This window comes from Meles meles, chromosome 3 (assembly GCF_922984935.1).
Source record: "Meles meles chromosome 3, mMelMel3.1 paternal haplotype, whole genome shotgun sequence".
Classification (NCBI taxonomy): domain Eukaryota; kingdom Metazoa; phylum Chordata; class Mammalia; order Carnivora; family Mustelidae; genus Meles; species Meles meles.
In genome coordinates, this window is record NC_060068.1 from 111,024,335 (window position 1) to 111,094,084 (window position 69,750).

A 69,750-nucleotide genomic window follows, 5' to 3' on the forward strand; every position below is an offset into this window, starting at 1 on the left:
TAAGACATGATTTTCCTCTTGGGAGCTTTTGGTGGAGCTAAGGAGGCAAAACGTAAATACTGCCAGGAGGGGATGAGGAGCTATAATAAAAACGTTCCTGGGGGCGCCTGGGTGGCTCAGTGGGTTAAGCTGCTGCCTTCGGCTCAGGTCATGATCTCAGGGTCCTGGGATCGAGTCCCGCATTGGGCTCTCCGCTCAGCAGGGAGCCTGCTTCCCTCTCTCTCTGCCTGCCTCTCTGTCTACTTGTGATCTCTCTCTGTCAAATAAATAAATAAAATCTTAAAAAAAAAAAAAAAAAAAAGTTCCTGGACAGAACAAGATGAATGAGCAAATTGGAATCTAGGGCTGAAGGGTCTAATAAAGTTTCCATGAGAAGAAACTAATTTGGTGGTTTTGGTTGGAGATGAAGGGATGCCAAGGTGAGGGGGAAAGCAGTGCTCAGTCTGGAACTACCAGCTTAGGGTTGGGTGTCAGGTCTGCTGGAGAATATAGGCTGGCAAGAGACATTGTGCTGCCTTAGTGATGGAATTTTGATGACTGTCCAGGAAGAATGTTGATCAGACCCATGTCAGGCAGTACAGTTCTTGGGTGGTTGAACTAAAATATATGTATTTTTAAAATATTTATTTACTTGACAGAGAGACAGTGAGGGAAGGAACACAAGCAGTTCGGGAAGCTGGAGAGGGAGAAGCAGGCTTCCCGCCAAGTGGGGAGCCAGTTGTGGGGCTCGATCCCAGAATCCTGGGATCATGACCTGAGCTGAGGGCAGACGCTTAACGACTGAGCTACCCAGGCACCCCCTTAAATATTTTTTTAGTACTGTACTAAAGGATTGTGATGGGGGTTTTGCAGTTGGAGTCCTAATTGATGCCTTTGTTTACTCTTGTTGAAAATTACTCTAACAGGCAGAATGAGTAAGAGAACTGGATGTGCATAGCAAGACAAATGATGTGAGAAGTTTAGAACATATCCAGTGGCCCAACATCGAGCCGTTTGGACACCTAAGCAGGATAGACTGTCCTTACTGTTGAGCAGTCAGTGGATATGAATCTTATCGGTGGCATAAAGGTGTTGGTCAGGGAGCTCTCGTTTGATGAATTTCCAGTGTGGGACTTGAGTGATAGTCTAACTCACGGGTGATGTACGTGCTGCCTTGCGGCTTCTTACACCATTGGCTACGTCTGGTGTGTGCCAATCCCGAGAGGCATTTTGTGGTGGGAATATTGAATATAGTTGCTTACAACAGTATCTCTTGTTACATTCTATGGTTCTCATGACCTTCTGACACTGCTTAACTTGAAATTTCACAAGTATTTACTGAGCACCTGATCTGTATGCCTGCCTGCCTCCTCTTTCGCTCTTGAGAATCTGCCTAGCCGGTAAAAGTGCTCTCAGTGTCAATACTTACCTCCTGTATCGGGCAAAGTCTTATTTGTCCTGCTGCCTTTGCTCTTGTACAGCTTCTCTTACCTGCTTTAAATGCTCTGCAGATACTTCTGTCCCAGGAAGCTTAGAGGATGGGTGGGAGCAGAGAGCGCTACACTGTCAGAAACTACATTTAAGAGGAGTTTCCAGAGTGGCCTTTGCTTGCTTGCTTGGTTTCCTTACTTTGTTCCTTTGACCGAATTCCTCCTCCAATTTCTCCCCTTCCTCTACCCATTCCTCCCCTCCTCTAACCACCTCCCTCTGCCGCCAAAGCCAAAATTGACTGCACATGCTTTAAAAGAACAAGCCTTTAGATAGTTATGAACACCTGAATGGGAAAGGAAGAGCTGGTCCAAAACCCCAGGTGAACTTGAAAGAAGTATCAGCTTGAACTAGTAACAGTTTTCTGTATAATTTATAGCTGATGAAATACCCCTTACCCTGTGTGACTGAACTCCTGAGAACTGCTAACTGATAAGACAGTTCCTACTTCTAGGACAGAATTTGCTTTTTCCAGTTACTTTCTGCCTAATCCCACATTATCCTTACCTTTGAAATCTCTCCTGACCTGACCTGGCTTTTATTCTAGCCTCCAACTATGGGAATATCCCCACCTGTCCTACTCAGTCCCCTCTGGCCCGTTGTGGACAAGGAGACCAACAAAGGTCCATTAGTTGCTCGGTGCCATTAGAGAGTCCAAGAGCCTGAAATAGAGTTTCTGGGACAGAGGTGATTGGAATAGTTGGCATTGATGGAGCCTAGGAGGAACCAGGGTCTGTTTTGGGTGGTCTGCTTGCTTTCAGGGACCGGTGGTAAACTCAAAGCTCTGGGTAGAGCTGAGAAAGTCATGATAGATTCTGCTTTCTAACTTCAAAGAAAAGCCAGTCAGTTGTTGTTGTTGTTGTTGTTTTAGATAAGGAATTGTTCTTGGTCTCAAATCTTCTACTTTGATATATAGGCCTGACAGGTCTTTGTGATTACCCTTGCCCTTTCTAGGCTGTTTTTCTAGAAATGCATGGAGGAACCGATTTCATTTCTTCTTTGGAACAATGTGAAGAATCAAGTCTGTTTCCGTGCACTTGTGGCCTTTCTAGCCAGGCTTACAGTACACTCAGTAGATAGAGCTGGGCAGGAAGGAGTGCTTTTGGGACATTCAGAAGATAGTTAAAGCCAGAAGAGTCTAGCCACAGGGCTTCCCACATAAAAAGGGAAAACGTATTCCAGTTGAGAGACCTGGGCAGGCCTCACACCAGCTTGCCACGCTGAGTCCGCAGCGGATTCTCTGAGCACAGGAGCACTAGCTTTGGCAACTGCCGAGCCGGTTTGCCTGTTTTTGGGAAGGTGTAAGGGAAGTTGCGGTATCTTGTCTTGCCAGAGCTCAAAGATGGGGCTCGTTCCTGGCTTGCAGTGAGGTGGGACTGGTGTGCTATTTGAAATTGTATTTAGGGCTGCACTCTCAAGTCACCCGTGGCCTCAGGAATGTGCTGGTGTGATCTGGGAGGATTTGAGTTTCCTCTTTGAAGTCACTTTTTTTAAGAGGCTGGTTTGATTTTAACCAAGTTGCATGAGCCTTCCTTTTTCCCCTCACATTCACAAAGGGTGCATTGTTCCTGTACCCAGTGTGCTCTAAATAAGACACCAAATCAGATGCAGCCAACCCAGTCTTGCATAAGCCTTAAAATGTAGTTTTTGAAACAACTAGGCCAGTAGCCAGAGTGGAATTCTTTAAATGGGACAGATGTCTAGAGAATGGTCTCCTCTCGCACCCTTCCAGAAGAAAAGCAAGTCTGGGATTACAACTTCCAGTGGCCTACTTTAGACAGACAGTACTCTGGAAGATGACTTTATTTATAAATATTTTTAAACATAAAATCTCAAAAATAAAACGCCATGAAAACTACAGTGCATGATGGTGACCCACTGGCTGACTGTTGGGATATTCTTCTTGCCCAGCCTTTTTATCTAATGTTGGAGTGACCTATTGAAGTGGCTTTTACACCTTTTATGTTCATGACGGGTTTGAGGAGTTAACTGTATTCTTAAACATGATGGAAACTGCTGTTAAAAAGGAGGCTGCAGATTTATCAAACTGGAGAGGTTTTGTATAAAAATAGGAAGATACTTTTACAAGTACCTAATTAGCTTTTGGGAGGAAAGGGTGCTATTAAAATGTTCTTTCAAGTTTTCCGATACCAGCTTGGAGAGACTCCGCCTCAAAATAGGATATGTGCGGAAGGAAGATGGGAGGGGAAGATGGAGCCTAGTGGTTGTGTGGGTCTGTGGTGGCAGTTCACAGCCCATTCCCATATGCAAGGTGGCCTTTGTTTGCATCACTTGTGAAGTCCGAAGATTGGGGAGTCTACATGTAGAAGCAGCTTATTAGCTCTTGTGGTTGGGGCAGGGCCTAAGCCTCCAGTAGAGGAGGTAAGGAGAGTAATCTTTGGTTTCCGTAGATTGAAAGTCTTGAGAATGTGTGTCCCATGATAGAGAATAAGCCCCAAGTTTTATGGCTGTGGGTTAAAAAAGTGTCATGCTGTATTACTGAAACAGCTTATTCCTTAGGGTCAAGTTTTGAAAGCGAAACCCAGTAAAAAGTATCTTTATTCTCATGTTAAAAAAGTTTTTGTTGGACGATGCATTAACAATACAAAAATATTTTTAACACTACAATAGTCCTTTTCTTTTCCTCAAGACTTCTTGCAACACTATACTAGAATATATGTTCTTTGGATTCTGAGAAGCCAGTGGCTAAACTAGGAACTAAAGGCTTTTGTTGAGTGGTGTACGGGTATAGGAACAGCCCTTTTTCTTTGGAATCGGGCTATGTACAGTGAGGGAAGAGGCAAAAAAAAAAAGTTAAATTAAAAGTTTTTTTTTTTTTTTAAAGGCTCAGGGTTGAAGCTTGGCTCAGAAATGGGTTAAAGTAGGCGAAAAGTGGGTTAAAGTGGTGAAAACCCACTGGCTACCACTAGAGGTTCTCTGGGCTCGTTGCTTTGATGGTGATGGTCCTTCCTGCAGGCCCATTAGGAAACTGAAGCTGACCTGTTTTGTGCTGGAAGGTAGGCACTGACTGTCACGAGGTCTGCCCTCTCTCTCAACTGCCCAAGAGCTGCCTAGACTGACACGGATAAGTAGGAAATGGAGCTGTGGCTGAGGGCTCTAGGAGGAGGGAGCGATGCACACCAGGTTTTGGGCCGTAATTTCTTTCAGCTGTTGAGTTCATCCAACCCAAGGCTTGGGACCTTGGTAATCAGAGCTTATGGCGAGGCTGAGTTTCTCTTGGAAACATTTCCAAGTAATTTGAACTAGAGCCAGGTACATCTCACTGCCCATACTTGCCTGATAAGGTAGTGTCAGGTTATTCCTGCTGCCTGTGGTGATAGGCCTAGATTTAACTGTTCCATTCCCTCCTCGTCTTGCAAGCTCTTGAGAACATGGCAAGAGGCTTCTTTCTGGTCCAGCTTAGGAATGATTACTCCTTTTCTGTCAAAAGGGCTTCTCCAGGCCCTTTTGCATAAGTATTGTCCTCTTGAGCACGTGGTTGTGACCATGCTCAGGTGTTGTTTCATAAACCAGCTCATTAGTCCATGAAGTGTCTGGTATGGGGAGGGTGTGGCAGTGGTGGGGCTGGGGAGGTGGAGGGTAGGGAAAGCAGCTGGGCTCAGTCCCACGCATCTAGGACATCTATAGCAGAAAAGCAGAGGAGGCGGCAGGGGGCATCTGGCCAGCAAGACAGTGGTAAAAGGGATAGATGCAGGCTGCTATAGGCACAAGGGATGCCCTTAATCAGACGACACAACACAGATCTGACTCCTGCCACTCGGAGCAGTTGGAATCGACGGCCCCAGGTTCAGGCAGAAGTTGTGCAGCCTTGGAAGTCTCCTGGGCCTGGTCCCTGAGAGGGAGGTAACAGGGCCCCTGGCCAGTTTCCGTGTGCTTTGGGGCTCTGTCGCTTCCTCTCAGAGGATGGGCCCCTGGAGGCAGCCAGGTGTCCTGTGCATGCCAGGCTGCTTGTCTCTGAGATTCCTCTCGTTGCACCTGTGTACTCTGCAGGGCGCTGGGGAGGGCCTGGAGGGGTCCAGGGGGCTGGGAGGCTGAGAGCCGCCGAGAGCCCTGGTGATGTAGGTGCCGGCTCCGCAGGACTAGCAAGCAGTTCTGTGGGGAGGTGGGGCAGCAGGAGGTATGAGGGCGAGTCCTGGGGGGCTGGGGACCCGGGGCAGCCTACAGCACTGTCATCGGAAGGAACGGGGCTGGGGCAGCGGCCTTCTCCGGGTAAGTACCGAATGCATTTCTTTTTCCTCCTAGGAATAGTGAAGAGAGTTATCTGTAAACAGAGGGTGAATTCATAGTCATACACCACAACCAGAAAATGCTGTCCTCGCCCAGGCCTAGCTGACCTCTTGTCCCCTCTCCCCAGGACTTGGGTGATGTGCCTGTGCCTTCAAACCTAGCATTGCAGTTCTGCTGGGCCTGGCCCAAACCTGGAACAGGTGTAGTACCCAGCACAGCCACAGGGTGGCACAGGAACCTCTTGTGGGCTGGCCCTGGGGGCTGCCTTCTGTCTTACCCGGAAAATGATCTCCTAGTTTGGGCCTTGGAGCCTCTGCTTCACATGTTTGTGGGACTCAGATCTGCATTAAGGCAAAGGGCTGCAATGCTTGTGGATTCTTGGGTGGTGCTCAGAATACCACAAATACGCTCCCAGTGTGTGTACATACATACACGTCTGTACTACCCGAATTCCTCTTTGCCCTTGGAGAGGGAGCATGGTGGGCACTCTGAGGGACTGGCAGTACTCCTTAGAGTCTGTGAATGTAACGCCTGGAGTAAGTTCAGCCCTACCACACCTGGCCTCAGCTTCAACCAGGCAAACTTCAGTCACTTGGTGTAGGTATGTATACCTTCTTTCACGTACACGTTTCTCTACTGTGTGGGGAAACACATGGGTTTAGTGCCACAGAGCCCAAGTACGACCCTTTTGCTAGGATAGCCCAGGGATACCCCCTCCTTCCTCTCTCCCTACCTCTACAGTCCCCTTGTCTCCAGTACAAGGTGAAGTACATGACTACTTGGCATCCAGGTTGTTCTCTACTGCAGTCACCTTGGTGTGGTGTGTGTGTGTGTGTGTGTGTTTTCCCCCAGTTTTTTTAGATTTAAGGGTTCAGGAATCCTAACTTGAAGAAGTGAGGGAACTGGTAGAGTTCTAGGTGAATTCTAGGCCTGGTAGCCAGGGGCTCAGGCCACTGATTGGGGTACATGAGATTGGCCTGCTGAGGATCTGCTAACCCTAGTCAGCATTAGGCCATCATTAACAGAGGACCCTGGGCAACAGGCACCAGAACTACCTTCTTGAGTCTGCCTGCCTTTTCTAGAACATTCTTTCTCCACCTCATTCTTAGGAGACATGGGTTCCCCAATCTGTGGGTATGCTATGGGACTGGGGGACCCAAGGAGGGCTACAGGCCCAGCAGAACATGTACAGAGTCAGGGAAGCAGCTTGAAGCAAAGGGAGGATGGTGGTGGGGACAAACCCACCTGCACGGACCACACCAATCCGTCTGCTGGTTGAGGCCAAAGCGAGCACGGCATTTCTTAGGCGAGCCAGGGTCTGCTCACAGCCATGCCAGAGGGGCAGAGCAGGGCAGAGGGCGAGCAGGCAGGCAGCAGGGCAGAGCAGGGCCCAGAAAGAAGACGTAACATCAGTGTCAGCCAGTCACAGATACCCCATAGGCCCCATAGGCAGAGGGCCTCTCCATGGCACAGCCAGCCCCCATGGGAGCCCCAGGACCCAGAGCCAGGTTATCAGGAAAGGTGGGCACCTAGCTAGGCAGGAGAGGCAGTGGGAAGAACAGTGGAGGGAGGGAGGGGAACCCTATCAGGTTAGCTCCTCTTTCTGGTTGCAGCATGGGAGCTATGGAAGAGGAGCCCGAGGGAGGCCCTGAGAGCTGCCCACCCCACACATCTCCCTATCCACGTTATCCAGTTTTTCTTCCTTTTTGCCAGTGCCCACTCTGCCTAACCCCTGCCCCCCACAAGGCGTTTAAGCTGTAGCTTAAACCAGGTGGACGGTAAAGCCCATACCTCAGAAAAAGGGCTGAGGATTCTACCCTGCCTCGGTCCTAGCCTTGAGCTTCCCTGTGTGGGAGCAGCATAGCTTGAGACAGTCGTGGATGTGGAGTCTGAATTCGACTATCAGACTTAGGGCATGAATTCACCCATGGGAAGGAGACTTGAAGCAATGTGTGGCTTCCTTGAGTCCTCCATACAGAGCACTCTGCACTGTCAAAATAAATGGATCGGGTGCTGGTGACCGAGTAACAGCCAGGCACCAACCAGCAGGCAGTGGGACTTCTGGGCCTAGGCAGGGCTGCACCTCCACCCCCACAGCCTGCGTGCAATTCTGCGCGCAGGTCACAGCAGAACCACAGGCTCAGTTTCTGTGGCAGAGGCTAGCTGGGAGCAGGGCTTGCAAAGGTGGGAGGGTGCAGTAGGGCAATACACCAGTGTTACACTGTTACAGGGACTTCGTATAGCTGTTCCTCACATGCTGGATCGGACTTGTGAGGAGTGGGCCTTGTTTTCCAGAGGGCCTAAAGGTCTGTGGCTGAATGTTCTGCCCCTCCCTCTGGGCCAGAGCAGGGTGCTCATGAAATGCACACTTGGAGAGCAGTCTCCACTGCTGAGAGGAGGCCTCACCTGTGTTGGATTCCTGGTGCTTTTCTCGAGACCGCCTTTTCTTCTTCCCCTGCAGAGAACAGAGGGATGGATTCTGCTCAGATCTGGGAAGTGGTCCCTTGATAACTCCAATGAGTGAGTGGTTGGGAAACCTGCAGCCTAACCTGGCTGTTGCTGAAATTCTTGGGTACAGAGTTCCCTCCTCCCGAGGTGGCCTGGCATTTCTTGGTGGCAGTTTTTGCCAGGGTACCAAGGTGCAGAGGATGGCACAGAGGCTCCTCCTCCCTTTCCCATGCTGGTCTCCCTTCTGAATGGAGAAGACAACTTACAAGGAGGGTCCCTTCCTCTCCATCTGCCTATATGGCCAAACACCAGGCAACAGTCCTGTGGGGAGAGTGCATCCCAGGGGAAAAGAGGACATGGGCCTACCTTCAGGGGCAGCTTCCCTTGCTTAGCTCTCTTCAGACTAGCCACATGAGGCCTTGGGCCCTTCACTCCACCACCTGCCCTCCTTAACTCTGCCTTTAGGACAGTGGTCTGGGGCATGGCATCTTGAAGGTTCCCCTCCCCTTCCCTCACTGGCCACTCACATAATTGTCCCGCGCTGACCAGCCTGGGTACAGCTGCATGTGCAGCTGCCTCTCCTTTCGGGCCAGCTCATAATACTTGGCTTGCTCTTCCCGAGACAGTGCATGCCACTGCAGTGGGGAAGAAGGGGTAGATGGAGCGTATCAAGGAATCAGTCAGGGGCCACCCGTACCAGCCCACCTGCCCGTGGCCTCACCCTTCGGCCCAAGATCTGGTTGATGGCAGCACTCTCCTTGAGTGTGCACTCTGCAATGACCTTGGCTCTCATCTCCTTCATGTACAGCATGAAGGCATTGAGGGGCTTCTTGATGGTTGGCTTCTTGGCCTCCTTCTCCACCTTGGATTCTGCCTGCGTCTTCCTAAGGAGTACAAGTCCAAATGTCCAAATCACTCAGGAGCCCCCCAGTGTCCACCTAATGCTGCTGCCTTTTTCTAGTTTGTGTGTAAGTGCATGGAAACTAGGGTTTCGTAAATGGTATCTTTTTTAGTTGCTCCAAAATGGATGATCAGAACTATGTAACTCTTCCTTACAGGAATGCTAGCTAAGAGAAACATGTTCTCAGCCCCTCCCCTGTTGGCTCAAACCAAATCTTTGTTCCCCACCTTAGCCATTCCCTCCTGCTTCTAAGGAGTGTAGGACTCTTGCTATTGAGGTTGTGAGTTCACGCCCCACACTGGATGAAGAGATTGCTTAAATAAATAAACTTAAAAAAACAAAACATTGGTCATTCAGTGGCGAGAACAACAAGATGGCTTGATCAGAGGCCGCCCCTAACAGCCCCTGGAGCTTCTAGGCAGCAGATATAGAATCTGTGGGAAGAATGTGTTTCTGGCTGATGAATGGATGGGCTCCTGCGTCTGCTAGCTTGTTCCCCTCCTTCCTCCACACTGGGCACCTTCTCACTCACAGGCTGCGGTCATAGGGCTGCAGTTCCTGCTTCCCTGAGGGAGGTACGATGGCCGGGTGGGGGATGGCTGCAGGGTGACCAGGTACACCAGAGCCCAGCATCAGGGATGGGTGGGTGAACCTAAAGGCAGAAGGAGAGTTAACACCGAGGCAGGAATGTATGGGCCAGACCTTGGACGTCTGGAGGCCCCTGTACAGTACACAAAGATGGGGGCACACCCCACCCCCACTGGCTTGCACACAGGTACACAGATACATACAAACACCTGTTCCCAACAGATCACACAGACACACTGCATAAATCTGCATGCATGTCATTTAGGGGGCTATGAAGTCAGTCCTGAATAGCTTGGAATCTGTCCCCTTAACCTTACACTGTCACCAGTTCAGCCTCCTGAGTCTGTGACTGCCCTGGGAGTCCCCTTCCTCTCCTGCTTGAACCCTCCAGGCCTCTCTCCCCACAACACTCTGAGGGACTTTTAAACAACTGAGTGCTCTTGGCCACTCCTGCTGAAATTCCCCCATAGCCCACAGAATAAAACCCAGGATCCTCCACGGGACCTGCCCTACCCTGCATGAACACCCCCACTGACACAATCTGCTCCATCTATTCCCATTTTTTTTTTTTTTAAAGATTTCATTTATTTGACAGAGACATCACAAGTAGGCAGAGAGGCAGACAGAGACAGAGGGAAGCAGGCTCCCTGCTGAGCAGAGAGCCCAATGCGGGACTCGATCCCAGGACCCTGGGATCATGACCTGAGCCGAAGGCAGAGGCTTAACTCACTGAGCCACCCAGGTGCCCATTTTCCCCACTTCTTCATCACTTTACAGCTCTCGTCATCCCGAACCAGTGCTGTTCCCCTTGGCTTCTTTACTCAGGACATGTGACTCTGAAGAAGCTCTCCCTGTCCATGCCCCTGCCCTGGCTAGGGTCTGATTAGGATTATCCCATCACCCAGAAAGCCCATTTGACTATTAGTGCTCTGTCCATACCTCCCACCCTGGGCTGTGAACTCTAGTAGGGCTGGACATGTCTGCTGAGTTAACTTGTTCCGTCCCTGGCTTGGGTCGGTCACTGAAGGAGTGAGTGCAATGAAGGGACTCGTATATATACACACACCTGTCACTTTGATTTTCTGCTCTTCCGTGGAAACCACAGTGCCCTTGCTCCTTTCTCTGAGCAGGGAGCCCCTAAGGGTCCAAGGTTGGAGACACATGGAAAAGGTGGTGCCTCAGCTTGGGCAGAGCTCATGGGATGCCCAGGAGTGTGCTGGACCTGCCCTCCAGCAAGGAGGTACAGGAGAGGTGAGTGCACACACACCTGCACTTGGGCGGACTCAGGCATGCACAGAGGCAGGAGCACAAGCACATGTGTGCAGGCACTGTCCCCAGCTGCTCAAGGGCACTTGGCTGTACAGTATGGCCTAGGCTTACGCCTCTTGCTCTCCCACTGGCTTCATTCTCAGGCACAGAGCAGCAGGGGCTGCAGAATGACAGACGGACGGATGGACAGACAACTAGCACAGGGCAAGCACTGGCCTGGGCATGGCCTCGTGTGGGCACTGAAGCCTGGGCAACAGGAAGCAGGAGCCTGGCTGCAGGGTATGGGACTCACCTGGGGTAGGGGGCGCCAGGGGCTGCAGTGGGGGCGGGGAAGTGCTGTCTATATCCGCAGGAAGGGGACAAGGGGTAGAGAGGAGGGCTGGGCCTGTGGTTGGGAGAGACAGCTGTTAGCAGTCCGGCTACTGGCCAGATGTGGGGACAGACTTCCCCACAGTGCTTGGGCCTGACCCATGGTAGGCAGGGAATGGGTCTCTGCTAGGACTCTTCCAGTGTATGTACTGGGCATCTGCCACCAGAGGGCAACCCGTGCTGCTCCTGTTTTCCTCTACACACTTGTACTGGCGCCTAAGGGGCAGAAATGACAGCATTCTCCCAGGATCCAGCTCGGGAGCCGCGCCCCCCTCCGGGCCCCCCAACTCATCTCCAGCCTTATTTCCTGATCAATACAGGGCTGACATCTGCCTTAGGGCTTCTGCATCCATTGTTAAAATGACTGGATTATTTGCCCCTCTTTGGATTCCTGGTCTCCCTTCAGGCCTTGCTTGGCTAATGTGGCCTTCTCTCCTGAAAGCCCTTGAAATGCTGAGCTGGATGAGGCACCCCTCTGGGATCTTACAGCCCCCAGTGAAAGCACTGCTAACACTGCCCTGTAACTGTTGGGGGTCTGGCCTGGGTAGCACACTAGGGTGATCAGGTGCTGAGAGGGCAGGGGCCTGAGGTCGGCCAACCCTGCCTGGCCAACTTCAATCCTGGGGTATTCATAGGTGGAGTCCTGATTGGTATTCAGAGGGGAGCACTTTCTGAGGAGAATCTGGAAACGGAGTGAGAGCTGAACATGTGTAGAGAGCACATGGAAGAGGGCAGGCAGGCAGGTGTCAGGTTGGGCCTCCGGCCTTCCCTTCCTTCCTGGGAAACCATGCTTTCCTGCTGTTGGGTGACTGCCCCAGCCCAGAGAGGCTGCAGACCTGTCCACATCACACTGTGGTTCACGAGCAAAGGGCCAACCAGCCTGCTGAAGACTCAGCTCCAGCTGAAGACGGGCCCTTAGGCCCACAGTTGGGCCTGCTGACTTAAGGTTCAGGCTGGCTTTTGCTGGCCCAGCCTTTACAGACTCCAAGGCTCTCTAAGCAGCTGGCCAGAGGCTTGGGCTCAAGTAGGCACCAGAGGGGGCACAGAGAACTGCTCTTCAGGGAGCTCAGCCAAGGGACCAGTTGGCAGGAGGTCCTGAGGTAAGTAGAATATATCCCTTTGCCTACCACGTGGCTGAAAGGTAAAAGCCTGTCTCATGGCCATTCATATTGTCATTGTCCCCTCCCTGCCCAGGCAGGTCTCCCTTTTCTTCCTTACCTACTCTTACAACCCTGGGCAGCTCGGTGTCCCCCACCCCACGCCACTTAAGGCAGAGTTCAAGTGTGGCATGACCAAGACCAGAAGTTAAGGGGAGTGCACTGGGCCATCTGGGAAATGGACAGAACTTCTGGCCAGCCCCTGGTACCCACACAGAGCTGGCAGCAGAGTGCTGGCAGAACAGGATGGAGGGAGGAGGTAAATGACAGGGCAAGTATGGGTCTCACCAGCGCAAAGTGCCCTCTTCCCACCGGGCCCACACTCACCAGCTCACAGTGTGGGGGAGTTGTCCCATGCTGCCTGAGGTCAAAGAGTAGAAGCCAGAGAGGTCGGGGGTCTGCAGAGGCCTGTGAACTCCTACAGTGGAAAGGGGCTGAGTGAGTGATCTAGCCTGACCTGGAAGCTACTTCTGCTAGTTACTGCATCCTAGAGCTGCCGGTGGGGCCTCTAAGATCTACCTCCATTTGCTACAGGACCAGACATACTGGTTTGTTCAGGACTATGCCAGTGTGATGACAGTGCTCCGTTTACAGGGCAGAGAGGCTGGTGACTACCCTTAAGGACACTGGCTGGCCAGGGGAAGAGGTGGAGTCATTCATAAGTGGGAAGGCCAGGCCTCACCGTGCCCTGGTCCACTGCTGGTCTTCACCTGGGGCCTCTCCACTGGGGACTCTGGTCTGGCTTTGTGTGCAGGAGGCAGGCCCCTGGCCTGGGCAGCCTGGGATCCACCCGCCCCCTCTGCCTCCCCAGGGTTGAGTCAGCACGTTTCCCACAGCCGACAATGGCTGATTTCAGAATGACTTTCCCTGAGGCTGAGGTGAATCAGCCATCACAACCACCACTTTCCATTTTCTCACTGGGGGGAGGGAAAGATACAAGTTTTACTGTCCTGAGCTTTACACAAATGCCTGCTCCCACATCCTGGCATTGGGAGGCCACTCGGGATTAGGCTCCTACCTGAAGCCTTCCAAGTCTGACCTGGCACCACCTGCCCTCAGGCTCCCCATCCATCTTTCTCATGTTTTCTTTGGGCTTTGAGTTTGTCCAGTCCCAAGCCGTCCAGTTGTAAACAGGGCCTAGCCCCTGGACTCAGAAGCTGAGGACTTGGCCCCAGGCTCAGGGGCTGTCAGGTCCCTCCCCTTCCCAGATCCGTACCTTGTTTCTGGCTGATGTCGGCTGGTGCAGGTGTAGGGTGTGGGCTGCTGAAATGTTCATAGAGAGGAGAGAGTTGTGGGACGCTGTGGGCTGGCTGACTGGCCTTGTTGTGCTGAAAAATGAGTGGGGGGGGGGGCGGTGTGAATGTGGGGAGACCCAAAGGAGGAAGGCCCAGGGCTGGGGGCATACATATAGACAGAGCCTCTTTTAGCTGTGCGGGTAGCCCAAATGTCAAAGGAAAGTGGGGGTGGTTAAAACCACAGGCCTCGAGGAGGGGGCACCACTCAAGTCGTGCTATGTCCAGTGGCTCTGCCTACGGCCCCCAGGCTTTGCTCAAGCAGCCCTCCCACCTAGAGAGTCTCTTGGTTTCTGCACTCAGTTCCAGGAGGCACATCTCCCCTGTCCAGGAAATTCTTTCTCCCTCTGGGTCTGAGGCAGTCTTCCCCCATCCCCCAACCACTTCTTCCTCCCCTGGTTTCTCTGAGGCCCTGTGGCTTGTCTGGGGGCTGCTCATGGCCTCCAGTCTGACATCAGGTAATGGTCTCAAGACCTGGCTTACCCCAGGACAGCTAAGAGTTTTCTTTCTTCCTCTTCCAGCCCTCAGACTCGGGGTTCTGAGTCTGACCCACTATTTCACCTCAGGCTTAACAGGATTTGTGGGCACAAGAAAGGCTTCCATCAACCCTTTAACTCAGAGCAGGTGGGCTAGGTAGAGCCAAGGCTTCCTCCAGGGCCAGCCCACCCAGCCCCCACATTTCCTGTTTCTTCAGCAACACAAGACTCTTACTTTTCACACTAGTCACATGGATCTGTCATGAGATGACTCACACTGGGAAGGGGGCTCCCCATGCGAACCCAGCCACAGGGAGGTGCTGCTTGGGGCCAAGGCACAGCTCTTCATCTCCCCAGCGCACACCTGCACAAGCCAGGATCCTGGAAACATCATCTACCACTGAGGCTCAGCTTCCACTTGGAAAGTTCACCCATGGGGATTCTGCTGGCTAGGAGCACAGATAAGTGACTTTTGACTCATGGCACAGAAGAAACACAGGGATATCTTGGAGCAGGAGAGTAGTGAGAGGTTGTGGCCTGGGCTCCTTCCCACTCTGTGGGTGCAATTTCCCACTGGGTGAATTCAGCCAGACTCGCCAACACTTCTGGGCTTCAGTTTCCTCTCTTATGTAATGGATGTTCATGGTCCCTTCATCACCAGGTCTGGGGAAGCTTAGGGGAGCTCATGGGGAGGAGGCCTGGCACAGGTCTCCCCGCACCCAGATTAGCTGTTTCGCATCCAGGGTGAGGCGAGAGGGGAGGCCAGGTATGAACTGCACCCTAGCCAAGATGTGAGGCTTCCAAGTAGACACAGGCTCACACACCCACCGGCAGCAGCCCTGGCTGCCCTCTCCCCCACACTCCTGCCTTCAGGAGAGCTTGTGGCTGGGCTCCCAGCTCGGGGCTCGGGGTAGGTGCTGACACTGCCACCTCTGTGGTCCCCTGCTCGTTCATCTGCCCACTGGGAAAAGCCTCACATCCCAGGGCTCATCAGCCTGCCTTCTGTCCTCGGGCACATGGGTTGATGTCCCAACAGCGGTGGCACCACAGACCCGAGGGAGCACCTCTAACTAGAGCCCTCTCTTGGCTTCCTGGGGCAGCTCCAGGAGGGTTCTCCACTGTGAACCTGAGGAGGAGCTGGCTGGCCTGTTCAGATCCTGCTTCTCATGTGTGTGGCCTGCAAGGACTGACCACAGTATCTGAGCATCGGTTTCCTTGGCAAATGGAGAGGATCACAGGGTTGTTGTGAGGGTAAAGCCACACAGTACCCAAGAGCTCAGTTCCTCAGGTGCTGTGTCACGAGGAACATGCAGGAAGCCCCTCACATGCACAGAGGAAATGCTCCTCACTGTCCTTCCCTGGCCCTGCGGTGCTGACCTCTCATGGGCCAGTTTTGGTCTGAATTTGCCAGAGGGGATTTGCCTATGGATGGAAGACCCATCTGACAGCCCACCAGCAACCTCAGCCCTGGAGGCCGAGGACTGGGTTGTGGTGTCTCCAGGCCTTGGGTGCAGTGACTTTCCCGTTGCTGTTCTAAGGCAAGGCTTTCTGAGCAAGCTGGGAGGCTCATGCCACACACAGGCTTTCTTTATCTGCAGCACTGACCCCGGACACAACTAGGACAGCGCGCGCATGTAGGAATGAAGCAGAGAATGCAGGCTCCTCAGGCTTGCTGGCAAGGGCTGGCAAGAGAGAAGAGGAAGTGGGCTGGGGCAGCTATGGGCTGTGAGGACACCTGTGGAATCCTTCCTGTACTGAGTGCCTGCCACATGCCAGGCACTGTGCCAAGCTCTCCGAGGGCCCAACTGCATTCCCACCAGGGGACCCACGGGCTGCTACTTCTCCCGGCTCTAAGTCCTCCCTCAGCCACCAGCTTAGGTCTCGCTCCCCTTTGCTGCAAAACGCAGCAGAAGCCCTCCCCATCCTCGGCTCCTATTCTTAATTCTCAGGCTCCCTTTCAGCCTAGCCATCCCTTGGCACCGTCACTTCACCAGACAGCTCCTGTCAAGGTCCCCGGCATCTCCCACACTGCTGAACTCAGTGCTCAGTCTTCCTTTCACGTGACCTCTCAACAGGACCGAACACAACTCATTTCTCCCTCCTCCTCAAAAGTTTCTTCGCTTGGCTTCCAGAATGCCACACTCATCTGATTTGCCTCCAAGCTCATAGGCCACTTCTCTGTCAGCCTGCTTTCTGGCTACTCATCTTCCTGACCTAACCCAAGATGGGCCCTTGGCTTTCCATTTCCCCCTCACTCCCAGAGTGCTCTCATCCAGGGTCACAGCTTTCCATGTCTTCATCTGATGACTGACATTCCGATCTCAGCCCCTGCTTCCTCTAGGAAACTCCACTCCCCAAACGCCTACTCACCACCTCTACCGGGAAATCTGAAATGCTGCCCAAACTTAGTATGTCCAATGCAGAGCCTCTGGTTTTCTGCCCAAAATGCTGTTCTCCCTCTTCATCAGTTAATGGCAACTCCCTCCTTCCAGTTGCTCAGATACCTTGGAGTATATCCTTGACTCTCTCACATCCCATCTCCAATCTGTCAGGCCATATGACTGGCTCTACTTCAAAATAATCTAGAGTCTGCCTCTTCCTCCTCCCTGTCCCCAACTCAGTCCAAACCATAGTCACTTCTCACCTGGATGACTCCAGTGGCCTCCTGTCCCTCCACCAATCCTCCATCCAGCAACCATGTAAATCAGATCACAGCACTCCTGTGCCTAGAGCTGCCAATGCACTTGGAAAACCTACAAAGCACTGTAGGTGCCCACTGCCTCCCTCTCTTCCCGGCTCACGCCCAGCATTTCCCATGTGCGCTTCAGCCTCCAGCCTCCTCCTCAAGTTGGTCTAGTGATCACTTTCCGGTGTGCCACAAGGTAAAGTGGGCTAGGGAGCCTAGCTCAAAGGCTCTCTGACATTTATATTAACCTTCTCATTATAGGATCCTGGGGCCAGTATGCCCCTTGAATAATGACAATGAGAAAATCAGCCTCGATTACCTCACTGATCACACATGCAAAAATTCTGCCTTCAAATTTGGGGGAGCAGTGGCTGAGGGAGGGCCTGGGAAGCTTCCTAGACGCCTCTGGGGACTTTTTATCCTGATAGGGCCCCAAGACAGTGGTAGCCAGACATCATCAACCCTGACCAGGCCTTGTGACAGACAGGGCCACAGCCTCAGGGCCCATTCTCTTAAGAACCTGGGATTCTGATGGAAGGCATTCCACCATTCGCCACCGAAGGGCACAAACGCCTGGAGCTCTGGCCCAGTAGGTGGAATGAACACCCTCCACAGGTCCCTCTGGCCCAGGGGCTTTTGAATGTAAGCTCCTGCTTCAGAGAAGGCCTTGCTATCTAGGCCCTGACTCTGGCTCTTGGGCCCCCCAGAACTGTAAGCTTGGCTGGTGGAGTGGGACCCATGAAAGGAAGTCTTAGAACCAGAGTCTGGGGTCCAAGTGCCAGCTTCAGGAAGACAGTCCCAGAGTCCCACTCTCCCAGGAAGTGGGCAGGGTAGGTTTGCTCCAAGGGAGGGAGAGGATGGCCCCACCCCCATCTCTGGGGAGGGCTAGCTTTGGCCAGGAAACCACAAAGAGGCGTCTCACCTGATGGAGGACCACAGCTGACTGTCCTAGGCCAGGCTGGCTAAGGCCCAAGATGCAGCACAGCCAGGCCTCGGAAACCCCCGAATCCAGCTCAGCCTACAGCCTGTGGCCTGGGATGCATGTGTGGAACAGGTATTGAGTCAGGGGTGGGAGGTAGGAGGCACTGCCCAATGGTCAGAGGGTTCATCCTGTCCACCAACCTTCACTGGGAACTGGGGAAAGCCTCTAATTAAACAGGAGTCTGCGCCAAACCATAGGGGGCAGGGGTGGGGCAAAGAGCCTGCCATCTGCTGGAGGCCATGGGGTGGCCAGAGCAGGGCACTGGCCAGTCCTTGCCACGTTGATGCAGGCTGCCCCTCCGCCTCACTCCCCAGCCCCCTCATGTCTGTGTTGGTAGCCAGGGGGAACCATCTGGCGTAGGGCCCAGTGCCCCATACCCCCTTCAGCCAGTGGAACGTCCCGCTCCATGGCCTCAGCACAAGGCTGTCCCAGGGCCAGGTCGCCCAGACAAGGTGGGGTTGCCTGGGGCCTGGCATGTGTATGGGGAGCCCTATGATTGGAGCTGCCCCCTCTCCTCCCTCTGATACTGACTGCCCAGACTTCACAAGAAGGGGGCAGGCCTGGGCGGACTCTTCCCACCAGGCCCTGAGTGTATGGGACGGCACAAGCTCACCTCTCTCACCTGCGGGCAGAGCGCCAAGCATGGAGCAGCCCCCTCAGTATCGCCATTCACAGCGTGATGCAATGCCTACACAAAAGACTCAACAGCAGCCCAGACTCCTTGTTCAGGACTTTGCCTCTGCCAGCACACCCCCACTGCATACTCTATCACACGCACACGCACGATAGGTCCAGGACTCGGAGACCCTGGGGCTGGGAGGCCGGGTCTGCCACAGCCTGAGCAGAAGCCATCCTTCCTGCTGGCGTGTGGCTTTTCCTGCTCGGCACCCTTCCGACTCAAAATCCAGTGTCCCATAGGTGGTCATCATCTCTGGGACACGTTCATTAGCCCATGGCTGGAAATTCCTTACTGTGCTGCCTCAGCATTGCTCCTCTTGTTCAGGAGCCTGGAGCTGGGAGGGGGGTCCAAAGGCAGGGTGGGACAGGAGGTGGTGGAAATAAGGGACTCCGGGGCAGGTCTCCTCTGCTCTGAGGTTGAGCTGGGGCCTGGCTGGGCTGCCCTCCCTCACCCCTTCGCCCCCCTACTTCCTGCAGGCTCAGGTGAAAAATAAACACAGTCGGCATTTTCCCTGCAGACCGCAGCGGTCTGCTCACAGGCCGCGTGCACCCTGAGAGCCCTTGCCACCGCCAGCAGAGAAAACTCCCTCGCCTCTGACGGTTGACTCTGAAAACCCCCAAACGCTTGAGCCCCACAACACTTTCCCAGTGAAGAAAGTTGCTGCTTCCTCTGGCCTCACGCGTGGGGGTGGGGAGTGCGTGAGGCCTGACCAGGCCTCCCAAGCCGGCCTCCCTGTGGCAGGGACTGTGCCAGGACACATGCCCCCCACACCCTACCCACAGATTCTCCGTTGATCACTACCAGCAAACACGGGCAGTCAGCTCGTATCACGGAGCGCCTGGGTGCCAGGCCAAACAGATGTTTCGGGCTGAGGGAAAAGCATTTCCTAATGGTAAGTGGGCGGCCACCATGTGGCAGGCAGAGTTCTGAGAGCCCGCCAGAGTGTACCTCCTGTGCTCAACAACGGGCATAAATACTCTCTCCATCTGACAGAAGAAGAAACTGAGGCACGCAGAGGCTGTACAGCTTGCCTGAGATCCTACAGTAAGTGGCACAGCTGTGTCGCTGCACACCGTACAACAGAGGCCTGCGGTTCCCAGGGACGGACCCGGGGTGGGTAGGGGGGCAGGGTAGGGGGCCCCAGCCCACCCGGCTCCCTTCTCCTGGCTGCTTGCTCAGTTATCTGAGCCACTGCTTCCCTGACTCTAAAAAATGCGTTAGCGGGTTCTAGGGCCCCTGGGATCACAGTTCAGGCCACACCACCTGCCTGCGTGCCTACCTGCTAGGGCTGTTGGCACCATGAGCCCCTCTGATGGCAGGAGCTGGACCCGCCAAGGCCTCACTGCATGGGTACCCCCACTCATCCTGGAACAGCCACGCAGGCCTGCCCCTCTTCTGCCCAGGTACCTAGCTCTTCTCTGCCTCGGTGCCTTCGCCCACCCCCTCCTCTGTCCCCTCGTAATCTTCCATGCTTCCTCCTGCTCTCTACATGCGTTGCTGCTCATTCTCACCTCAATCTAAGGGTCCCTTCCTTGGAAAGGACTGTGACCTGGCTGGGGTCCCCCAAGGTAGCAGGCAGAACTGGCTTGTTAGTCATCTCCGCCTGTCTGGGTTCTGGACTTGGCACATCCACTAAGACTTGATGAACAAAAGGCCTCCAGAATCCCTGGTGCCCTAGAACCTCTGCCCGCCCCACCCCCCTCAAGTGTGCATGGAGCACACTTCAGCCCCCTTCTTCCCTGTGCTCCCAGTGCTGGAGCTGGAGGGACACCCGTGGGAATGAGCCCACGGGAGTGGCAGATCCACACCTCCAGCCTCGTGTTCCCTCTAGGGCAGAGGCTGACTAGACAGAGCGGTGGGCTACTGGTCCAGTTACTGTTGTCTCCCGGCAGGTGCATAGAGGGGACCGTGCATACTGGAGATACCCCAGGTGACAAGCTATTCGAGACCAGGCACGTGAGGCTCTGAGCTTGAGAAGACTGCCTGTTAGCCACGCAGCCAAGTCCTCTATCAGGTCCGTACTGGGGGCCCTTGATGGGCTCTCGGGGTCTTCGGTGATGCCAGATGGCCACACTGTCTCCCCCTCCCCACTCCAGCCACAGGGGCTGCTCATCCGTCTGCCTCAAGAACTCTTCCCCGACTTGGCCTGGCCAATTCCCACCCATCTCACAGGCGTCATCATAAATGAGGTTTCCCCGGGAAGCCCTTCCTCCCCTCCCTGTGTGAGCAGGGGTTCCCTGCTGTGGCCCCCAACCACAGCACTGACCCTACTGTGCTGAGGCGACTGTCCACTCCCGAGATCGGAGCTAGTACGCTTCACTGTTTCTGTTACCTCAGTTAAAGCTGGGTCCTCAAGGCTGGGGGGGGGGGTCTCTAGCTGGGCTGGGTGGGGGCTCCCAGCACGAGCCAGTGTTTGGGGAGGATGTGGCAGCACTGGACAGCACCCAGGCTTGAGCTGGGCACAAGATCACAGCAGTACTCGGGAGGCTGGGAAGAGCTGGGGCCACTGCTTTGGAGTCAGGGACCTTCTGTCTGACATCTGACACCCCATGCCGCCTCCTACCCCCGCCCCCAATCTCTTCCTGCCTGCAATATTTTGGCAGTCAGAATACCCAGAAAGTCTAAACCAAGGCTGCTGCTAGTTCATATGGAGCCTTTGTGCTAATTAGAAAAAGTACGTCTTCCTGTCGACAGACACCTGGGCCCACACGAGGGCATATGGCTTGGGGTGCATGAGTATAGGCTGGGCCTCAGCAACTTGGCCTGGCTCCCCTGCAAAGCCCCACACAGTGGCCATGCTCAGAAGTCCCCTCCACTTCTCACCTCTCTTCTCTGCCTTGCCAAGAGTCAGGCTCCATCCAGGGCTTGGCCCAGGCTCCATCCACTGTGGCCTTGGTCAGTTCCTGCTGGCTCCTCTCCTACCTCTAGGGCCCACCAGGGAGTCCCACAGGCCCCCCAGACCCGTGTCTGCAGCTAGGACCCACTGTCTAGCACCAGTGGTTTCCATGGAATCCAGTTAACTGCTGAGTGGGAAGCTCCCCAAGGCCTGGGACACTGAGGGTCAGTTTCCAAGAAGAAAGCAAGCCCCCCAGACCTTCCGAATGGGACTTGCCCACATATCAATGGGGCCTTGATGTGTGGGTCCCGGCAGACCCTACCTCCACAGGCAGACCCTAGCAGGGCCCGTGCTATTTTATCCCCAGCCCCCACTCAGGGCCCTGCTGCCCAGGACATGGTGCTCTCCAGAGGACAGCCCGAAAGCTCCCCGCCCACAGCGTGCCGGACGCCTTGTGCCAGACACCCACCACAGAGCATGGAGCCGTGGCCGTGTGGCTGGCCGAGCTGGAGGACTGGGGGATGGCTGGACCACACTCTTGGGGACCGGGAGGCTTTGGTCCCACCTGACAGCAGAGTACCGTTGCCATGGTTGCACAGAGCCCTGCCAGGTGCGTGTAGCCAGTCTACCAGCTGCCTGGTCTCAACATCAGATAACGGGGCCCTGCCACAGCAGAGGTGAGGACCAGAGTCCCTGCATGAGGCCTTGGCAAACCACAGGCCTGCTCTAGACCCAGCCTGGCCCCGAGGTTCCCTCTGAGCTAGCTGAACCTCGATGAGCTGAGTGGCCTGGCCCACAGCCTCCCGTGGTTTCTGTGCATTCGTTTACTTGTGTTTTCCTTCCTCCTCTTTGAGGTGAACGCCCCTCAGGACAGGATGTTTTTAGAGGAAAATAGACGCTTCCGGGAGCTGCTGCAGCCGAGCTGCTAGTTGATGCTACTGCCCCACGGTGTGGGGACTGTGCAGCTGCCCTGCCCTCCCCGCCCTGGCGGCCCAGGCAGTCCCCCTGCCAGCATCTCTCCCGCGCCCGGCTGCTCAGGAGCCCGCCATGGGCCAAGCAGGCCAGCACCTCCTCAGAGCTCAGCCCGCCTGTGGCCAGAGGGAAAGCAAGGCTCTGCAGTGAGGGACCTGGGGAAGTCCAGAAATTTTGCTCCCCTAGGACTAAAGCCAACAGGCTCTGTAGGAAAGGCAGGAAGAAAAGAGCAGAGACACAGAGTTAGAGACAGCAGCCCCCGCCAGAAACAGCCAGCGCCCGGCAGAGCTGCACTGCCAACCAGCATCTTCCCCCGGCACTTTGCAGCATGGGCAGACTTTGCAGACAGGGAAAGCGAAGCCCAGAGAGGCTCAACAACTTGCCCAAAGTCTCATGGCACGTAGAGACACATGTGGATTGGAATCCGGCCCCGTGGGGTTCCTGGCCAGAGATCGTCGTCACTCAGGGGCAGACCTCACAGACTGGCTGGGAGCAGGGCCAGCATGGAGACCACACATGTGAAACCCGGGGCTCCCAGATTCCTCTTCCCTCACTCTGAGTCTCCTCACTCAGACCTCCAGCCCACCAGGGACCCAGGATCCCTGACGCTACTGGTTAACACCCCGCTGAGAACCTTTCTTGTGTCACTCACTGACGAGCAGTGTGCCTCTGACCTTCAGCTAGCCTGCGTGAAGGGTGCCTTCACCCTGTCCTGGTAGGAGCAGACTCAGTTTCTCAGTCATCAACAACTAAAGGAAACGTGAGAGGTCCTTCTCCCCCAGGGTCTGGCCTGTGCTCACCCCTCCACACACAAGGAGGGCTATGGACAGCCGCTGGACACGGCAGTGGCTCTCACCTGGGCCTGTCTAGAAAGGCAAGCATGCTGCCTAGGACGGAGAGCCCAGAGAGCGTAGGCAGCACCTCGAAAGGCGGGGGGCTGACGGAACCCCAGGGTGGGTAGGGGAGGAGACTTAGAGATCTCAGCACTGCGTTCCTGCCCCTAACAGGAGCCAGCTTTGCTCTGAGGAGCAAAGACATGACGGGGGTCTCTGATTTGCTGTCTCTACCAGCCCCAGGAGGACAGTCCTGCCCTGGGGCCATGGCCAGAAAGCTCCCTTGGGTCTCACCCTTGTAGCTCCTGCCATTAGCTTCTGCCACCCTTGGGGCTCTGCCTGGACTGAGTCCAGCAGTTTATGCCAAAGGAAACAAGGGACAGGGCAGAAAGGAGCTGCTGCAGGCTTCACGACTCTCACCAAGCTCTTCAGGCTCACTACTCGCAGACCGAGGAGTGCAGGACTGCTTCACTGCCACAGGGGCCCTCGGAAGACAGAGCCCCTCACAAGGTTGAGTCAGGGGGTTCCAAAAACCATACAAGACAGCTCTTACAGATAGTCACCTGGTTAATAGTGTAAAAATATACGGGAGAGGGGGGAATACCAAATTCATTGGGAGGATGAGGAGTACAGAGGGAGGGGGTAGGGGGAGCCAAGAGGACCCAGCTAGGGCTATAAACCCCCCCCCTTTTTTCCCCCAAGAAGGAGTGGATAGGTATGTTGTCTAAGAGGCAAGGAAGCATGGTCGTAAGGGCAGGAAACATAGAAGCCTGGGTTCAAATCACTCCCCCAGCACTTAGAAGGTGTAGGTCCCCCCAAGCCTTGGGCTCCCCACCTGCATAATGGTCCTATCTCATGGGGTTGATGTTGGAATTAAATTAATAAAGAACAAAATAAAAGAAAGAAAAAAGACAAAAGCAAGCACGTCCCTAACCCAGGCTTTTCAGGAGAGCTGGACTTTGTGCCAGGCTGGGTCCACTGGCCCTTGATTTCCTTTGGACTTCTGCCTGATTGCTATCAGGCCAGACTGCCGAGCTCTTGACTGGACTTCAGTGACCAGAGCCAAGGGAATGGAGGCAGAAGAAGCCAGAAGAAATTGCTCTCGAAATGCCCCAGCAGGATGTGTCCATGGTGGGACGGGCGGGAGGCAACCCAGTGACAAGGGACAGGACACACCCATGTGCACGGACACCTCAGCTTCCTCAGTCAGGCTATCCCAGTGACTCAGGGCCTAGGACAACCTCCCACCCAACCCCACATCACATGGAGGAAGGCACCTACTCCAGAAAGGCCCGACCCTGAGTGCCAAGCTAAGCAAGGACAAGAGCCATAAAGCAAAGGGTCCATGAAAAGACAGTAAATTTCATCCTGCACGCTTTCGTCAGGCATCAGACCTGACTGACCTTAAATGTTATTTGGAAACATTTACCAGGGCAACATTTATTCTGGAAACCTTGGGCTCCTGCTTCCAACCATGAAACACAACCCCAACTTGTCAGATGTCCAAGGAGGAAAGTATCCTGCCCTGACCCAGGCCCAGGGCCATGAGGTCATGCCTGTGAGGGGCACTGATGGCCAAGTGTGTCCTTGGGGCCAGAGAACCCAGCTGGACCCAGCTCCCCAGCCCAGCGAGGGGGGGTTCCACTCCACGTTGAGGCCTGCAGTACCCCCATCTCCACACATTTGAGAACAAAGTGGCAGAGCACTGAGGAGCATGGTCCTGGGGGTAAAAGAGACCCGAGTCTAAGCCCCGACTCCTCCGGGTCCCAGCACGTCCTTCACCTTTCTGAGCCTCAGCTTCTCCATCTGGGAAATGAGAAAGCAGTAACAGTCACCACTTTCTCAGCTTCCTGTAAGGGCCTCCATACTGGGACCGAAAGTCCTGGGCACCAGCTAGCACTTGGGGAGTTCTTGATACACGGACTGCTAAAGCTGCCGTACTCCCTCAACCACGGTTTGCTGAGCACCTGCACTACGCCATGCCCTGTGCGGGGACTGAGAGGCCAGTGGGGGAGAGGACAGATGTGGCCTTGGCCCTGTAGGTCTTCTCCAGCCCTTTCTGACCCAAACCACCATCCCTGGAACCCCACCTCCACAGAGCCATCAACCCTCCTGGCGTTGGCAACCCCAGCTTCATGTGTCCCTACACCCTGCAGACTATGGTCATCCCTGAGCCCCACCCATGGGGCTACCCACCACAGCTGGGCGGCTCCCGCCTGCACAATGCTTCGAGCTGGCCAGTGAGCTGTGGGGTGGCTGCCGCAGCCTGGCACACACCAAGCAGCCGCCCTGCCCAGACCCCGGCTGGACCCAGCAGAGACCTCACTGCTGCCGCCACAAAGTTCTCTACAGGCTGTCTCTCAGCGTCCCTGAGGGCCCACCCACCCTCTGCCTGCCTGGCCACTGGGCCAGCCACAGAGCCATCTGATTTGAATGAAACTTCAAACTTAATGACTTTCATGCTGGTTATTTAAAACGCAATGTAATTTTCTTAAACACCCTATTATTTCCTTTGATAGCTACAAAGCTTCCCCCAATCCCATAAGCATGTTTATTTTTAGGGAAAAGAGTGGTTTACAGTTGGTCACAGAGACCATAGGGAGAGGGAACCCACAGAAAGCAGGGCAAAGAGTCAACTCCAGCAGCCTGGAGATCTGCAGCTGCCCTGCCTTCCTGCTGGGCCCGGCCCTCCGCCGACACTTTGGGGCCTGGGCCGGCCCCCACCCTTCTCACACCAGCACATCAGCCAGTGGCCCTCCTGTCCACCACCTGACAGTGGCCAATACTCCCCCTCCACAGGGGCCCCGTGTTCTCATCTGTAAGATGGTACCACTAGCTTCCCAGTGAGTGTCCCACAGACATTCCAGGCATGTATGGAGCCGGGAAAGGGGTCCTGGGGCCACCAACATAGCCCCAGCTGCCTCCCTCCTCCTTCCTCCAGACATTCTGCCCTGGGTAAAGCCTTGGGGCCTGAAGCTTTGACCAGCTGGATGAGATCTGTGCCCAAATAAAGTGGCCCCAGGCAGGGGCAGCCCACACTGGGAGGGTGGGTGGGTGTGGCCCTGCCAGTCAGGGCTCCCTGTCAAAGGAGGTGGCCTGCTGGTGGGTGTGTGTGCAGAGGTCAGCTGAGCCCCACCAATGCGGGGCGTCCTCTGGGAGTGGCTATTTTTAGACCCTAGGCTTTCATGTGGCCAAATGATGTGGAGTTTACAAAGCATCAGTAATGCGTTTCAGATGGCGGCCCAGCAGACCAGGAGGCTGGGTCTCTACCCCAGAGCCAGGTCAGAGTTAGTCAGAATGCCCTCAGCCTGGACTCCCATTACCTGTTCCTCTCCTCCTCCCATCTTCCTTGCCTGATGGGGAGGCTGGCCTGGAGCAGTCCTGACAAGGCCAGCAAGCATCCCCTGAGGCCCACCTGAGTGGCAGGTGTCTCCAGCCCACACTTCTTTGAACCTCAGAAATCCTTCCTGGCCAGGGAACCCCACTCCCAATTTAGCGAAGGAAACTGAGACCTAGAAAGGTTAACAAATTTGCTTAAGATCACACAGCCAGGAGGGAAGGAGGCCCTATCCTCTGGCTTCCTGCCCTCAGGGGCAAACTGGGCTTTCTGGGAGGGGGAAGTGTGCCAAACCTAGGTAGGCCAGCCCACACATGGTGGGGAGGGGCAGCCCTAACTGCCAATCCCCAAAGCCCACTCTTCCTGGGGTGGGCCATGTCCTGCCTACCCGTGCCTTAGCCATGCATTCATCATTGAGAAGCAGACAGTGTGAGGCCCCAACAACTTTCCTGTCTCTGGAGACAGAAATAATTGGCCGTCTTAATGGGAGGGGTAGAGGAAGCTTATTTGGCAGGACGTCTGCTTCCTCTGACCTCCAGGGAGTCCTGGTTGTGAAGTAGACTATGGCACAAAAGCTCTATCACCAATCTTCCTCTGGGCTCTAAGGCCGTATCTCTGGCAAAGCCCAGGCAGTCAGTCTCCACGGAACAAGCTCCACCAGCAGCCCGCCACAGGAAAGGGCCAGACTCACACCCATCTTGGCCCTAGCCCAGGCCATGGCCCCCATCCAGCAGGGACTGACCCTCCATGCATGAGGGGACTGCGCCAAGGGGAGCCCAAGGTTCCAGCAGGACCAGAAAAGGCCAAACCCTATGACCAGGACAGACCCACCCGGGACCCACCTGAGAGACTATGCATGCTAAGGCCACATCTTTTCAATGGGGGGCAGTGGTGCCCAGGAGCAAAACCCAAGCATCCTGGATCTGTCATTGTTGGGACCCCATTGCCTGAAGGAAGAAGCTGTCAATGTTTGGGGTTCTCAGAGACCCTGCCCAGACCAGAGTCCTGCTAAAGACAGAGCTGAGAAGAGGAGCTCTCTATGCCCTGGCCAAATCACCAGCAGACCGAGAGACCTGACCTCTGGGGTTCAGTCAACAGGAGGCCAAGACCCTGGGCTCATGACTCTAGAGAGAGAGACTGGGAGTCAAATGAAAATGCAAACGTCCACCTCTGAGGCTCTGTTGCCTTGTGTGTGTCAGCCACTGGGTCTCCCTTGCCCAAAGCCCACCACCTTCCTTGGCCTTTCGCACTCCTCTTACCAGCTCGGGGTCTCCCAGCATCCACTCTGCCCCAGCTGCTGGCCCTGTCTGCCTCCCCCTCCATGTCCAACTCATACCATCGGCCAATAGTCACCGCCTGGCCCTTCTTGCTGCCAACACACCGCGTGTGCCCATCAGCCACTCCTGGGCTCTGGGACCAGTGCTGCCTGCATATCAAGGTCACATGCTGGGCCCTCCCTGCTGGCTCTTCTCCAGCCTCACTCGTGCTCCTCATGGACCCCGGGCTTTGCACTGCCCTTCCAATGACCAAGAACATACCCATTTCTGTTCTTCTCTGCTCAAGCTGCCCCTCCCCCAAAGCGTTCTCCTACTTTACCGGCACAGGGTTCAAGCTGGGCCTCTCAGGAAGCTCTTCTGGCTGCCCCCCAACCAGCCTCTCCCTCCTCGTCGCCTTTCATCCAACTTGGACAGAACCTTGAAGTTAACTGTGAGCCCCCAGAAGTCTCTTTGCCTCAAGAGGACGGAGCTCGGTGGGGTAGAGACTATCGCCCCTCTGTGCTGAGCCAAGGCCAAGCATGCAGGGGCTCGGAAAGGCCAATAAGGGCCTGGAACCAGGATTCTAGGTAGAGCAGCCACTCTATCACAGGCCAGCTGAGGCCCTGGCGCCACTGTGCTCCATGCTGCCACAGGGGAGCTGGCTATTGAGCTAAGGGACAGCAGGTGAGGGGGCTGTGTCCCAGCTCAGCTTCAGGAGCACCCCCCGCCACCTAGCACAGCACCCTTTGCAGGAGAGCTCTTCACCCCATGTTAGCAACCTGCCCCCCCCAGTGCTTACACTCACAGCATCAGCCACGTACCAGGGACCCCACACACGCTGCCTCCTTTCATGCCCCAGGAACCCAAGGAGGTCAGAACCCTCCTCCTCGTTTCTAGTTGAGGAAACTCGGGCTTCCAGCAGTTAAGGAACTCACGCAGGGCCTCTCAGCCAAGGAGTGGCAGATATAGTATTTGAGGGTGAGTCTTCCAGACAATGCCTTCCCTTTCCATGCCTCTAAGGGGCCTACCCTGACCTGGCCTCCTGTCCCTACTGGTAGAAGGAGGGTGGTTACCCCAAGATCTGTGCACTGTACTGTTGGGGAAGGGGGGCCCTGTGACCTGATAAAACACCTGTTTCCTCCACCAGAGTGTTGTTTGTACACAGCGGCAGGAAGCAGCCAGTCACAAGGCGTGAGGGAGTGTCACCATATGGCTTCAGGACCACAGGCACCGAGGAGCTCCTAGGGTGGCGGCAGCACCCCTGCCCCTCCCTGCATGGGAGGGACCCACCCTCATCCAGCCTGACCTCAGCAATCATTTGACTTGCAGGCAGGGCCCCCAGAGTCCATTCTCACGGCTCAGCTGAAACTCCTTTGCTGCAGGGACAGGAGTGGGCTGTGGTCTCAGGAGACTCAGGAGACCCAGGAGGCCATGGGTCGCGAGCAGCCTCAGGGAGACTGCCATCAAGCCCATCCCTCTTCTGCCCCACTCACACCTGCATCTCGGAGCACCTGAGGAGGGAGGCAGAACTATGGAAGCTGGCTTAGTAAAACCCTAGGACGACTGGGTGAAGACTACTGGGCCTTGGTGACCAACCCAGAGCTCTGTCAGCCCCGCCAGCTCACTGAGCTAGAGGAGTGGGCAGGGGTCAGTAACTGCAGCCCCTGGGGATGGCGGCGGCAGGGGTCTGCAGGAGGTTCCAGCGGGACCAGAAAAGGAGGAGCCTCCTTTGTGGTGCTCTCCTGACCCTGAAAGGCAGCAAGATAGCACCCTGAAAGTAAAGTCGCACCCTGGGGGCTGCAGATTTTCCAAATACCACAGCCAATACCACACAGCCTTCCAAGTCAGGAAGGAATGCAAGTCAAAATAACTTTTAAGTCCCATTTCCCACCACGAACCTATTAAATGAATAACAAAAAAGAAGAAACTCCATGTTGGGACTTTGAGTGATTAGACACTGCAAGGAACCCATGCAAACTGGGGCCAGAGGGGAGCAAAATGCTCTAACTCTTTCTACCATTTTATTTTTAAGATTTTATTCTTTTGGGGCACCTGGGTGGCTCAGTGGGTTAAAGCCTCTGCCTTCAGCTCAGGTCATGATCCCAGGGTCCTGGGATCGAGCCCCGCATCAGGCTCTCTGCTCAGCAGGGAGCCTGCTTCCTCCTCTCTCTCTGCCTGCCTCTCTGCCTACTTGTGATCTCTGTCTGTCAAATAAATAATAAAATAAAATCTTTAAAAAAAAAAAAAGATTTTATTCTTTTATGTAATCCCTACCCCGGGTATGGTGCTCACACGCACAACCCCAAGATCAAGAGTCTCGTGCTCTACCCACTGAACCAGCCAGATACCCCAATTTTTCCTGCCCTTTGACCCGGTAATTTTCCTTAAGCGTATTGCTCCAAGAAAATAATCTAAAAGGAAACTAAGGAGTGATTTGTACATAGCATCATTCCCACTGGCAAGGAAGGCAAGCTGTGAGCAAACTAGAAGCTGCCTGAGGGATAACAAAGATGCCATTGGTGGGCACCATCTGGGGTGCAAATATGTACCCCCACACCAGGGGAAGAACTGGGGCAAGACATGACAGGGTGCAGGCACAGGTGACCATGTGAGCCAAGGTCTGAGAACGGTATGGAAGCTGATGACCAAATGGGTCTCCCACTATTTTTCTTATGAAATAGCTTCAGCTCCTAACATCTTACACAAAGGGCTTCTAGATGGCTGGGGAAGGGGGGCTCCTTTCAGATGAGTCTTTGGGCATGGTAGGAGAGGATCTCAGGATGGACTGAGCAGTGAGGGCTCCCATCCTGGCTCCAAGAACAGTACTTCCCCTTCCCAAGAATTCCTGGGTGAGGTATGGGAGCAAGAAAGGGGCCCACACACAGGGTGCCTGGGTGACTCAGTTGGTTGACTGTCTGAGTCCGGATTTCAGCTCAGTCGCAATCTCAGGGTCTCAGGATCCAGACCCATGTGGGGCTCCCTGCTCAGCGGGGAGTCTGCTCGAGATTCTCTCCTTCTCCCTTTGCCTTCCCTCCACTCACTTGCGTACTCTTTCTCTTAGAATAAATAAACCTTAAAAAAGAAAGAAAAAAAGAAAGAGGCCTGTATAACTGTGTCCCTATCACAAGCTGGCCCCCCAGGGCTCTGACCCCCCAGGCTCCTGGGGCCCAAAGTAGAGATACAACCCTCCAGATGGGAGTCTAACCACTGAGCCACCACTAGCCCCAGACGAGCCAGAAGAGCAAGGGAAAAGGGATCAGTTATGGCCAAACCCCCACCTCCCAAGCCCAAGACATGCAGGCACTGCTGCCTCCACTCCATACTCCAACTCTGAGAGGAGGGCTCACCACTCCCACCGTGTGAATGAGGAAACTAAGGTAGAGAGACACTTTGGACAAATAGGCTGCCTTTGGCCTCAGTACAACGAACAAGTGCATCGTAAAGCAAGGCCACCCACTGTGGCCTGGAGAACCAAGGTGGGTGAGGCAGCAAAGCCCTGGGGGAATGACAGAGGGCCCCACTTGGATGTTCACAGGAGGTGTTTCTGGGTAAGTGATATTTGAATTCGGCCCTGAAAGACAAATGATAAGGTGGCAGCTATGTGAGAGCTAGGGAAGAGAATTCCTAACTGAGAGAACAAGTGCAAAGGTCCTGAGGTGGAAAGAACAGAATGGGTGTGAAGCAGAGGGAGACAGTGCAGTAGGTGCTATTTAAGGAGACAGAAAGAATATGGTGCAGACAAGGGGGGCTGTCCACAGGGCTGGCCACCCAGGCACTAGGGCTGTGGTGAGTGGTTTGGACCTTACTCTCAGAGCAATGGGAAGCCACTGCAGGGTTTCAGTGGGCAAGAGAAGGGATCTTCTCTTGCTGGGCTGCTGTGTGGAGCCTGAGTTGGGGGTTAGGGCATGTGTTCGGGGGTGGGGTGCCAAGGTCAAGGCAGAGGGAGCCCTGAGGTGGCCGTTATTGCCTTCTGGGTGAGGGATGGCCGAGGCTGGGCTTTAGACAGAGACTAAAGTGGAGAAGTGGGAGATCAGGCATGTTTGGAGGGGAGCCCGGTACTCTTTGTGCTCATGTGCTGGCCAAATCTGCACCTTCAGGAAGTTGCTTGGCGGACCCTCCTCCACAGCCCACAGCCCACGTGGGGGCCAGCTCCACCCAGGATGCCCCAGCAGGGCCTTCTGTGACAGCACCCCTCCAACCAGGGCCTGGTTCCAGTCTGGTCATCTTTCTCCTCCACTCAGCCAGGCACTCCCAGAGGCAGAGGCTGGTTGTGATCTCTCGGGTGCCCAGCTTGATGCCAGACCCCTTCTAACAAGGTTCACTCCAACCAGGGCTGATGATCAACCCTCACTAACTGTCCCCAGCACACCAGGCTGCTCCCTCTCTCTGAGGCTATGGAGGGCTGGGTGGGTGCATCTCTGCAGAGCTTCCCTGGACATGGTGGCTTGTGTCAGCAGCACTTCCTTCCTCTGCTCAAGTCTTGCTCATACCTGCGCCTCCTGCTCCCCACAGGGCTTGTTAGCACAGCCCTCATCTGACCTCAGATCCTGGAGCCCGGGAATGTGAGCTCAATGGCCTGGAACTCAACCGTGGGTCCACTGCCTCCTGGGTTCCCCCACATTGGAACTGATGCCCAAGCCTATGGCTTGGGGGGCATACACACACACCAGGACAGCTGCAGAGGTCAGGCCTGGGGAATGACCCCAAGTCCCTGCAAGAGCCAAAAGGCTCAGCCTTTTCCTTTTTTTCAACTGAGATGTAATTCGCATATCATAAAATTTACTGTTAAAAGTATACAGCGCAGCGGTTTTAGTGTATTCACAAGGTTGTGTACCCATCACCACCGTCTAATTCCAGAACACATTCATCACCCCAAAAAGGAACCCCTTACCCATTAGCAATCACCCCCCATTCCCGTCTTTGCTCAGCCCCGGCAACCACTCATCTGTGTCCCATCTCTACAGATTTGCTTATTTTGGACATTTCATCTAAATGGCAAAAGGCTCAGCAGCCTTCCAGGCCATAGACTCTAAGTGGAGCCCACAGAAAGGACCACAAGAGCAACCGGGCCTCATCTTTTTTCTGAGAAGATCTGCGCCAGTCCGGCAGTCTCACCCATCCAAGAGTCTGAGTTTCCTAGGGAGCAATGCCTTATTCATCCCAGAATTTCCTCAAAATCAGGCCCAGGACAAGCTTACTGGCCCTTCTACTCCCATCCCCAATCTCAGAGCAAAACAGAACAAACAAAACAGAAACAAGGAGCGACTACTGGTTGAGGCTGGGAACAGTCTGCAAGCCCACATTAGATGGCTCACAAACATCAACCATGAAATAAACTTTGACCTAATTCTCCCTCCCCAAAACGGAGTTCACTAGAAGCCACGTACCAGAAAGGAAGCACCCTTTTAGGAAAAAAAATCTTCCTCTACCCACTGGCGGCTGGCTGTGAGGTGGTCATTTGGTCCGCCGCCCCGGCAAGGTTTCAGTCTGCCCAACCACATGGGCATGCCACCCACAAGTGGGTAGAGGAGGACCCCGGCATGGGCTTTCCCCACTGTGTGGGGAGGTCAAGCGACTGGCCTTAAGAACTCTTCAGCACAACTGTCGGCTGCCTGAATTCTCTCAGAGAGGGCAAAGGGGGCCAGAGGCCTAGTTCTCCACGGGCAGGGGCTGGACAGCATGACATCTGTCCCCCTAAAGAGGGGTTTAGGAAAGCAGAGCTTGGGAAGAAACCTCCAAAGGCAGTTTTTCCTCAAGGCCCTACAACGGACTCCAGACCTACTATAAGAGTATCTTTTCTATTACATATGCTCCCAAAACATGGAGTCAATCAAATTTGCGTTTTTAAAACCAACAGTATTTTAAACATCCACACAACTTTTCAGGTTAACACAAGCAACTACCCTGATTTGCTATTCATTTTTAACTATCAGGTTTGCTTAAAAGAGGCTCCCCTATATTCATGGACATCTTCCCCACCTGGTGTCACCCCAACTTAGGCCCTTGACTCTATCCTTGTCCCCAGCCTCACAGAACAGCTGATTTCAGCACATGGAACGTCAGCTCCAGAGCTTGTCCTCCTCCTCCACTGTTCCCAGAAGCCAGGCAGTGGGAGGCTGCAGTTGGGTGGGGAGTAGGGCAAGGGAATTTACCTCTATAGGAGACCGTAATATACAGAAAAGCCTCTATTGTAGCTTAAGAAAGATGCCCAAATTGAAAAAACAAATGACACAGGCCAGGGTAATAGTGATGTGTCTGCCCTCACCCCCCACCCCAATCCTGACTGTTAGAGTTGGCCATCCGTCCGCCTACACTATGACCAGTGTGAGCTTAAGGACACCAAATGGTCCCATTACCACACCCTTAAAGAGAACAAGGCCCTCCCACTCTGGGCACTCTCCCACTGGCCCAGGCCATGAAAGGAACGCAAAAACCCTACCTCTTCCCTGGACCACTGTGGAATCACAAGAGCCTGGAGGGGAGCTGCCCCTCCTGGGACTGTTCGAGGGCCTAGGCCTTTTGTCTACTCAAGGCTGTCACGGTGAACCCAGCACCCTGTGCAAGCAACTCACCTGCCAGCAATTTGGCAGCACTGTGTTATATCAAGTTGGCCCAAAATCTAAGGGTTTAGACGTTCTAAGAAACTCAGGAGGCATCTATACTTAGCATCCGCTTGAGTAGGGCAGAGGTCTCTGGGGAGAGGCTCTGCATCAGGTGGCAAGGTCAGAGGGCAACCCCTTGCCCATAGACTTGAAAGAAGTGAACACCTCATAGACAGAGCCACCCTAGAGCAGAAGGACCACTCAACCAACATGCTCCTTCTGCCTATGAGAAAACGTGGAGTCCAAGGGGCAAGGAGCTCATTTCTACAGTCAAAAGTTTTCCATTCTGGGGTTTCTAGAGAGAAGCCTCAATCTGTCTTCTCACCTCCCAGCAGCTTCAGCATGAAAGTGCTTTCAGAAGCAACCCTCCTCCCTCCAGATCTGAAACAGGCTGGCAGTCATCCTCTTCCCTTGGAGTGACCCCCCCAACTAGCCATCTGAGCCTCCCGCACTGGGCCTCCATTTGCAGCCACCAGAGTTCCCCAAACACTTGGTGTACTCCAAGCGCTCTAATCTCACCCTCGACTTAGCCCAGCTGAGGACAGTCTGAACCACTAATCTCAACTTTTAAGTGCAGTTGTACTGCTCCAGTGCACTCCGAATAGGCTCTTCACCCTTTAGATCATCTGTACCAATGAGGCAGAAAAGCATGGTTTGTAACAATCACAGAATCTGTTTGATGTGCTTGAACATACTGAGTTAGCGAAATCATTAAACAGGCCCCTTACCCACACCACTGATTTGAAATACCTCTGCTAACCCTTCCCAGAGCTTATGAGAGCAAACCAGTCTCATAAAAGCCTGCTTTCTACACCTAGCGTTCAGGGTCTTTCTCTGGCAAGTGGGTATTCATGACAATAAGGGGAGAGTGAGTACAGCCTGTTTCTCCTGCACAAGAAGGCGCTCTGAAACATATTAGCCTTTCTGCCCATTTCTCCAAACACCCAGGCTTGGGGCTTAGGCTGGGGGAGTAGGCAAACTGGAAACCCCACAGCTAAGATCACCCTACCAACACCACCCTCAGGAAGGGAGGGGATGGTGTCAGCTCAAAAATTCTGGGAAAAGACTCTACCCCAGCATTACCTAGCACCAGGACAAGGGCCTGCACCTGCTTGTAAGCAAGTTAGGAAGACAAAAGCCAACAGCTGGAGAGAAGGGGGTGCCTAGGGCGGTCTCTCTCCTTCCTTCAGCAAAGTTCTCCTGGTTCAGTTCCCACTGGGTGTGTACGGGAAAAGGCACCAGAACAGTTCTCATCTATCTTGTCCTAGGCAGAAATCACTAGTTGCCCATGCCCCACATACCTGGTCAAGGAGGTAACAGGCACAAGGCCTGCCCGGCTGCCGGGGCCACTTACCAGCGGGGGCTGCGGCTGGGGGTGCTGCCCTGCTCCCGAGGGGGGAGGGTAGTGCATGAGCAGATTGAAGGCGGAGTAGACGGTGTCTTTGTACATGCCGCTGGCGCACTCCGGGGCCTTCAGGCCTGGAAAAACCACAGCTGGGTCAGACGTGCCCGCCCGGGTGGCTTGGGCTGGAGGCAGTCCGCTCTCCAGAGAAAGAAGTGCCGAGGGGTCCCGCTCACGTGTGTGACGGGAGAAGGCACGGGCCCCAGGTGCCTCAGTTCGGACGAAGGACCACGAGTTCAGGCCTCCCCTCGGCGCCCCCTACTTGACCCCCAGCCCGCCCTCTGGCCAAGGAACCTGGGCCAACGCTTTCTCCTGAAGACCGGGGATTAGGCAGTCACCTGGGCAGGAGGGGAGGCGGAGATGGCGGGGGTCTGTTTACTCCTATAAAGGTCAGGGCACCGGAAGTGACTCGAGCCCGGCGGCGCCCGGGAAACCCGCCCCCCACTCCCCCCGCCCTGGCTTTGCCGCCTCCTCGAGCTGCCGTGGGGGGAGGCCCCCGGCCCCCCAACCCCGTCCTCAGAGGCCCCCCTGTCCCACCCGGACCCTTAGCGGGTGGAGGGGAGGCGGGCCGAAACTCACCGTCCTCCAGAGACTCTGGAAGTTTGTCGGGGAAAAGTCTCTGTGAAGCGTGCTCCCGTCCAAGCGCCTGCGGGGACATCCAGAGGGGCCGTGAGGGGCGCCGAGCTCGCGGCCCGGGGCAGGAGGGGACTGAGGGATGGGTACCCCGGGGGCCCGGGAGGGCGGGGCGGGGCCGGCCGGGCGCAGGGGGCGGCGGGCGCGGGAGAGGCGCGGGGCGCGGGCCGGCGCTCACCTCGCCCCCGACCTCCGCCTCGCCGCGGGCCCCGGTGCCGGCCCCCGGGACCCCCGCGCCGCCCGCCGCGCCCTCGGACTCATTGACCAGCGACGACTTGAGCTCGGCCAGGTCGCGCTCGGGGCCCGCGGCGCTGTCGCGACTCTTGTCGTCCTGCTCCTCGCCCTCGTCCTGGAAGGCCAGCAGTTCGTCAGGCGCGCCCAGGTCGTCGCCCCCGCCGGCGCCGCCCCCGCCGGAGTCCAGCTGCGGCATGGTGCGCTCCGCCCGCCGGGGCGCGGGGCGCGGGAGTTCGGGGCGCGGAACCGGCCCGGCAGGCGGCGAGCCCGGAGTCCGGACCTCCGAGCCCGAAGCACGGCGGGCGGAGCGCGGGCTGACTCCGCCTGGGCGGGCTGCGGGCGCTGGGCGCGGGCGCCAGGCTGAGCCGCTCCGGGAGCTGGCGGGTCAGAACATCAAAGGCGCCGCGGGCCGAGTGCGGGGGGCGGGGCGGGAACGCCGGGGGCGGGCCCTATGGGTAGGCGGGGGGGGCAAAATCGCCCCGCCCAGCCCCTCCCCTCCCCGAAGAGGCTGGGACGCTAGCAGCGCGCACGATCTTAAAGGGCTCGCTCTCCTCGGCGTCACTCTGGCGTCCGGACCTTTCTTCCGAAATGTGGGAACTCTAAAGGAGACTCCTCACCCTGCTTCCTCACCTACAATAAGGGATTCCCGCTCTGCACCCAGGTTTCTCCCCCGAGTGCCGAGGGACCGGATCCCCAGGCCCTGCGGCGGGAGCTGGAACGCAAGCCAAGGTGTAATTGCGTCGGCGAGCCGGCCAGTGCGCCCAGGGCTTGAAACTGGAGGCTTCCTGGAGGTTGGAGGCTGTTCGAGACTGTGCGCGAACCCCGGCTTGCAGGGTTAGGGTTCCTTAAATTCCCGTTCTCTGTCCTGTTCTCCAACCCTAGGCCGATCTGGGACCTCCTTCCAGGCAGCCCAGATACAACCCGAACACGAGCATATTCCCCTCGCACATTTATAGAATGCCTGTTGCATGCGGGGCTCATGCACCACATATCTGTGACGTGCCTCTCAGCCCTGTGGCACCTCTGAGGCGCGAACAGAGCCAAGAGAACAAGGAGGAAGGATCCCCCAAACCCCGTGAGGATCCTTCAGCCACCCACCCCTCCCACCCTCCCTCCCACCCACCCACCCAACTCAGTTCTAAGCCTAGAGCCTGGGGCCCAGGGATGTGAGCCTTTGGGCGGACACGTGGGCCGCGGGATTCCGACGAGGTGTGGGTCATCAGAAGCAACTCAACACGGGAAGTCGCATTCCCATGGAGCCAATGCACCCGGAGCCTGACGCCCGCGGAGTCTCGCAAGATCACGATTGCTGGCTCCATTAGGGTCAGAGGAACGCGGGAGCACGCGCCAGCTTCCATCATGTCTACAATACACCCGGGGCCGTGTCCACGCAGGCCTCCACAGCACGCTTGGCCTCGGCTCCACCACTGTATCTGCGAAAGACACATGTCCTTTAGAGTCGCGGTACAGTGAACCGCAGCCCCCCAGCTGGTTTCTGAGTTAGATTCAGTGTAGCCTTTCCCATCCCTCCCGAGAGCACAGGGACAGAGGGTATTTGAGAGAGGGTGTCTTGGACGCCTCTCCTGCTCCGAGGCCCACGGGACCCCTGGCAGCGGCGCAAGGCCGGGCCGGAAGAGGGCCGCGCCGCCCCTCCCGGTCCGGGCCCAGCCTGGCTGGCTGCGGATCAAAGAGCCAGGGCCGTCCTTTTCGGAGTTCAGATCCTATCTGCGGCCGCTCAGCGGGGCGGCTGGGCCTCCTACTGCATGGCTGGAGTGCCCACTTTTCCTCCCTTCCGGGGGCTGGGGGTGGGGTTCCTAGTGCTCAGTTTGGCGATGGAGATGTGGGGAAAAGCCTGCCCATTAGGTTCCCCCAGTCTCCTTTTCTGGGTGTGAGCTTGCTGCTGAGTCTCACTTTATCCCCACTGGGGATCCCCAGCAAATAGAGAGGGGGAAAGGTATAGGAGGAGGGGCTCATGCCCTCCCCCTCCTCAGCCCTTGATCTTACTGGGCACGAGCCTCCTCTGGGAAAGTTGAATGGGAAGAAGGATCTGCCTAACTCAAAGGCTTTGGGGGTCCTCTTGCCTTTCAGGGTGACCCCAGCTTAGCAGGAGCCTCCTCCAGGACAAAGGTCCCCAGACCCATGAGTGGACACAGGACAGTGGCAGCCCATGGAGAAAGGAGAGAAGTCAGGGCAACAGTGAAGTGGTTTGTTCTTTTCAATAAGGCTGAATTTTTTTCAGCTTAAAGTATTAGCGTTTAATCAGAGATTATGGATTTTCTGCTTTATTGGTGTAAAAACAACCTTTCTTTACTAAAATAAAGGTGGAGATTGATTTTTTTTAAAACGTCCTTATTTGGCAGAAGAAAACCTTGTCTCTCTCCCACCCCCAAATCTCTTTGGACATTTTATAGGGTTGTGGAATCCCAAAGTCTGGGAACCACTACCCTACAGGATCATGTCCTACTGGTTGGAACCAGGGGAGGAGGCAGGTGAGGAGGGAGAATAAGGGTGTGAGGAAGGAGAGGTAAGGGAGGGAGGAACAAGCTGAGTATCAGATATCTATAGCCACACTGAAATCAGCTTGAATGTCTGCTAGGGAGAATCACCTATGTACCTAACCCAGGAATCAGGCTGTGGAAAGAGAGGAGGCAGTGTGGAGTTCCTGTTCTCCAGAAGGCATTGTCTGCTTGAGAAGCTGAGAAATTATTAGAGCCGAGTTTGTTAGTTATTAGTCTATGCAGCCCATGGGCAGAAGGACTCAGAAGGAGATATGGTGGAATCAATGTGGCTGGAGTGACAGATGGGCTTTCTGGAGGAGGCCGACTTCACCTGGACGTGGAAGGCTCTGTAAAGTTTGGCGAGATACAGAGGAAAAAGAGCTCAGGCTTGTCTACCAAAGGCAGGCGTGGCCCAGCAGCAGCGTTCCATCAGGACCTCTAAAATTCCAGGAGGGGGTTCTTACCTGCTTTGTGGTCTCTGCAGACAAATGATGAATGAGCTGTGACTAATAGAGTCCTGACTTTCCGAGTGGCTCATGTTGCTTGGAGGGACCACCAGGAGGATTGGGGAATCTCTCTGGTTGGTTTGTGTAGGGTAGCTCAAGCTCTTTGCTACATAGGAGCACCCAGAGCGTCTCCCAGTAGTCAGACCTCGATCTGTGCCATCTCTGGGCCCACCCTAGAGAGGTAGACTGGTGCTCTGGGCACCAACTCAGATCCCATACAGTCACAATGGCCCTGGGGTTCCCCCCCAGAGTGATGAGTGGGATCTACTGTGACTGCCCCTCGGGATGTGACCCGGCAGTTTCAGGACGAGGGCCAGAATCTTCTACAGGGAGGCCCAGGAGTCTTCTGCACCCATGAAGTCCAGGTCAGAGCTAAAGATTTTTTTTTGTATGTGTAAGGTTTGTTTATTTGAGAGAGAGAGGGTGCACACACACACGTGGGCGCAGGCATGTGCAAGTGGGAGTAGGAGCAGAGGGAGAGAATCTTCGAGCAATCTCCCCGCCTAGTGTGGAGCCAGTCAGGACCTTCTGATTCCTGGGGCCCAACCTCATGACTCATGAGATCAAGACCTGAGCTAAAACCAAGAGCTGGACCCTTAACCAACTGAGTCATCCAGGTGCCCCCAGGGCTGACGAGTTAATGAGGCTTCATCTTCCTGCACGTGAGCCACCAGCAGACATGTGGTGTCCTCCAAGGCTGGACACGGGACAAAGTCAGAGCTCACAGGGGTGGAGGGTCTGACCAAGGATTGAGCTCCGGCCTTGGATTTAGGCAGACCTATCTGAGTTTGCATCGCTGCCCTGCTGCCCTACCATTTGCTAGCTGGGGGATTTCAGACAAACCACCCACCCTCTCTGAGCCTCAGCTTTCTCCTAGGTAAAGTGAGTATCACTCCCCAAGGCTGCCTGGAGCTGGGGGAGTGATCTGGAGAGAATTTCCATATCCTAGGAAAGAGTTTAGCTCAAGGCCTGGCACATTCCAAGCTCTCTAATAAATGGGTACTCTTGAGCTAGTTTTCGGAAGTTGTTAGGCTAATTGGCTCTTCATGTAACGTCATGTAAGTCATCTAAGTGTTCTCATGGCCTGGGCCCACCTCGTCACAGCTAAGGCTGAAAATGTACTTTTCCTTTCCTTTTCTTTCAAGTTCCTTCACATGAAAGGCCTGTGTGAACTCTCTGAACTTTTCGATGGGGAGACCCTTGAAATGTGGCATTTCCAGAAAACAACTCAAAGGAGCCCCAGATGGGTTTGGTCAATTACAACGGGGAGAGGTTGGGAGCGGCATCTCTTCCTGCCCGCCAGCATACCTGGCATCCTGTCGGGACACGCCGAATGCAGCCTGGAGGCCTGGCTGCCTGCTCTGGGCAGGAACACTTCCCGTGTGAGCCTTCTCTCTCAGGGCAGAGCCTGGTCACACATCCTAGAGGCAGACTGTGGTTTGTTACTAGAAACACAGTGTGCTCTCTGGAAACTGTGTTGTTTCACTGTATGCTCGTGTGTGTGTGTGTGTGTGTGTGTGTGTGTGTTTGCTTGTAGGTGGCTGTGGCCTACAGAATGGTAGACACACAATCGTTGTGATGTGACTGCTCTAGGTTGGGTACTAGGTAGCTGCCTTCAAAATGAGGCAAGGGAGAGGGCAGGCCTTGCTGGCTCAGTAGGTGGAGCGTGCAACTTTTGATCTTGGGGTCTTGAGTTCAAGTCCTATATTGGATGTAGAGATTACTTAGATAAACAGGTATTTTAAGAAAACAAAATAAAATGAAGCAAGAAGGGTTTGGGTTCATTTCTTCTTTCTTTATAATCTTCTGTGGGTTCTCCCTTCACCCTATACCCCAGACTTTATGCAATAACCAAGAATTGCTCTTAAAATAAAAATTCAATGAGGATGCCTGCCTTCGGCTCAGGTGGTGATCCCAGGGTCCAGGGATCGAGTCCCATGTTGGGCTCCCTGCTCCGAGGAGAGCCTACTTCTCCCTCTGCTTCTGCCTCTCTCTCCTGTTTCTCATGAATAAATAAAATCTTTTTAAAAATATAAATAAAAATTTAATGATAAAGCTAGATGTTAGCTATTTCTTTTTTTTTTTTTCTTTTAAGATTTTATTTGTGTATCACAAGTAGGCAGAGAGGCAGGAAGAAGGGGAAGCAGGCTCCCTGCTGAGCAGAGAGCCCAATGCAGGGCTTGATCCCAGGACACTGAGATCATGACCTGGGCTGAAGGCAGAGGCTTAACCCACTGAGCCACCCAGGTGCCCCTAGATGTTAGTTATTCCTGAGGAAAGCCCAAGGTTGGCTTGCGTGACAGTGGTGGGGAGGCTACAAAGAACTGCTCCTCAGCTTCAGAGGGCTTGTTAGGACAGTTTCCCATGGGCTGATTTCCCCACATCATGCTCACCACAGTGTCCGGTGAATGGGGCTGGGATTCGCTCACCAACAAATGACCCAGGGTTTCCACAGGAAGGGGTCTGGACTCAGAGATGTGTCAGTAGCATAGGCATGGTGTGAGTGGCCATTGTGTGCCATGCACCGTGCTATCAGAGTGTGTTGAGTTCCAAAGAGCTTGGGAGTGGGAGGCCTGTGCCCTGGTCCCTGCACTAGCCCTTGACCCGCTGTGTGAGCTCAGGTAAGTCCTCTGCCTCCTCCAGGCTCAGGGTCCCTGAGGTAAGGGTACCTAGTCCCAGGATGTAGTGAGGAGCCCACAACAATGAGACTAGAGGGGAGACAAGAAGCAATCACAAATGCAACAGTAAGTGAGGGACACAGACCCAGGGTCCGTGTGGGAGTTGCCTGCTGCTTCACAGAGGAATGTGCCCGTGTTTGGATTGTGGGAGCAGCCCCAGACACGTTGATAGAGGAATATCTTCCCAGGAAGGTACTGCTAGATATATAATTTTGACACAGGGTTGGAAGGGCTTTGCTCCTTATTACCAGGGCCTGTAATAGAGCTGGCAATGTGCAGTGATCAGAAATTTTAAAAAATTATTTAAATATGTCAGAGAGAGAGAGAGCACAAGCAAGGGGAAGGAGAGAGGGAGAAGCAGGCTCCTTGCTGAGCAAGGAGCTGGACACAGGACTCAATTGCAGGACACTGGGATCATGACCTGAACTGAAGGCAGACGCTTAACTGACTGAGCCACCCAGGTGCCCCTTGCTCAGAAGTTTTTAGACTGAATGGATAGATGGATGAATCATTCACAGCAGTGATCACTTAAAAACTGGGGAGGAAGTACTTGGCCTAGTACCTGCTTTCAAGGAACTCTTTGTGGGACGCATCAGGACTTTTCAGGAGCCAGGGGTTCCGCAACATGGCTGTTGTATATGTCATGGCACACAATCCAGCAGTCAAGGAGGGCTTCTTGGAGGAAAGATGTCAGCCTAGGAGGCACGTTGAATTAAAGAGAACAGGGCTGGGATGCCTACTTGGCTCAGTTGGTGGAGAGTGTGACTCTTGATCTGAGGGTTGTGAATTCAAGCCCCATGTTGGGTGTAGAGCCTACTTAAAAAAAAAAAAAAAAGAAAAGAAAAAAAGAGGACAGAGCTTTGATCATGTGGAGCAGTAGCCATACTCTGGGTTATGGTGGGCTTTGACCCCATAGGGTCTCTGGGGCTTAGGTGAGCCAGGATCCTGGGGGAGAGTTTGGCCATCTATATTGAGCATTGCCCAGAATGGCACATCTTCCTATCCCAGATCCACGAGTATCCCTACCTCCACCACCTGGGCAATTCCTCTCCTCCCTACACACTGGCTATCCCTGAGTGTCCCCTCTCCTAGCAGACTCCTGGGTGCATAATCTACAATCTCCCACTCAGAAAGTGTTCCCTTTTATTCCTAGCAGGTAACATGTTGCAAGAAGGACCAGTGGGACATGGTGGGCATGGAGCTCTTGAGGAGAATCTGCACCAGACCCTATAGTTGTGGCCGGTCCCCATGTGCACAGCCAGGTTCTGAGAAGCCCTGCACCAAGGGTGTCCTGTCAAGCCTTCTTCAGCCAAGCGTCTCCCAAATGTATACGACAATAAGACTATTTTAACGTTATGATTTTCCAAAGAACAGAATTCTTCTGGAAAGTCTTTTGGGGAATGCTGGTATCTCGCTTTCAGACGGCAGGGAGGGGCACTCCTTATCCAAAACATACTCCAGTTTGTGTCCCTGATAGGGAGGAAATTAGCAATAGTTGAACCCCAAACTGGTCATCAAAGTTCTAACCAGGCTTCACTTCTGCCTTACTGGGTTGTCACCTTCTTGGGATCATGGACCCTTCATCTGTGCCCTTGCTGAGTGCTAACATGGACCAAGCATACTGTGGTGCTTAATAAATGCCTGCTGCCCATGAGGTGGAGCTGTTGTGTATAGGTCCAACCCAACTTTGGTTCCTCAGTCTCTGGGGGTGGGGGGATGGGGTGTGGTATTCCCATTGGTTTGTAAGTTGGGAATTCTTACGGGACCTGGAATGCTTTGTTTTTCAGGACTCATTTCTGGTCTCTCCCTCATATGGGACACTTTTGCACCTGCTCCTGTCTACGAGGGCCTCTCTCCCTTCCAGATTCCCATGACCTTTAGAATTGGAGTCATTCATCTTCTCCTGGACTTCTCTGTTTCCTGTGAGTGAGTCTCCTGTTTCTCCACTGCTATCCGCTTTGTCGCCTGGCTGGGCTTGAGGCTCATAGCCTGCGTGGAAAGTGGGGCTTCTCCATCTACTCGTGGTGGGTGGGAACTGGAGCCAGTCACCTCCCTCTTAGAGCCCTCGTTTGATCGCCTGTCCAGTGGGGGCAATAATAACTCTCGTCTCAAAGAGGCAGGAAGAACGGATGTGTTCTTGCTTGTGAAGTATTTAACATAGTGTAGTCCAGTGAAGAGTACATGTTTGCTGATGGTGTTCAGTGTCGCTCACCATTAGGGCTCCCGCCCAGCCGTGCTGTGCTCGCGACCAGTCCTTGAGAAGAGCCTGTCCCATGACCCTACAGTCCTGCTAATCATGGGTGGAACATGGAACCCAGGTAAGAAAGGCACTAGGAGCCCTGCCTTCTGAGACGAGCCTGAGGCTGCCAAGCATTCAGCCTGAGTGGAGGAGTCTCCTCCTGCCAAAAGATGGTCATCTCCAGATGTCTACAGGCTGGAGGGAGCCGCCTGGCCTGTGCGGCCTGAGGGCAGAGACAGGACTAATGGGAGGAAATTACATGGAGAGATTTCATCTCAGCTTGAGGAAACACGTCTATCAGTCAGAGCTGGCCAACCATGGCCTGCCCAGGCAGCCACCAGAGGCAGTGAGCTCCCCGTCACCAGAGATGTGCGAGCAGAGGCTGGGAGTTCCCAAGGGAGGGAAGATGCTGAAGAGGGTTTCCACCCTTGAGGCCCTTCTGTAGCTGTGGGCAGTCCCTTATACTTCCATTCAGCTCTGCTCCTCACTTGGCTTGGTGGAGTTCCTTGCAGGCATGTGAGCTCTAGCAGCCTCTGAGGTGAGTGAGAGAGCCAGGTTTGGACATCTCCCGCTCCAACCTGGGCCTGGAGGCTGGAGGAAAGTGCTGTTGTAAGAGGCTGCTTTCCAGGGAGATTAATGACCACGTTACCTTTTTGGGATGGCAACTTAATGCGGTGGCCGGCAGCATGGAACCTGAGCCCAGTCTGTGCCCAGGCACTCCCTAGCCCAGGCCTGCTGGGACTAGGGACGACAGAGCTAGGTGATGGAAGAGGGCTTGTTTTTAAATCAGCTGCCCCTCGCTTGCTTCAACTTCTCAAAGTGTGCGCTGAAAGGAGAAGGATGGGAAGAAGCAGGAGAGGAGGGAAACTGGGTTTCGATTTTGGCTCTCCACTAGCTAACTCTGTGACTTTGGGCAAGCCACTTAACCTCGCTTTGCTTCAGTCTTCTAATCTGTGAGACGGAATAATAATAATACCTATCTCTCTAGGTTCTTGGAAGAATTAAAAGAGTTATTGTTGGTAGAGTCCTTGAAATGGTTTGTGGTCCCTATTAAGTGCCATATAAATATTTGTTAAATAGGTAAAAATTAATTGAGCAGCTCATAGAAGCCTAGCCTAGTAAACATACAAGGGGTTTTACAATAATCATCTTGTTTAGTCTTTGCAAAACCCTAATGAAGTTGAGAATCCTATTATTAGGGAAAATAAACCAGAGAAGGTCAAGTTCCTTGCCCAAGGTCACACAGCTGGTGAGAGGCAGAGCTAAGATTTAAAGTCAGGATGTTCTGTCTCGCGGACCTGGGCTCTCAACCACTCAGCCATGTTGCACCAGGAGTTCGCAGCCACTCTAACAAGGGGTGTAAAGTGCCCCCAGGAGCAGGACGGGAGATCAGCCTGCAGGAGGGGGTCAGAGAAGCGCACTCCCTACTCCTTCTCAGGCCGGAAGTTCCCTCTCAGGGCTGCTGCCCCAGGGGAGATTTTTCGGACTAATTGGTGGTAACATCGCTGGGTGACTCGGATTACAAATTGCAGCCCTGCTTCCTCCAGCTGAGTGATCTCCGTTGTGGGGTCCAGAAAGCAGCCGGAGCTCTGGGCTGGTGGTGTGGGCTTTGGCGGTGACAGTGCTGAGGGAGGTAGGCCGCTTGAGGCAGCCTCTAGGAACAGGGCCAGGAGCCTGGAGACCTGGGTTCCCTAGACAGTCTCTCTGGGTGTGGGTGAGGCTGCGGGCTTGCGGTATCCTGCACACTTCCATTCTCTCTGCTGTCCCAGCAGGACCCCTTACTCAGGACTGTGTCCCCTGGGCTGAGCCAGGGCCTGGCAGAGAGCAAATGTGCAATAAATATGTGTTCGACCCAAGATTGTCTCCAAATACCTGCACTGCCCTTTACTATTTACAAAAGCCTATCCTATCTAGTATCTCATCTGATCCTCACAACAACCCTGAGAGGTCGGTCTCTTAACCCCATTTTACGGATGAGGAAACTGTGGCTCCCAGAGAGGAAATGACTCGCCCAAGGTCACAGAACTCAAACCTTGGTCTTGGTCTCAGAGCTCGAAATCCGCTCTAGCTCTGCAGCCCATGGAGATGTCCTCCCCTTCCTTGTGTGAGGACTGTGAGGGACAGATGGGACCCCTAGTTGGTGTTGGCTTCTTCAGAGGCTCCTCAGAAATGAGAGACAGGGTTACTGGCTCCCAGTATGCAGGGATGGGGTTGCTCAGGAAGCTAAGGATCCTTGATTCATGTACCAACTTCTTCCTCTGCCTCTCCTGGGTCCCAGGACGGGGGTGGGGGGTGGTGGTCCATGGCCTCACGCTTTCTGTCCAGGAGGTGGGTCAAAGTCACTGTCCCAAAGTGTGGCATCAGAGCTTTGTCTCATTAAGGGGGAACAGTGCTCTGTTTCTTGGAGACAGAGCCCCCCGGAAACCTTTTGGGATTCCTCTTGGGGCTGCTCTAGGACCTGGAGGTGCAAAGCCAGCTCTGCAGAGCCAGCCTCCTTTCTGCAAAGGTGAAAGTGCTTCTCTTTAGCTTTGGGTCACTGGTGGGCCTCTGCTGACTGCTGTGGTTTTCCTTGTCAGCTTTGCTGTTTTTACTTTTTGTTCAATGCTCTATTATTACTGACATCTTAAAGGGTTCCCCCTCTGGTCAAGCTTGGTCTTTGTTTTTATAATTTGAGAATTTCTTTCTTCTCCCTCTTTTCTTTCTCTTCCCAACTCATGATTTTGGAAGATGCTGAAGCAGGAAGTAGGTGGAGGGCTGGTTTAAAAGCAACTTCTCCCTCCATCCCGCATATCCCTGCCCCTGATCACAGCAAATCTAAGGGCAACTCCCCCCTCCCCCGCAACACACACATAATCTGGTAGACCTTGTTCTTGGAGCTGGGAATTCTTTTTCCTTTTCTGAGTGGGAATTTTGGTGCCACTAGCCCCCTTTGTGCCCTGACTCATGCATTCTCTTTTTCTTCAATATTCTTTCCTCTCAGGGCTGTCCTCCCTGCGGGGGGAAGTTTCTGGCACAGCTGAGCCCATTGACCATAAGCACTTCTTGGGGTCTATAGTGCCCTGAGAAAGTGGGCACATGGCAGAGCCTGACAGAATGAGGGATAGGAAAAGACTTTCGTGGGGCCCTTCTCATCCTGATCCAGAGTGGGACTAGACCTGTGACCAAAAACTCCCCTTCTGGCATTCATAGCCCCTCTGTTTTGGGTGGGGGTTTCTTTAGTAGCAGCACGCTGGGCCTGAGGCAGTGGATTTCCAGCCATAGTCCAGGGGCTGGGACAGACTTTCCATCCTGACTGGGGGGCCAGTGCTTGCCAGTTGGTTTCTGGGAGTCCAGGGCTGCAGACCTGAGGACCACCAGTCTATTGCTGACTTGGAGCCAGAGAAATGCTCCCTGTTTCCTGCTAAGCCCTGTCCCCAGGACCTCAAACTGGGGAGGAACAGAATTTTGTTCCAGCTCCTACATAATACTCAGGGTGGGACATGACTTGTCCCTGAACTTCTCCGGCTTGAACTTGAACATCTCAAAGATAAGATTCAGGTCCGCAGGGGGAAAGCACTTAAATTCCCTTTGGTTGCTGGGACTTGTATAGGAGACCAACTCATAGCGTGCCTGCACCCCAGCATGGAAAATGGTGTCTTGGCCTTTCCTTTGCACCCACAGAAAGTCCCGAAGGTGCCCTGGGCACCAGATCATGGTGCTAGTTAGGGAGCTGCTCTCGGATGCCAGCATGGGCGAGGCTAGGCCTGCTTTGTTCACTGCTGGTGCCAGAGCTCCTAGAGAACACGCAAGTGTCAGCGACCACCCTCTATGGAGAAGGATCTGGTGTGATGAAGCACCCCGGATGGCAGAGTCGAGGTTATGCAGGCCCTCGGGGGACAGGAGAGCAGTGCAGACCACAGTGGTCAGGAGGGTCCCCTGAGGAGGGACCAGAGCAACAAGGTGAAGAGCCAGTGAGATGGGGACCTTGTGGAGAAAGGTTGGGGGGGTGAACCTCTCCTGTCCTATCTTCCTAGACCAGCCCTGAGCACTGAGGAAAGCCAGTCTGCTAGAGCTCAAAGAGATATAAGAGATGGCCAGTAACCCCAAACATGCACACAGGGGAAACCGAGGCCCAGAGGGGCAGGGACCTGCCTGAGTCTCACAAGCCCCTGGGACTCCCCCTTCCTCTACTTCATAGCCCCCAAAATTTAGGAACCATTTGCCCTAAGCACAGAAAATCTTGAAACATGCAGCAAAACAAAACAAAACAAAAATCCAAAGAAGCCAGTGTGTGCATTGAGCAAGAGTTGCTTTAGTAATTACAAAAATAAACTATTTCATGTTATTTAAAAATGCTGGTGGAGGGCCGCCTGGGTGGCTCAATGGGTTAAGCCTCTGCCTTCGGCTCAGGTCATGATCCCAGAGTCCTGGAATCGAGCCCCGCATTGGGCTCTCTGCTCAGTGGGGAGCCCGCTTCCTCCTCTCTCTCTGACTGCTTCTCTGCCTACTTGTGATTTCTGTCTGTCAAGTAAATAAAATCTTAAAAAAAAAATGCTGGTGGAAATAAAAATGGCAGGGAGCGGGTGGGGGTTGGGACTTGCTTCCTGCAAGCAGTTCACTAGCTTAGGGTGACCAGGTGGCTCCTTCCTCAGCCCCTTGTGCCCTGGACCCCCGGGAGGCTGTGATTCTGCTGGAGAGCACCCCCTGGTGGCTGGGTCTGGAAGAGGCTGTGTCTGAACTGCAGGGATGGGAAGATAGGACCGTGTAGAACAGTAACCCTTGGACACTGAGCCCCTGCCTCCCCCCACAGCTGTCACCACTGCATACCAGAGGATGGCACTGGAGTCACTGGCAGAATTCATATCCCTCCTGAAGGAGCTGTGACAGGTTCTCTCCTGGGCTGTGGAGTAGGCCTGGTGGCCTGATATTCTGGTTCACCTGAGCCCCAGAAAGGGGGTGTTTTAGAACAAAGTCGCTCACATGGGGCATAAGGTGGTGGGGGCACTTCATAACTGCACCCTGCCTTCAGTGTTGGTGACAGAACCGTGTCACACAGCTGGTGAGGCCCCGCAGTGAGGGGTAGAGCCAAGTGTCGCTGGGAGTGACAGGGTGTAGGGGGAGGACTCTTCCCTGGCTCACCGGCTCAGGCAGGCAGGATGGTGACAGGGATAATGGCAGTGACAGCCTTAGGTGACGTTTACTAAGTGCTCCCTGTGGCCAGCACCAGGGAGAGGATTCACAAAGGCTCTGTGAGGCCGGTGGTCTTTTTCTGGTGTGCTGTTAGCGGAAAAATCTCAAAGGTGTAGAGAATACACCCACATGTATCCCCTCATCCCAGCTGCTCCATTGTCAAGATGTTGTCACGCTTGTTTTTGCTCATATTCTTTCTTTCGCTTTCTTTCTCTTTTCGTCTCTTTCTTTTAAATTACATTATTAAAGCAAATCCCAGATATGTCATTTCACCCTTGTGTGTGTTAGCATATATTTCTAAAAATAGAGATACTTTCTTACGTAACCACAAAGCCATTATCACATCCCCCCCAAAAACGAATGATAATTCCTTGGTGTCATCTAATACTTGACCCGTGACTTGAATATTTATTGCCCCCATTTGACAGAGGAGGACAGTGACTCTGAGGGACAAGTGACTTGGTCCAAGGTCACCCAGCTATTGTGATGAGGATGGGATTTGGACCCAGGGAGTCCGACTTGGGAGCCCACCTCTCAATCTCTCTCTGGGTCTTAGTTTCCCTCTCTGTAAAATCGGGGATAATGAGGACTGCTTTGCTACTTCATGGGATAATGCAAGAGTAGACCATGGTGCTCTTGCTTCTAGCAAGAAGCAAGAATGAAATAACAATGAAAATAATAATGAAAGAAAGCAATCAGAAGAATCATTCAAATTTGGCATAATTATAAAGGAATACGACCATCAAAGGAAGTTGAGTTTTGCTGAGTCCCCTCTCCTCTGTCAGCTCTCCCTCATCTCATTGAATCTTTTTTTTTTTTAAAGATTTTATTTATTTATTTGACAGAGAGAGATCATAAGTAGGCAAAGAGGCAGGCAGAGAGAGCGAGAGGGAAGCAGGCTCCCCGCAGAGCAGAGAGCCGGACGTGGGACTCGATCCAGGACCCTGAGATCATGACCTGAGCTGAAGGCAGCGGCTTAAACCACTGAGCCACCCAGGCGCCCCCATCTCATTGAATCTTTACCCCAATCCTTTTTCTTAATTACCAGCTTCCCTCTACAGGTGAGAGACCCAGGGATGCAGAGGGAGGAAGCACTGCCCCAAAGTCAGGCCACTGGCGGTGGCCAGGCTGGTCTGTTGGGGGTGGCAGAAAAGCCTGAGTTCTGTTAGAAGCTGAAGGTGGCCTTTGCTAAAGGCTTTGGAGCATCCTGCCTTCGTGGGGACTGTGCCAGTTGACGTGACGACTATTTCTCTGCTTTGACGTGCTTTCCAAGACCTAGAACCCTGGGACAGACTTCAAGGCACCCAGCATGGGTGGCATGGCCCCTTCCCACCATGGCTGAGAGAGTGTGGCACTTTTCTGGAAGGTTTGAATGCTGGGCCATGCCAGGGTTTTTTAAAGGAGTGAAATGGGGAGGGAGCTCGAGGGGATTCCCCAGAGAAGACGAAGCCGGCTCTGGTTTTCACACGTAATTTTGCTTCTGATCTTGGGAGTGTGAGTCACATGCGAAAGTCTCTTGTTTTGTGAGGCCTGTGTCTGCTGCTGCCACCACCTTTTGGCAGCTGCCACCTCAAGGCAGGAGGCCCAGATGATGGGCAGGACTCCCGTGTCTGCCGCCGGCTGCTGCAGCGATGGGAGCAAAGTATTAGGGACTGTAAGTTTTGGGCCTAATGCCAAGGGGGATTTTCCATCCTATGCATTATGTGAAAATAGAATGCAAATGATACGTAAATGAGCCGGTGCCCTAGAAGCTCTTCTGCTGGGTAAGATGTGAAGGGGCTGGGGCTCAGGCTGGCCTCTACCTTCCAGAAAATGCTCAATCCCCTCCCCCCAGGGAGAGCCACAGCCTCTGGCATATCCACTGCTATACCTACTCCTCGTGCTGCAGGAACCCTGCCTAGCTATCCCCCGGCTCTGTACCCCTGGCCCTGTAGTACTCGCCAGGGATATCAAACCATTAGGAGAAGAAGGTGGTACATAAAGTCTAAATGAACAGAAAGAGTCCTGCTCCTTCTGTTTTCTCGATCTGTGGCCCATGCCCAGGGCTGGTCACTCAGGGCCTCCCAGACTGACCCAGGGCCAGCCAAGAGGCCAGACTATACCAGCAAGGCCTGGGAGATGAGGGAAGGCCCTCTTCCCACTCAGCCTTACTCCCTGGGTCTGGCCCACAAGCTTCTGGTGGGACAAGGAAGGTGGCTGGAAAGACTGACTCCAGGGAGAGGGTTTGGGGGCTGCGTAGCCGCTGTCAGAGACCCAGCAGACTCCCCAGCCCCCATGTCCTGCTTCACCAAGGCTGTGCCAGGCTATTCAGATGGGAAGGTGAGCCAACAGGAGAAGTGGAGAGGCAGGCAGTAAGAGGGACCCCAAGAGTCCCAGCCTCTTCAACCATATATCTGAAGGGAGCCTTCAGGGTCCTGCAAATCAGGAAAGTTCGAACCTCTGGGAAGTCAAAGCGCAGGTCCCCTCGAAGGTTAGTTCTGTGGCAACCAGAGGGCAGGGCAGAAGAATCCGTCCCCCAAGCCAGGCCCAGCCAGATGGCTTTTTCCAGTGGCCCAAATTATAGTCCTCCCAAAAGCCCTCCTTCCCAGAGTCTGGTCTCAGGGGGAGAAGCACACCAGGCTCTGAGCTGGTGAGATTCAGTGAGTTCTGTCTTTCCTGCCTGTCTCTCTAGTCTCCTCCTCCTCCTCCTCTCCCTTCCCCTCCACCATCTTCTCTTCATGAGACTCTGTTTCTCCTCCGTCTCTGTGTCTCCCTTTCCATCCCAACCTCAGGCAGCCCCAGCAGTGCCCGACCTCCTTGTCCATCACGCTGCAGGACCTGAGCCCAGAGTACAGTCTGCTTGCTCGCTGCTCCATCTCAGGCCCTAAAACACAACTTTAAATCCAGGGCAGCCTGGCTGGGTTATTATAGACTAAAACTTGGCATCCTTGGACTTGCCCCCCTCTCCAGTGCCTCAGTGTCTCTGAGCCTTCAGGGGTGAGGGTAGGCCCCCAGCTGGTCCTGGTTACCCTGACCTTAAACCGCTCCTTGGGCAGGTTGCAGACGGCACCATGACACTATCAGGCCAAGCTCATGCAAGAAAGCTTCAGGAGCCTGGAGGCAAGGATCGTCCTGTGATGAAGATGGGGCTGGTGGTCAGGGCCATGCAGGGTCTCACCATCTGTCCAGAAGCAGAGGGCTGCAGCGTGAGAGGGAAGTGCTGGCAGAGGCTGGCAGAGGATTGGTTGGAGAGAAAGGAATCCCTGGTGTTGGCCAGACCTGTCCTGTTTGGGTCCCCATGTGAAAGCTCCTAGGAACCTGGGGCACAGCTGCAGGGAAAATGAGACAATTGCCTCCTATGGCTGCTGGGCTCATTCTGAACAAATGCACACTCCTGCTCCTGTCCTTCCCTCACTCCACCTAAAGGAGCCCCTCCAGGCCCAATCACCAGCCGCCCCTCCGCTAAAGATGGGCATGTAGAGAGCTGCAGGGACCAAGCCCCCTCCCCCCAACCCTGCAACCCCTGGACTGGCCTCTCCAGGGTGAACCCAGGGGGCTGCTGGCTTCTAGGAAGAGGTGGCTTCCCTATGCCTGTGCCCGGCCACAACTGGGAACACACCCTCACCATTTCATCATCCGAAGATTTTTTAAAAAGAGAGGTTTGTGTTGCGGCTGTTAGGGATGAAGTCTTGGCAATCTGATTTTAAAAGCCTTCCCCCACCCTCTGTGAGTTACCATAGAGCTACTGGAGAGGCAAAGCAGACTTAATGAGTTCGGTGGGGCCTTTTGTGCTCCTGAATGTTTTCCATTTCTGAAACCCTTAACATGTAATTAGAGAGATTATTTAGCACGGACATTTTCTTTTATTGTAAATTAATTTCAAAACCAAGTTCTGCGGTTAAATAATGACTGTATTTGTTAATCAATCCAACCTGGATTTCCTTCCCAAAGAAAACAGGATGCCATTGTCAAATGTTGAGAACAGGATGTTAGAGAATTTGGGGGTTTCACTGATCGCAGTCATGTTAAGGCTTCTGGCAGTTGGTCCTAATGTGCATGGATGTCTTTTTATTAGATAGGGATGTGTTCTGTGAACACAAAAGAGGTGAAACTGGGAATGCTTTTGGAGAAAGGGTCCTGGGGGTCCTGGGACTCTCTGGCGATGGGTGGGAGCCCAGGAGATTCATGGCTTCCAGAGAGGGGCCTGCTGGCACCTTGGCCAGGCCTCTGGGTGCCTGCTGGAGAGCCCACAAGGCTCTAACCCAGTGTGGTAGGTGGAGAAGGGCTTGCCTCAGGAAGGCTGTGGGACAGGCTAAAGCAGCTTGAGGGCCTCATGCCTCTCCAGCCCTGTTTCCCTGGCAGAGTAAGTTCCACTGTTTTTCTCAGGGTTTTTCAATCTTGCTACAGTTACAGGACTTAGACTTGGATCCTGGCAGAACCAAGCCGCACACGGAGACCTTGGTGGATCAGTTTTATTTAACATGATGGGCTCAGAAGAGGCTGTTCTCCAAAGGTCTGAGCACGAGCGCACCCAGGGAGGGTAATTTATACCCTTCTACTTCCGCGTACTTGGTACTTTAGGCGCATGTGTGGTCAAGGGGTAGAAAAGAACCCGGAAGGCTTTGAGACAGGGACCGGAATTCCTTGCTGTTTGGTTGGCCATCTTAGAGTACAGTTTTCCCTTATCACTACTGCTGACATGTTTTGGCCGGATAATTCTTTGTTGCGGGGACCGTCCTGTGCGTTGTAGCATGGTCAGCACCACTCCTGACCTCTCCTCAGCGGATGCCGGGAGCAGACACGCACCCCCTCCCTCACGGCTGTGACACACCAAAGGACACCAAAGGTACTTCGTGTGTTGTGAGAGGTACCTCTTGGGACAGATCTACCCCTCCCACCCCCGCTGCGAGCACTGAGTTAAAAAATAGTAATAATACATATTTATTGTAGGAAATAAGAGAGAAATAATCTGGCATTCCAGGATCCAGAGTGAACCCCTGTTAAGCTTCTTGGTGGACTCCCTTCCAGACCTTCTCTTGCAGGCATGTATGGGTTCTGATTTTTCATGAAACCGAGGTCATTGCCAGGGCACGGGCTGTCCCGTGGCTTGTTCCCCTCATCATCACATCTACCTTGCCGCGCCTTCTTCTCAAGCTCTGTAGGAAGCACCCTTCTTCAGTCATGGCGGGCTGGAGGGCCTGGAAGGGTGGTATGATGCTCAGCAGGATCTCATCAGCAGCTCTAAGGGTCCGGGGACCGCCTGGGGCTGATCTGAGGGGACCGACCCACACTCATGCTAGCACGCCGCTTACGATCAACTCACCCCAGCCCTGTTCCCACCTGGCCCAGAGCCTGGGCTGTGCTCCATGTGGCCTAGTGTTTTAGTGGTCAGGCCTGGCAGAGAGTCCGCCTCGCAAGGAGTGGGGTGCAGGGGCCAAGGCAATCGGGAGCTCTCAGGTGCCAGACAGCAGAGGAAGGAGGGTTCTGCCCAGGTGACAGATTGTGGCCCCTCTGAGGGTCTAACAGAAGCAGGAAACTTCCTCGGGGGAAACACTCACAATTGCCCAGTTCTGCATTCAATTCCATAGACCCCAAGTTAGGAACTTCTGAGGGCAGGGATTTTCCTGGGAACTTGTGGTGACCCAGAATCTTAAACTCTCTCTTCCAGGAATACTTGTCAAGGCCCTGGGAAGGCTCTGACCTCTCATAGGGCAGGTCCTCCCTCCCAGCACAGGCATCATAACCAAAGCCAGCATTGGCTGAGCCTGTGCTAGGGGCTGGAGAACTCACCTGATGTGCTCTCTACATCACTCCACCTGATGGAGAGAAAAGTATCATTATCTGAGTGAGTTGCCACTTTACTGAACTGGAAACAGGCTGAGACTTGCCCAAGAACATACAGCTTGATGAATGGGAAGATGAAATGTCTGTGCTCCCAACCCTGAAGCTATACCATCTCTAAGGAGAGCAGGACAGAGTTGCCTGGGCTGGGAAGGACAGGTGCACACTCTGCCAGGACATCCTGGGACTTCTGGGACTTCATCCCAGGCCCATCTTCCCAGCCAGTAGCAAGAATATTTCTGGCATAGAAGCTGAAGGGAGGAAGCTGGCTGCCAAAGGCTGGAGGGATGCGGAGGAGAGTCATTGCAACATTGAGTTTCAACGTTGCAAGATGAAAAAGTACTAGAGATCTGCCATGCAATAATGTGAGTATAGGAACACTACTGACCTGCTCAATTTTATGTTAGGTGTTTTTTGTACCATAAGAAAAAAAATGTGGAAAAAAAAGTTGCTTGTGGAACTCTGAATGCTTCCGGCTTCTGGCCCGGCCTCTTTTTCCAGAAGGTGGGCAACACCCTGCTCGCCCCTCCACCTGCCCCCTGCCCCCTCCAGCCAGCGCCCTGGGGTGTGTCCAGGCACTGCCGGGAGACACCGAGCTCCCTGGGCTGTGTCCAAGTCACCAGCAAGGGTCTTCAGGAGCCAGAGATAAAGTTTTCCTGGGGGTAAGAAAACGGGAAGTGGGTGGCTCAGGGAGGTTTTCTTATACTTTATTTCATTTCTTTTTTGAAAAGACTACATAGGTAGTGGGACAAACTTCAAAGGGTACAGGAAAAAAGGTACAAACAATTATGCAGTGAAAATTGTTTCCTTTCTCCCCCTCTCCCCTACCCCACCCCTTTCCTGAGGCAGCTGCTCTTACTACTTTCCTGTGTATCTTTTTGGAGGAAGTTCGTGCATCTGCAACCATATATGCTTGCATTGTGTGCATTTTTTCCTGCCACAAATAGCATATTAAGCCTACTGTCCTGTGCTTTGGTTTTTTTTTTTTTTTTCGCTTAACAGCACATCTTGGAGATGACGTCCTATAGGTATACAGCTGTCCCAGCTGTCCGTCTGCTTTAGAACTGAGAGAGCATCCATTGTGTCCATAAACCTTCTGTTCATGAATCAGGCCTCTTTGGGTCATCATCTCGGTTGTTTTTGATAGGTGTGGTGATAAGCAATGCTGACGGGGATGGTCGTACCCATTCAGCATTGCACACATGTGCAAGTACGTCTATAGGCTAATTCCCTGCTGTGGAAGTGCCGGGTCACAGAAGCTGTGCTTCTAGCTGTGATGGCAGTGGTCAAGTTGTCATCCACAGGGGCGGCTCCCTCTTAGGAAGAACCCTGGTTTATTGCTGCCTCACTCAATTAGTTGTTTTTTTTTTTGTTTGCAGATTTTATATATTTACTTGAGAGAAAGAGAGGGAGAGAAAGGATAAACGGGGGAGAGGCAAAGGGAGAGGGAGAAGCAGGCTCCCCGTTGAGCAGGGACTCCTATGCGGGGCTCCATCCCAGGGCCCTGGAATCATGATCTGAGCTGAAGGCAGCTGCTTAACCGCCTGAGCCACCCAGGCACCACTCAATGCTTAGTTTTATAACACGTTTTAGTCTTTTCAGTTCTGATAGGACAAAGATGGCTTTGTGTTGTTTTTACATTTCTCTCATTGTACTGAAGGTAGGAATCTTCTCGAGTGTTTTTTTGTTTTGTTTTGTTTTTTTAAGATTTTTATTTATTTATTTGACAGAGAGAGATCACAAGTAGGCAGAGAGGCAGGCAGAGAGAGAGGAGGAAGCAGGCTCCCTGTGGAGCAGAGAGCCTGATGCGGGGCTCGATCCCAGGACCCTGAGATCATGACCTGAGCCGAAGGCAGTGGCTTAACCCACTGAGCCACCCAGGCGCCCCCTTTTCGAGTGTTTAAAAGCTGATTTTTCTGTTCCTTATCTGTACCACCTCTGTGTCCTTTGCCCATTTTGTGGGGATCGCTAGACTTCTTATGAGTCTTAAGAGTGCTTATCGAACTACAGGAATATGCCGATAATTGGAACGAACTTTTAGAGAAAGAGCCGCAGAGCCATGAGTTTCCAGGCCCGAGTCCCACTCCTGATCCTCTGCTAAGAGCTCACTGAGGAACTGGATGAGGCCCTGAGACGGGGCCCTGGGACCACCTGTTCTAGGGCTGGACTGGGGGTAGAAATAACCACTCCTAGAGGGAAGGTCAGGCCTGCTCAGGGCTCGGTCTGTGGCACAGCTCCAGGAGTACCATGGACATGGACTCTGGTGTGGATGTTGCCCCTGGAATTACTGTAGCGTGGTGGCCCTATTGGGCCCCAATTGAGCAAGCTATGGGCAGCTAGAACTGGTCTCTGCTTTTCTGTTCCTGGGCAGGCCCTCTAACTTCCGGATCCCCTAGTCCCAGGAGGGGCAAGTTTATATTCATGAGTGCATTGACCTCCATCTTGGCAGAACAGGACAGCCACACGGAATATCTCTGTTGCTGTGGGGTTGGCTTCCTATAAAGGTTAGCTTTCCAGCCTAGCCAGTTCACCTGGAGGGGAGTACCCGGGATCCGTCTTCCTGGGGGCAAGGGCAGAAGCCTTAGGGAGCCTTGAGATCCGAGGACAGGCAGAAAGGGCCTGGGTAGACCAGAGTAGATCTGATGGCTGCTCTGGTCATTGTGTGTGGCCCAAGTCTGCAGAGAGCTGACAAGTAGGGACAGCTTGTCCAAGCCTTGGGTCCAGAGTATTCCTCAGCAGAAGCCCACTGGTGCCTGTGCTTACAAGGGTCTTTGGCATAGCCTTGCCAACTCCCAAACCAGCTCCCCAGACCTCTGGCCTGCCAAAGGAAGCCAGAACCCTTTTCTGTGTTTCCTAAATAGCCATCACGAGGGAAGGCCTGAGGCATCTGCCCAGAGGAAGGCAGGGGCAAGGAAACAAAGGCTCCTCAGTTGCCGGGATGAAGGAGAGACTGACAGCCCACAACTGCCTTCCACTCCCTTCCCACCCCCCTGCCCAGCCCCCAGACGAGGGATCTCAGAATGCTGTGAACCCTGGCAGAAGAGCTTCTGGAATCTTGAAGCTAGGTCTGCTGCATTGAGCCATAGACCTGAGGCCTGGGCTGGAGGCAGGGGCAACATTGAAGTGCCTCGTCAACCGGCCTGGAGAGTGAGGGCAGCTTGGGACTGGTACTCTTCTGGGGAGCAAGGGCCTGGAGGGGGCAGGGAGTGCATTGGCTCCTTCCCCAGTCAGTCAGTGAGGCCAGGGAGGGCCTGGAAGGAACCAGAGTGTGGGAGTCAGGCCCTGGAGACAGGAAGCATGCTCCTCGCTGAAGTCCCAGGGAAAAGACTCTGTTCCACTTGGGGAGAGTCGGACTTGGTCACTGGTGCCCTGTGGTTGTGTACAGCTCAAGGAAGGATGGTGGTCAGATTCCCTGGCCGGGGCAAAAGGTCAGAGCTGCTCTGGGTCTTAGAATTCCCATGCAGCTCTGGGCATGTCTCTTCTGCTCTCTGAAGCTCTCATCAGTACTGTCAGAAAGAGCTTTCTGCAGTGATGGAAATGCTCTCTGGTTTTCTCTCCAGCCACATGAGCCTTCTCAGCACTTAAAATGGGGCTGATCTGACTGAGAAGGTGTATTTTCTTTTTTAAAGATTTTATTTATTTATTTGACACAGAGATCACAAGTAGGTAGAGAGGCAGGCAGAGAGAGAGGAAGGGAAGCAGACTCCCTGCTGAGCAGAGAGCCCGATGCGGGGCTTGGTCCCAGGACCCTAGGATCATGACCTGAGCCGAAGGCAGAGGCTTTAACCCACTGAGCCACCCAGGTACCCCGAGAAGGTGTATTTTCAATTATGAATAATTTTAATCAACTTCAGTGTAAACAGCTGCGTGGGGCGAGTGGCTATTGTTCCCAACAGCACAGCCTGGTCTCTGTGCCTCCCCAGCCTCCCCCAGCATGCTGGGGCCCTGGGAGAGTGAGGAGGGGACGGCAACACCAGATACAGATGCACGTCCCCCCAGAGATTTCAGTAAACCCCAGTCCTGTGATAAAGCCCATCAAAAAAAGGTCAGAAGCAATCCAGGGAACAGCTTACCCCGTCTTTAGATTTTTGAGATGCATATTAGCACGTTAAATAAACGCTCTGAGAGGTTCTTCTCAGAAGAAACCCATTTGGTTTAACTTAAGCTCAAATTTTCCAATCGTATTTGACTATAGTACAGGGTTTTTTTTTTTCTTTGACTACACTACATTTCTTTCGTGGCACAGCTATCAGTGTTCTGTGAACACCTTTGAAATGCTGGAGAAGGGGGCAAGACTCCTGGAAGAACTGATGCTTCCAAATGGGGTTACTCCTGGTTGCTGCAGCCTGTGTAAAGGAAAGCCCAGAGCTCTTGGTTAAAATGGAAGACATTGCCTTGGGTTGCCACAGCCCTTCCCGGCCCGGGAAGGAACCCAGCAGTGGCCTTGGGAGGCCCTATCACTATGTGCTCACCCTGGGCAAGGCAGCGGTGGGGCCTGGAGCAGTTCCCTCCCACTCTGTCCACTGGCCTTAGAGTGTGGGGACAGAGGCCGCTCTGTGGGGAGTGCAGAGGCAGCTGCCCTGTTTCATGTCTTCTCGGTCCTATTGCTTTGACCGCGGCGATTGGACTAGGAGAAGCTCTGTTGCTCTTCCAGGATCTGAACTGTGGGGCCCTGTTGAGGAAAGAGGAGAGACGGGCTAGGTATATGTTAGTGTTCCCTCTCTTTGCCCACATAGGCATTTGAAGGTCGAGGCCCAGAGCAGGCTGGGACTTGGACCCTTGCATCCCTCTGGAGACTCCAAGAGCTCCTACTGGAAATGCTTCGTGCTTGCCGGGAGGAGAGGGGCTGCTGTGGCCGCTTTCTATCCATCTCTGGAGGGTTGGGCCTGGCAGCCATCTCCCTCAGGGGAAGATGGGGCAGAGGGAAGAGTGCCCTTACCCCTACTACACCTAGAACTGTGGGTACTGGTCTCTGCTCTGCACAGAGGCCTATTCTCCCCTGCTCACTCCTGACCTCTGAGCCTGGCACAAGGGGCACTGACCGGAATTCTTGAAGGAAGTCACATCCGGGAGACCTGGTCAGGCCCTCTGGGCAACTACACGCCTGTAGGGCTTGGGCCTCGGTGGGATTCCCAGCTCTGCCTTGTGTAAAGCCAGCCTGGCCCAGCCCGGAGTCCCTTGGCCTGGCCCATCTCCCCGCAGACACACTGGGGACACACGCAGCTTCCACAGCAGAGTTCCGTGGGTACTGCTCACAAGGGACCTGTGCAACCGTGCTGGGGACAGACACACATGCATATGGGTCAGTCTTGTCCCGGCTTACAACTTCCTCACCCTCCTCAGTGCTCCCAATACATGGAAGCCCCGCCTTATTAAGAAGAGGCAGTGGTCTTACCCACCCCAGAAGGAAACGGCTTCTCCTAGGGCCCTGGAAGCGGTTGCATTCACGTTTAACTTTGCAGGACCGTCTCCAGCTCTATCCAGCGAGGTGCACCTGTGCTCCGATGACTCATGCCCACTTTCAGGGGTGCCGGGGCGGCTGCCATTCCCAAACACAGCCGATTGCTGGAAGATTTATGACTCAGGGTCAGGAATCCACAAATCACCTTTATTCCCTGGAAGGAGGATTGCGCGTGAGCTTGAAAGAGGCCTTGGCTGCAGTGGCTTTGGCAAGCCTGAGTCAAATCTGTGAACCAGCTGGCAGGGAAATTCCGTTGGTTCTGCTGGGCCCTGAGAAGAGGCAGGGGTTGCAATCAGAAAAGAAGATTCACATGGACATCTCTGATAACCTGAGGCCTAGAGTGAATTTACTGAGCTGTAGGTCTACGCTATTGGGAAAGTAACTTTGTTTCTTCCATGGCGGGGGCGGGGAGCGGTGCGGGTCTGGAGATCGCTGGAGATCGGTGAGGTGAACAGACCCACGTAGTGAGATCTTGAGTCAATGTTGAAGATCACCCGGAAAGACCTGCACATCTTCTAGATGGGGGTCTGGATCCAGAAAGGTCAAGGTATGACCCCAGGTTTGAACAGCATGTGAGAGGCAAACTAGGACCCCAGCCTTGGTTTTTTCTAAGCCTGGCCCCTGTGCTGGGGACTTCTACACACAACTCCCTCTCCAAAACAGAGAGAAGCCCAAGACAGTGACTCAGAGGCCCCCTTGGCAGTTTTGCTGATAAATTCTTTGTTTTGAAGAGAGATGTTCTGCCTCCATTTAAAGTCTTTAGGAAATTATAGTGATTTTAACTTCTTCAGACATGTTGGAATTACTCACAGTCTGGAATTCCCGGGCAGGAGGTGAAACCCAGAGAGGCCGCAGAGAAGTTAGGGGCACGGAATTTGGGGTCAGGCGGATCTGTGTTCAAGTCCCCGTTCCGTCACTCGCTGTGTCAGTTAGCCTCTCTGCACCTCGGCTTCCTTGCCTGGTTTTGTAACTAAATGCTGCACTTACTTCAAAGGGGTGGGGGGTTAAATGAAGTTACAAGCAGAGAGTGCTTGGCCTCTAGGAGACGGGAGTAAATGGGCACTGGGGTCATTCCCTGGGCACCCCAGGGAGCAGGAAGGCCAGGGTCTTGGTCAGCAAGCACAGAATCACAGAATCACTGAGGCCTCAGGCAGAGTCTGCTGGGTCTTATCAACCGGGAGCTGGGCTGCCTGGCTTCAAACCCAGCTCTGTCACTGACCTGAAGCCCAAGGACATTTCCTCTCTGAGGCTGTCGGCCTCAAGGAAAGATAAACGTGATTAATGGCAGTTGAGGTCTGTTGCAAAGACCTGTGTGTTCAGGGCTCAGAATGGAGCCTGGCATGCAGTTGGTGCTCATAGATGATCGTTTTTATCACGGTTTTCATTTCATCCTGTGCTTTCGCCTGTACCTGTGCTTTCTTCAGAACAGCAACGGCTCGTGTATCTGTAGAGTCCGCGGAAGAATTTTCATAGCTCCCTTTCAGCCAAATATGGTGTGAATTTTCACTTTTCCTGTTCAGTGTGTGGCTGAGCCTTTGCCCATGCTGCTCCCATTACCAGGAAATCCTTACTTCCCCATCCCCACCTATCAGCCTCCTTCTGAACCCCTGCCTACGAGACTGTGGATAGAACATTCTTGATCTCTCCAGCCAGAAACATTCCCTAAAAGCCTAACACTTATTTATGGAGCGTCTTCTTCTGTCTGAGCACTGTGCTAGCATCAACCTCTCCATCCTTCGTTTTCCAGCCCATTCTGTACTTGAACCCTGATTTATTCTACCCTATTCTAGCATGAACTTTCTAGATTTTAGACAGTAAAGGACCTTATAAACTTGCATAAGCTTCCATGGCCAGTTTGTGCCCCGGCAGCTCTGTGTCCTGGACTTTGTCCCTGAGAACAGACCCACCCAGGGGACAGATGTGTTTGTCTCCCATCTCCACACCAAGGGCAGATGGATCTGAGCATGCTCAGAAGGGCTCCGGGGTACCACCATCCAGCTGGGGGTTCAAAGCCCTTGAGAGGTAGCCCCCAAAGGGAGATGAAAGCTGCAAACTGTTATTGTAAGTATGTCTTCTTCTCTGTGGGTTGCATGGGGATCAAAGTCTGAAGGAAGTGGAAGGTTGCTCTCTGACAAAAACACCGTATTTTTAGAAGTACTCGGTGGTTTAGGATGTTTGCCCCAGTGCTGGGGCTGGGGGTGGAGGCCCAGGGCTCCCACCTTGTGCTGAGGCTTGGTGGGAGTGGGTTTCCTGGCAGAGGGCCTGGGGGTAGAGGCGGAGGGTGGGAGGGTAGTCCATCATCAATCACATAGCTTCCCTGAAGACCAGAGCCCCCTGGCCGTACACTGGGTGGGGCGGCTCCTTCCTTCAGAGATGGGAACACTGAGGTGCAGAGCGGAGCAGAGGCTTGGCCAGTGTCCGCCCCTGCCCCGACTCCCATCTGGGGATTTGAGACCTGCACACATGAAACCGTTAGAGAACAATACATGTATTCTGCAATCAGGGCTAATTGGTGTGGTTCAGAGAAGGAGGAGAAGGAGGAGGAGGAGGAGGGATGCCCGGCGTTTGGGAGCAGGACATCAGTGGGTCTCTGAACCCAATGTCCAGGAGTAGTCTGCGGAGAATTGGAACAGCTCTGGGGCATAGGAAGGGGTACACTTGGATAGGTGGGAGGACTGTGTGGGCAAAGGCGGGGAGGTAGGAACTGCCTGGGCCTGAATCAGAGTATGAGGGGAGGCATGGCAGGGCAGAAGACGGGACGTGACCCGTCCCTGCTCCCAGCACCTCGGAGCCTGCCTCGCTAACTCCTACAGAGCCTCGTTTTCAAAGAACCCTGGGCGAGGTGCACTGACTAAACCCCGCACCAAGAGGGGAACAGAGAAATGCATGTTGGGGGGCTGCCCGGCTCTCCCTGCCCTCCCCAGAGTCTCTACCTTATAATCAGGGTGGCCCTTCCTTAATGTTTATGCCAAACTCCCAAACAGCCATGCTGGGATGGTGAGCTATAATTTATATCATTTTTCATATGGGTTCTGGGCTCCAAAGGCTCAGACTCCTTCAAATGGGAACCACATTGGAGAAGGGGTAAACCAAGAGGATGGAATGTTAAGAAATCTGGTCCCAGGAAGACACCTGCTTCTCATTTGGGACGTGCTCGGGTTTATTGTTTGTTTCCAGTGCCCAGCTGGCTTTCAGAGGTGGCAGGGCAGCCATGGATCACTGCCCTTGCCAGGCGCCTGGGCCAAACCTTCATTGTGAGTCCCTGCAGCCTCCAGGGTGCCCCTGGGGGAAGCTCTGTGGAGGAAGCTGGGAGCCCACTGCTCTTGGTCCTGGCCTCCCCCCACAGAGCGAGGCCAGCTGGAGACAGTGGAGTCTGGGCAAACCCCCACAGCCTGTGGGAGGCTGGCGCCACAGGCTAGCTCAAGGGAGTGAGGACTCTGGGCTCCCCCAGGCACTGCTTGTTGCAAATCGAGAGGCAGTGCAGCCAAGCAGGCCAGGAGGCAGGCTGCCATGACGATGCACGAACCAAAGAGACACACAATCACACGGATGGATCTGAAACACGTGGTGTTGATCGAAAGAAGCTGAAAGGATTGGTATGATCGATTCCCTTCACATGAAGTTCCAAACCAGGTGATACTCCTCTACGGTGTTAGAGGAGGTAAGCTCAGGGGGCAAAACTCGAGCTGGAAGGGATTGCCCTCAAAGCTGGGATAGAGTGGTGACCTGTGGTGAGGAGAGAGGGGAAGGGGTGGGGCAGGGAGGCAGCAAGAGACATGCAGACCACCTTCTAGTTCTTGGTCCTAGACATGCTCCAGGAGCGTTCACTCCAATTCCTCATGCTATACATTTATGCTTTATGTCTTTTTCTGATGATTTACACTATTTCTTGTGATACAAAAGGGTAAAAAAGCAAAAAAGCAGGAGCAAATGAAATGACCCCGAGTCAGGCTGATTACCACTTCTCTCCGATGCACTTTCCCTCAAAGGCCCCTGTGCCCGTGGTCAGCCCCCTCCCAGGTGTCCCACCAGACTGGCTCAGGCCCAAGCTTTCTTTGGTGCCGATAGGGTCACAGGCCGCAGGGGCCTCCCTAACCCCCAGAGAGCCCAGAGGCTCAGGAGTTGTGGGGCCCCTTTCTGTGTTGTCCCTGGCCCACTCTGGAACTGCCTGTGGGCTGAGGAGATGGGCCAGAGGACCTTTGTGGACAGCCCTGGAGTAGCCTCTGGCAGCAGGCCTGTCCTGATGGTACCCGTGCTCTGGGGAGGCCCTGGAGTACCTCTGCTGTGAATGAGGGGCCTATGTATAGAGCGCACATGCTGTTGCAAAACAAATCTCTGATCTTCAAAGTTCTGTTCGCTCTGTTGATTTTCTTCAGGGAGCACTATTGATAGATGAAGGCAGGTATTGCCTTTCAAAGGTAAAAGGAATCCCTCGGTGTTGATGTTTAAGAAACCATGCAAGAAAATGAATAGTGTGTGTTGAGGAGGGGCTGTGGAGGGTGGTTCCTAGGAGGGAGGGGTCTGGGCTCTGGGGGCCAGTTCCCCACCTCATTCCTTGTTTCTGGGGGCAGATGACTCTCCCTCAGGTGCCCAGGCCTCCCGGCTGGTCCCCGAACCTTTCAGGTGAGAAACTTTCCATTGTTGCCTTATCTTGCGGCAGTCCGCCTCGCCTCCTTGCAGCGACCACAGGTGTGCGCAGATCTGAGGCCCTGATCTGTTCCACTCTCTCTGTGCCAAGCAGAGTCGGGGACGCGAACCCCAGCATGAAACGGCGCCCACAACCGCAAGGCCGGGTGTGCGCCCTCTGAAACTGGAGGTAAAGACAATTACCGGCAATTTCCATAGCATGGTTTGTGTTTTGTTCAAAGGCCATGGAGGTATTCTCAGCAGCAGGCCCAAAATATATAGTATTCCCACCGCACACCGCCCTCATGAATGTGCGATAAAAGCTGTGGTCGCTTTGTCCCGGCTCTTCCTTTTAACAGTCAGACCTTCAAGTTTGATGGTGAAACTGCTTTTTTTTCTTCCTCAAATGTTCTTTGATGGCTCAGATAACGCTCCACGATAAGGAGCTGCCTTCAAAACCGCTCACTGTACCTCGTGCTCACCATTAGGACGCGCGTCACAAGGGAAAATCAGGGGCCCGAACTTATGAGAAGTGGGATAGGAAGGTGCTGAGTCTATGACTTCTCCTCTCTGCTGCCTGTACTGGAGATGATGCAGAAAGGAAGAAAGAAGGAAAGGAAAGGAAAGGAAGAGAAGGAATGAATCAGGCCCTGATCAGAAGGGGATTTTATGAGAGGAGAAATGGGGGCAAGTCCTAGAAAGAGTTGTTTCCCCTCCACAAAAGTTGCCAAGAATCTGTGCCTTCGTGCCCATCAATTTTTTTAAGTTGCAAAGATTCTTTGCAACTTGAGGCTGCTGTTGAGTGGCCCAGGGGGTTTGGTAACATCCCGCTCTCCTGGGGAGGTCCCTGGGGACCAGGTTCATCAGCCATGGCATCTCCTGCCAATTGATTTGACCTCTTCTGATAGTTCATCAATACTGGGAATCTACCAAGGGCTGCCCACACCAGGAGTCATTACATCACAACAGAAACAGACCCTTGGGTTTTGTCAGCGTTAGTTGGTTTTTCAAAGCAATTTCATGTCCCTTATCTCCTCTCCCATCCCATGGAGATGGTTGATATCACTATGAGGGCAACGCAAACCTCAGTAAGTGTAGCACTATGCCCATTTTACAGAAGAAGTAAGTGTAATGAGGGCAATGACTGCAGAAAATACCCCAAGGCCAAGGGAAGGGATTTCCAGCAGAGGTCCCATAATTGTGTCTGCAGAGACCAGGCATTTTCAAAGACCTCTAAACTTTGCATAGATTTGGTGGCTCCCCAAGTCTGTTAGGAGGGACTGTCTTGGCTCCCAACTTCATTTTTAGGTTTGCCTTGTGCCTAGGGACCCCCAGAAACCACAGAGACCCCCTGGCCTGTGAGACAGAGGGGTTCAACCTGGCTTGACTCAAACTGAGGCTTGAATCTGGCTTGCCAGCTGTGTGACTTTAGGTGAGTTACTTTCCCTTTCTGGGCCTCACTTTCTTGGTCAGAAAAGCACAGGTGTCCCAGGAAGAACTGTCCAGTGTCCTTGCCTGGCATGGCAGTCAATGTGATTCTGCGAACTGCCCGGGATTTGCATAAGCAGAACATCTTATTGGCCTCGAGGCACTTTCGCATACTTTCAGCAGCTCATTTGATCTCAGCCACAGCTCTGTGTGGTGGGCAGGCGGGCATGCCATATTTTCATGTCACCATTTGAGAGATGGGGAAGTTGAGGTGCACAAAGATTAAGTAGCTAGCCATAGGTAGTCTGGCAAGTTGGTGGCTGGCCAGGATCTGAGCGGACGGGTGGGGATTTCTGGACTGTCTCGCAGGCAGCGCTTTGGGAAGGGATCCCTAGAGGGACTGAGATGCTGGCTAGGGCTTCTGGATCCGGTCTAGAGTGTCTGGCCCTCTGAGCCTCCTTGCCAGGCCCTCAGCCACACACACAACACCTGGCTGCATTTCAGGAGATGCTCTCTGAGGCAGCTGTAAAGGTCTTTCCAAGGCAGAGGCAGAGGAATCACGGCTCCTGCCACCTCAGTGGCACCTCAGTCCCTTTCCAGTGGGTCCACACGCACTGTCTTGGAACACACAGGTTTCCCCTCTGGGGATTCCTCTATTCCTCTATCCAGTTGAATTCCTAGCTATCTTTTTTTTTCTTTCTTTTTTTTTTTAAATTTATTTGACAGAGAAAAAGACAGTAAGAGAGGGAACACAAGCAGGGGGAGTGGGAGAGGGAGAAACAGGCTTCCTGCTGAGCAAGGGGCCCGATGTGGGACTCGATCCCAGGACCCTGAGATCATGACCTGAGCCGAAGGCAGATGCTTACCCACTGAGTCATCCAGGTGCCCCATTTCTAGCTATCCTTAAAGCCCACACCAAAGAGCCCTCTTCTGAGCCAAGCACTCTCCTACATTTTCTTATTTGATCCTGTTTATTGATTTGTAAAAGGAATAGAAATACTCATCATCATTTATCCCTCATTTTGTGGGGTAGGGAGGGGGGTACCGAGGTTCAGAATGTTAAGCCACATGTGTGCCTGAAGTCAGAGAGCTGGTAAGGGCTGGAAGCAAGAATTGAACTTTATGGGGCGCCTGGGTGGCTCAGTGGATTAAGCCGCTGCCTTCGGCTCAGGTCATGATCTCGGGGTCCTGGGACCGAGCCCCGCATCGGGCTCTCTGCTCCGTGGGGAGCCTGCTTCCTCCTCTCTCTCTGCCTGCCTCTCTGCCTACTTGTGATCTCTCTCTGTCAAATAAATAAATAAAATCTTAAAAAAAAAAAAAAAAAAGAATTGAACTTTATGACCTAAAACGCCCTGCTGGAACCCTTAGGCACCATACAGCAATGATTTTACCCTATTCACAAACCCCTTGGGGACCACCGCTGCTCCTTCTGAGCGCTTCCGGCCTCTGCAGAGTGTGGATTCCATGGGTCTCTCTTGACTGCCTCTCTGGGCCCAGAGTTCCACAGGTCATAGGCTGCATCCTGTTCAGCACCTTCCACTCTACACACCTGTGTGGCAGATGGTTGCTCTTGGCGACCCCTTGCCAGGTGAAGGCTCAGGTAGTGGAGAACTGCTGTGCAGCGAGATTCCAAGACCAGCTGGGGCCTACACACCTGGGGGCTGCTTCTCCATCCAGTGGGTCCCACAGGGCCAGACCACTGAATGTTCCAGGGCTCTGGGGCAGCCCAGTACTTAGAGCATAGTAGTGTAGTGGATGACCTGTTTCGTTTTTCTCACGCTGACCATACATTTGGTCTTGACTCTCCTAACTGGGAAGAATAATGTATTGTTTAAAAGCCCCAGGTTAGGGTTATACACTCTGTCTCCCATCCACTGTGTCTCCCAGGACAAGTGACTTCATGTATTTCATAAATCTAAGACTCCATCTGTCATTAGGTGTATCATATTTTATGTCCCCATCAAGGAAGAAAAAAATGTTCTCTGCCAGTTAAACTATATAGTAAGCCATCAACTGTAAGATGTGTCTCAGTTTCTGAGATGTTAAGATTTGTAAAGGCACTTCACAAAAGAAAATATACAAATGGGGCACCTGGGTGGCTCAGAAGGTTAAGCCTCTGCCTTCGGCTCAGGTCATAGTCTCAGGGTCCTGGGATCGAGCCCCACATTGGGCTCTCTGCTCAGCGGGGAGCCTGCTTCCCTTCATCTCTCTCTGCCTGCCTCTCTGCCTACTTGAGATCTCTCTCTCTCTCAAATAAATAAATAAAATCTTTTTAAAAATTTTAAAAAAAGAAAATATACAGGGGCGCCTGGGTGGCTCAGTAGGTTAAAGCCTCTGCCTTCGGCTCCGGTCATGGTCCCAGGGTCCTGGGATCTAGCCCCGCATCGGGCTGTCTGCTCAGCGGGGAGCCTGCTTCCCCTTCTCTCTCTGCCTGCTTGTGCTCTTTCTCTCTGTCAAATAAATAAATAAAATCTTTAAAAAATAAAAAAGAAAATATACAAATGGCTGATAAGCACATGAAAATATGCTCAGCATCATTAGTCACCAGGGAAATGCAAATTTATAACCACAGTGAGATACCACTGCCATATCCAACAGAACTGAAAAACACACGCACACACCCCAAAACTGACCATACTGGGTATTGGTGAGGATGTG

The 69,750-nt window shown here is 53.8% G+C and overlaps 1 protein-coding gene across 5 annotated transcripts; it reads right to left on the minus strand.

Moving 5' to 3' along the window:
- Positions 1 to 4,309: 4,309 nt before the first annotated feature.
- TCF7 (transcription factor 7) lies at positions 4,310 to 37,053 on the minus strand. Of its 5 annotated transcripts, XM_046000115.1 has the most exons (12): positions 36,612 to 37,053; positions 36,380 to 36,446; positions 35,753 to 35,877; positions 13,664 to 13,775; positions 12,775 to 12,865; positions 11,214 to 11,306; positions 9,597 to 9,716; positions 8,885 to 9,047; positions 8,691 to 8,798; positions 8,122 to 8,170; positions 6,961 to 7,033; positions 4,310 to 5,749 (listed from the first exon to the last, which is right to left on the minus strand). In XM_046000115.1, exons 1-12 carry the CDS (start codon positions 36,861 to 36,863, stop codon positions 5,746 to 5,748), a joined length of 1,257 nt encoding a protein of 418 aa, XP_045856071.1. In that variant the 5' UTR covers positions 36,864 to 37,053; the 3' UTR covers positions 4,310 to 5,745. The 5 variants fall into 5 exon arrangements, with proteins under 5 accessions (XP_045856071.1, XP_045856074.1, XP_045856072.1 ...); XM_046000118.1 differs by lacking the exon at positions 11,214 to 11,306 and having other exon boundaries at positions 36,612 to 37,052; XM_046000116.1 differs by lacking the exon at positions 6,961 to 7,033 and having other exon boundaries at positions 36,612 to 37,052.
- Between the last annotated feature and the right edge of the window lie 32,697 nt (positions 37,054 to 69,750).

Excerpts from the sequence above, each read along its gene's own strand:
- TCF7 (XM_046000114.1), bottom strand. The coding sequence starts at position 36,863 with ATGCCGCAGCTGGACTCCGGCGGGGGCGGCGCCGGCGGGGGCGACGAC. Across the intron at positions 35,878-36,379 it reads TCCAGAGTCTCTGGAGGACG|GCCTGAAGGCCCCGGAGTGC; the intron begins GTGAGTTTCGGC and ends TGGTTTTTCCAG. Across the intron at positions 11,307-12,774 it reads CTCCCCCACACTGTGAGCTG|GCCCAGCCCTCCTCTCTACC; the intron begins GTGAGTGTGGGC and ends TCCCAACCACAG.